The sequence below is a fragment of the Thermobia domestica genome, chromosome 6 (assembly GCF_964235325.1).
Source record: "Thermobia domestica chromosome 6, izTheDome1.hap1.1, whole genome shotgun sequence".
Lineage (NCBI taxonomy): Eukaryota > Metazoa > Arthropoda > Insecta > Zygentoma > Lepismatidae > Thermobia > Thermobia domestica.
In genome coordinates, this window is record NC_137459.1 from 20297689 (window position 1) to 20369777 (window position 72089).

A 72089-nucleotide genomic window follows, 5' to 3' on the forward strand; every position below is an offset into this window, starting at 1 on the left:
TTGAGTTCCGAAGGGGCAAGTTTTCGGGCTCGAGCCAAAAATTGTTAAAAGTTATAGGCTTTAGCCAAACATGTTCAAAACAGCTGGGACCGGGTTTAGGCTTCTCAACGGCTCTAGCGGCTCGGCTTCAGCTCATTCACTATCGAACCGAACCAAGAAGTGAGCCGAGCCAACAGCTCACCCAACCGAGCCGATTTGAGCCATCAGCTTAGTTGAGCTGAATCCTAACGTGCCGATGGACTAATTTCAACTTAGCTGGCTTGAACCGGTTCACATGAGCCGACTAGGGGACCCATCCCAACCGAGAAAACTCGAACCATCGGCTCAATTGAGCTGAGTCGATGGCTCGTTCCAACAGAGCCGGCTCGGGTCATCGGCTCATCCCAACCGAGCCAACTCGAGCTGTTCGCTCAGTTGATACGAGCCGAGCCGGTTGATATCGCTACCCGAGTTGGTCTTCTGCTTGGGCTCAAAAATTCGACAGTGCAGGTCTCAGTCTAGATTTTAAGAACAACAGTATATACTTATATTGGTGATTACGACATTTGAGGCTGTCTCGTAATAATAATAAAAAAAACCTTGTCTTCTCGTTATCTAGACGAGACGAGATACACAAAAATTGCCCCACGAGATGCACTCAAATTACGAGACGAGACGCACCCCTGTAGTGAGCAACACTAAAAAGTATTCCACATTAGTGCTTACATTTCTCATGGCTTTCGCTTTCCAGTCTAATCAGGCCATTATTTAAAAAAGAGTTAAAACGAGCTGAACGAGCCATTATCAAACTCGACTCAACTCGAAACTCGCCCTGGAAAACAGCTTGACCTTGACCGCTACGCGGTAAACGATTCGTCTTTAGTCTGGTTACGTTAGGTTTCTTTGTCTCCGCTTGCAAACTTGTATGTTATATTTCTTCGATTCAAAATGTCTTTCGTATTTCTTTTATGATGTCGGAAAAGTTTACATTAATAACTTGAGTTTTTCTTAAACCGCTGGTTCACAAGTTTGTTTTTTCTCCACACGAAACTACAAATATGACAGATTGAATTCTCATACTCTCTATTTCTTTCAAAGCAGTCGCCATTACCTGGTCAAAGACTTATTTCCACCACGATTCATATTAACCAAAATAAATTCATTTTTTGGAAGCGGAATTTTCACTTTCCGGATTTCGGAAAATTATGGAATTCAGTTAAACTCCATAATTCAGGAGAATTCCGGAACTCGGAAACAATCCGGAATTTAGAAAATTCCGGAATTGAGAAAACTCCGGATTTCAAAAAATATCCGGATTGTTCCGAATTCCGGAATGTAAACGAAATCAGAAATTTCTAAATTTCGGATTTCTCCGAATTCCGGAATTATTCCAAAATCGGAATTTTCCGAATTCCGGAATTTGTCCGATTTTACTTTCGGGAGTCCGAAAAGTAATAATTCCGGAATTGACTATCCCTAGTTTATACACAACCTTTCAGAACACTAAGCTAGTAGCTGTCTACAAACAAACAAGTAATGCAAGGTATTTTGTATCCTGCAATACGTCATGTATTAAAATCCGACAGCAGTTTCAGTATCTATCCAGAAATTGCATGTATCTAGTTACTGGAAGCTGAGGTATGAAGAATTGTATTGTGTCTTAACTTTTTGTGTCTTATACAACCCTGCAAACCACTGAATATCTAAACGGCTTTCGCTAAATCCAAGTTGTAGTACTCACAGTTACATCCATTTGTGTCTGTATGATCGTGTTACTAAAGCTTACTATATGACAGCGTTAGTAAGTCTTTCTCTGCTCTCCCGTAAAGTTGTGATACGATCTACTACAGAATAAAGAACCAATTATCAATCCGCTCCGCCTCTGTCAACTCTGGTCGATCTCGTTGACGCGACATATTTGCTTTTTTATACCCCTTTCTTCGTTTACTGAACTAAACAGTAACTATTCTGAAATATACTACTGCGCATGCCTCGTAGATAAATATTTCTGATGCCAATAGTTTCCGTTTTGTCCAAGGAATGTTCTTTTTCTTCTTCCGAGCATGACCCTTTTATTACATTATATGAAGAGCATGTAGTTCTAAATACCTCATGTATTACATAGAATGTAGGTTTAACTCTTCCAGCAAAGAAGAAACATGTGATCATAGTATACACCCTACAGAAGTGATAGCTGGCAATACAGTGGTCGTAATCCCTAACGACACAGAGAGTGAGCAGTGCCCTCCTCGCTGGTCTAGTAGCTAGCACGTGCGCCTTTGGTGTATGGTGTCCCGGGTTCGATTCCCGGCGGGAGAACATCTATGATTTTTAACTGTCCTCGATGTTTCTGTGTTCGTGTCCCTGTCGTTATAAGTTATTAGAAAAAGCAAGTTAAACGAGTGAAGCAAGTAAAATTAGCAATAAGTAAGTTACTGAAACACGTTCGGTGAGTCAGTTAAAAAAAAAGTGGGCAATGAACTGGCTGTTCGCGCCGTCCATGCGAGTTCGAATCTATCTTGGCTTGATTTTTTATCCATTTGAGAGAAAGTATTGTTTCTTTTCGCTACAGGCAGGGGCGGATCCAGGACCGACTTCTGGAGGGGGGGCGGTCGGTTGTCATACTGTTACTTTTGAGGGCTCCAAACTTTGAGATGGGTTTTATATATATATATATATATATATATATATATATATATATATATATATATATATAATGAAAAAGTTCCCTCTTCTGGGGGGGCTATCGCCTCGATCTCCCCCCCTGGATCCGCCCCTGGCTACAGGTAATCACTCTTTTCGTATTTTTCGCTGTCGTTCACAGTTAAAGTAACTGACTACTCTTATTCTTTCTATGAATGATGGATCTTCTCTTTGGCTTCATGTAAAACATGCACACGTAATGAAAAGACGCTGTCGATTATAATAATAATAATAATAATAATAATAATAATAATAATAATAATAATAATATGAAATATTACTAGCTAACTCGTGTGTGTATTTCGACAATATAATTTTATATTATTATGTGGAAATAAGTAAGGCTGGCTGGCGCCCGCCCCCCTAATTTTTTCGATGCGCCTTATGGGTCCACGGTGTCCAACGTTGGTCCCATCTCGCTATCACCTCCTGTTCTCTCGATATAAGTTATCGACATTTTGCCTAAAGAGGGCTCTGCCGTGGCTCCATGACTACCCATGACAATCACTCTTCGTTCATTTTGCATTGAAATCGCTTATTTTTCTGATTACTATGAGTGCATACTGTCCAACGTTGCTCCCATCACTACAATTTCCCGTTCTCTCGATATAAATTGCTAATATTTTGTTTGTAAGGGAGATATGGCGTTACAATTATTACGTTTGAAGAAGAATTGAGGAAGATATTGCCTTGCCACAAACAACACCTATTATTATTATTAATGTTATTATTATTATTATTATTATTATTATTATTATTATTATTATTATTATTATTATTATTATTATTATTATTATTTTACTTACCACTAATGTTGCCTACCTTTATTTGCAATGCAATGTGTTACTAAAAAGCAAATCAAGTAACACTCCTCGCCCTTCGCGCCCCCGAACTCGAAATACATGATTTACAGTTCTCTGTGTTAGGGGAAAGCACATTTATTATATTATTCTTTCAAATAACACGTTTCACAAGTTACTTCGCTTTCAATGTGTAATTTCATATCATCACTAACAATCATCTTGTTCCGATACGAAAATAACCCTCTCCTAAAAAAAAAAAAAAACTGACCGTAGCGAAAGGCCGTGAACATTCTTTATGCGATTAATCGGGTCCAATATTTCAATAAGTCTCTGCACACAAATATTTCAGTAAAAGAGGAAAAGTTATTCAAACTTTCTGAATACCCATTTATGGGCGAAATTTGGTTCCCTTGGAAATTTTTGAGAGTATGAAGGGCCGCCATTTTGAACATTTTCATCTGATTATTCTGGTTAACGAACTCATCAAGATATTTCAACAATTAATGTTTGTGCCAAGTTTCGTCTCAATCCGCTGAAAATTAGGGTGGTTATGGCATTCACAAATAGCGTTATATATGTATACAGATAGATAGATAAATAGACACACAGAGGGAGAGAGAAAAAGTGTTTTGCTCCCTTCTCGCACCTGTGGTGCGTCAGAGCTAAACTGGGCCGCTTTGCAAAACGTATTGACCAGCCTGACCTAAACTCAAACCTCTTACTTGCTAACGTAGAAACGTGGTCGGGAGGTGTAAGGCATGTAGAAATTGTAGTTTTAATAACCATGAGTATGGTTTACTTCCATGTTTTTCTTTTTACTTTTTGCAGCTACATCGGAACGTTCAATTTTTATTCTTTACTAATTGCAAATGGCGTTTACATTCAAAATATGAGGAATTTTGGTGGCATTTGTTCGGATATTCTTCTCTTTTGAAATGAAGAAAAGAATAAAAGCAATACGCAAAGACAAAAAGTATTATCAGTACTATACATTACCAATAATAATTGCTACTAAAGACTAAATACGACCTCTTTTACCATCTCTCATGAGCTGCATGTATTATTAACAAAAATTTTTAAAAATGTTCTCACCGAAGATTCGAACTGGCGACCTTTGCATTTGTAAGCCAGCACCTTAACCACTACACCAAGATCATGGCATGGTGAATGTTTAGTTGTCGGCGTATTTGTTGTATTTGTGTTTTATGTTCCCACTTCAACAATTTTTACTCTTTTTTCTAAGTTTAACAGCTGTTTCTGGCTTTCTCTTTCGGTGTCGTCCTTTATTTACACTATGCACTATTCGTATTCACAGCTTGTGTCCCACTGCAATGTCTTATTCAGATTAAACTTTTCTTTTTGTCCCTCAGTAAACATTTGATTGATTTAATTCTCATACTCTCCACGGATGGAGAGCAGGAATGCCAGACTCGAAAAATAGGTGTACATTTACTTTCCTGACAGATAATACATCCAAGGATCCAACGTTCATCCCTGACTGTGTTCGCGAGCCACATTTCATCCGGCAATGTGAACTTAATGACCTAGTCCGTGATTTACACCTGACAAAACAAGAGGCGGAACTTCTGGGATCAAGGCTCCAGCAGTGGAACTTATTGGATGCAGAAACGAACATATCAGTGTACAGAAAAAGGCATGTTCAATTTTCAAGCTATTTCTCAATGCAAGATAATGTGTGCGTATGTACGGATATAAATGGGTTGATGGCGGAGCTAGGAATTCCTTACGTTCCAGAAGAATGGAGGTTATTTATCGACGCGTCAAAGGTCAGCCTTAAAGCTGTCCTTTTACATAATGGAAATAAAAAAAACCTTCTATACCACTTGCGCACCCAGTGAAGATTAAGGAATCCTATGACACCATGTCAACTTCGCTAAATCTTATAAATTACAAGGACCATTGTTGGCAAATATGTTGTGATCTCAAGGTAGTTGGTATTTTATTAGGACTGCAGTGCGGTTACACGAAGTACCAATGTTTTTTATGTTTATGGGATAGCCGAGCTGATGACAAACATTATGAAGTGAAGGAATGGGAACCTAGAGTGAATTACGTACCTGGAGAATGCAACGTCAAATACGCTCCTTTGGTAGATCCTAATAAGATATTACTACCGCCACTTCATATCAAGTTAGGACTTATGAAAAACTTTGTCAAAGCCATGGACACATCTGGTGAAGGTTTCAAGTATTTGCGAGATAAGTTCCCTAACCTGAGTGATGCTAAGATTTGAGCGGGAGTGTATATTGGTCCCCAAATTAGGAAATTAATGCTTGATGATAGCTTTGACAGCAAGTTAAACAGTGCTGAGCTAGCTGCCTGGACAGCATTTAAGTGTGTTATGCGCAACTTTCTGGGCAATAACAAAGCTGAGAGTTACACAGAAATCGTACAGGACATGATACAGAAATACAAAGAGTTGGGTTGTAGGATGTCTTTAAAAATCCACTTTTTGCACTCCCACCTCAGCTTCTTTCCTGCTAACCTAGGTGCTCTCAGCGACGAACAGGGGGAAAGATTCCACCAAGATATAATGGCAATGGAGAAAAGGTACCAGGGACGATGGGATCCTTCAATGATGGGGGACTATTGTTGGGGTCTTGTTAGAGAATGCAACATTTCTTACAAAAGAAGGAAGTAGTGTACGTTTTTGTAACCCAATGGAAGTTTCATATATTGTGATAGTTTTGATTGTCTTTTCATGACCTTTTGGTACATTTGTATTATTGTTTATTGTAAATTGTCACACTTGTAAATTATATTGTATTATATTTTATATATGTGTTTGTGGTAATAAAGCAAAACGTTTTACCTCAACTTAAGAGATCTGAAAGCATTACTATAAGGTGCAATAAACAGTACACACAGTATACATACAAACATATTTATTTCTCTAGAAAGAATAAAGCGATTATTACGAAACTTGGAGGATTTGTTAAATATGAATCAAAGTATACTTACGTATAATTTCTATGTTAGTATATGCAAGGGGACAAGATCTTGGGGTGTAAAATAAACGAAAAGGGAAATTTTTGATTGATTTTCCCGAAAATCCCTCTGTTAGGGAAAATCGTACGTGATGGAGAAAAACCGAGTGCATATTCGAATTCAGCGCAAAAAGTTCCTTTAAGAACAGGTATTTCCTTTTATGTAACAAAACCTTTGTTAACTAGTGTTATAGAAAATGTATACTTGTATTAATAATGGCTTATTTGTGTTATTCAACTTTGAACCTATATTTTAGTAAGTCTCTTCTATGCTTTAGGTAAACTACTTTGAATAAATATTCATAATAATTGTTATTATGCATATTTGTAACTTATATTTTACGTTGTGTTTTACTGATTACACAAATTACAATTATGAGCATACTTTATGGAGATGCTCTCACATAGGGTACCCAAGCACCTTTATAAACTATGAAAAACTGATTTTTCAAGTTTTTTTTGTGAAAAAAAAAAATACTGTGAACTGAGAAACCATAACATTTTCCATATTGTACAGGGGTATTTTCCTGCGAATAGAAGTTTCTTTTGGAATGCGTTCAGAAATTAACACTTGCAAGAATACTCTCTTAGTACAAGTATATTTTAGGCACACACTAATTTCCCCCCACCTCGAACTGTTTCAATTTCCTCACTGACAAACACTTTACCATTTTATATCATAAAATTCAGATCCACCGTTATTCTAACAGAGTGGTGCTTGAGCGATTGACTAGAAATTCAAACTCCGATTAGTGACAATTTCACAGTCTTGTTTTATTACAAGTGTAAACTCTTTTAGTCAGTACAGAAGAGGCCATGGATCGTGTTCGGAGTTGATGACGATGGATTTTGATTAGTCACAATAAGTCACAGTGGATGAGAGTGGTTCATGGTGGGTCAGAGTGGGTCACCGTGGGTGGTGGGTCAGTGGGTCGTGGGTCAAGTTTTCATTGACCCACGCCAACTCTGGCATGGAGTCCTTGGTTCGATCTATGCTCGCGCCAATTGAACCTTGTGCTGGACAAACACTGTGTGCGTGGGTTTTCTCGAGGTTCTCCCGTTTTATCCCACTTTTTTCATTCCACCATTTCATTCATTTCTTATCATCACTGTCTCCTTTAGCCTATCCGGCATAATCGTGGGACGTTAAACTTAAAAATTTCATTTCAAATCATTTCAATCAAAAAACAGTTGCAGGAAGTATGTAATTTCGAATAAAACAAACTACTATATACAATTCTGAGTATATTATTCTTTTATGAAATTCTCGCGAACCTTATTTCTAAATTGAAGGGTAAGAAGACTAAATTCACTCTCTTATTGTTATAGATCCATTTCAATTGAAGCAGTTGGAATAGTTGGAAAAAAATAAAAAAAAAAACATACCCTATATTCCAGTGTGCCACAATCGGTATAACGCGCCACACTGGTGTGTCCAGCAAAGTGAATAGTGTGACGCAAACTTTTCCCTATTATTTACAAGAATATTTGTCGTGTTTCAGTTATTTATTATTATTATTATTAACGATTTTTGCATGGATCAGCTGTCTGTATACGGTTAAGCAACCACAAGTATCACATTGAAGGAATGAGTGTAATTATTTACTTTAATAGTAATACAAAAGTCTATTTGCTTTTATATTCTACCGGGAATAACTGCATCCGTCTAGAAAGCTAGGACTAACAACAAAGGGATCCGATGTTCTGACCACACACCGCCCCAAATCGTGAGTGCCACAAGTTCTCTTCTACGCCTTAGAACAATAAGGGGTGTTGCGTTCAGGGAGAGAGAGAAACAATTCCATTGCAGTTATATGCTTATTAAATGTTAACTTATATTTATAAATTATGTAAGTGATCGTATCATTTTCTGTTTATTATTATTATTATTAATAATAATAATTCTTATTATTATACATTTCTTAATATGTTGATTGCCATGTGTATGGAATTCCATACACACGGCTGTCCTGTACAGTAGAGCATGATTATTTTCCATACGCAAACAATGTAGATATTCCAAGTTTGTTGTGTTCGTTCTATAGGTGTGTATGTAATTAGATACATATGGCGTAGAAATCAAAATTTAATGTCCATGCCACGTATATGCAAAACCATACACAAAGACATTTATGAACAAAGACATTGAGTTTGAGTTTAACGTCTCTTTCAGCAACGAAGCTATATGAGACGTCGGCCTACTGATTAACGTGGACTCCGAACCACGTGAGCTCTCGCCGGGTCTTCCACGCCAAAGGCGCGTACGCTAACCGCTTAGCCACTAAGGAGCTCATGAACAGAGACATTTATGAGCTAAAACAAAGGCGAAAACAAAGATGTGTAATGTGATTTTGAGTTTATCGTCCCTTTCAGCAGCGAGGTTATATGAGACGTGGACCTACTGATTAACGTGGAATCCGAACCACATGAGCTCCCGCCGGACGAAAACAAAGACGTTTGGAATTGACAATCATCGTTTGGACATTTCAGTCGTACCTACCTAATATTAACAACGTTTCTACGATAATTTCGTAACATTGTATTATTTTTTTTTGTTGATTAGCTTGGTTAGGCTTATTTAAACACTTTCTTCTTTGCACCGACGTGTCACATCTCTTGGATCAAAATACACTAGCTCTCACTGGAAATCAAATCCAGAACCAATGCACTTGAACCATTTGACCACAACAAGGCACATTTAAAAAGAAGTTTCGATTTTGTTCGGAAAATTGTGATTAGGTGTAACATTTAAAAATATATTTAAGAAAGGGTACGGAGTAAACGCACTGTACTTTCTCGCTCGATTTTTTTTACACTGACTTATGTTAGGCTGCAACTATTATTGAAACATTTATTTGGGAAATTGCGAATAAAATAATGTTTTGGAAAACTTTGCTAGAAGAAACTTCAGGCCCAAAAGTAAAGTACCAATGGTCATATTTCCGTTAGAAATAACTTGATCCATATATTAGAATTATAAAGGATATAATTGTATGTGAACTATAAGCAAAAGCGTCTGAGTAATTTCTGAGAAAATCATGCAAAAAGTCACCCCCAAGAATAAATTATCCCTTGTGGATCTTTTCATGACAAACGAGCTATGCTATATTGTTAGTGTTTTCATAAAACATTTATTTATGAAATACGAACACAATCGCCTGAGTCGTTCTTCAGAAAATCGCAGGGTAAAACTTACTGTCGAAAGTAATATACCATTTCTAGATTTTCCGGATGAGAGAATTATACCATATAGCTAGGTTATTTATGTAACATGTATTTATAAAATATGAACAAACATCTCCTGAGTTGTTTTTAGAAAGGTCATCGGGAAAAGCTTACCCCCAAAGGTAAACTCTTCTATCTGTAATTTTGACAGTATATCGAGTAATTTTTAAGCAAATCGTCGGGAAAAATTTCACTATCAAAGTAAACTATCTCTTTTGGATTTTTCTTTTCGGAACAAGCGAGGTATACCATATTGTAAGATTATTACAGAAAATATTTTTACTGAAATTAGAACAAATTTGTCTCAGTTATTACTGAGAAAATTGTCCAAAAAAATTCAACCCTTGAGAAAACCACTTATTTTGTATGTTATCGGAATAAACGATTTATGCTGTATGTTAGTTTATTAATGAAATATTTCTTTACGAAATATAAACAAAATTGCCTGAGGCGTTAATGGGAAAACCATCGGGGAAAAGCTCACCTAAGATTAAGCTACTCCTTCGAACGAGTTGTCATATTGTTAGGTTATTAATGATACGTTTATTTATGAAATGTGGTTTAGAAAATTGTGCAAAAAGAACGCATACCATACAGTAAATTAAACCATATATATTTTTTCAGAAAAATTATTCATATGCGGTGGAGATTCGTTAATAAAATATATATTTATAAAAAGTAAATAAAATCGTCACAGCTTTTTTTTACTTGAGAATATCGAATTGTTTTAAATTTTAATCCTTCAGTAAATTACCCTTGCTTTTAGGTGTCGAAGAACATAAGATTCGAAAGATATTATGTTATTAAAACGTTATGTCTAGAATTCAGTGCAGATACATTGAACAGTATCGCCTCTATTTAAGTGCGTGTAAAAGCGTGACGAACCGAGAGACAAATAGATGGACAGACATCGAAAAATCATTTTTTCGATATGTAGGAGCTATGTACCTTGAATTTATTGAAATCTGGTATTCGGTTTTTATAACTATCACCACACTTTCTTCTTTCGTCGCTCGAATGTGAAAACGAATAGGCCTACACCGACACGTAATGTGATAATTGTAATCCCAAAAATTTAATTTGTTATGTTTAATGTGTGGTCACGCTAGAAAAAAAAAAGCTTATGCATATTACATCATTTTATTATCAGTTTTTCACGCTACTGTATAATTCGGTATGATTATAGTTGATATTCATGGCATCTTTTGGAAGCATTCGTGTTCCTCACATAGAGAGCTGTAAAATTTAGTTTTGTTTAAAGAAAGCACTCTTGATTTTTTTTTTACACAGACTTGCATTTGTTGCACTTGTGTATGTGAAACAAAAGGGGGTGAGGGAGGGGGAGAGAGAGAGAGAGAGTGAGTCAATACTCTAAAAAGAAACACACAAAGAAACACTAGAACAGTAATTTAACATCAGCTTTTTTTTTCTTCATGACAACGAGCTATCGCTGTGACTGTGTTCGTCACGCTGTGTGTAAAGCTGCATGTTGCGCTTGTTTTGTTCTTTACTGTTCCTGACTCACAGACACACTCGCAGTGAGTTGAAGCTGTGTAAAACGGAGAGGGAACGATTAAGCATACCATACCATAAACTAAAAACAATCGCTATTAGTAATAAATAGTAAGCTAATTCTGAATAAATACATCATCAGAAAAACAAAAGGTTATTTCACTATTATATTGTATCGGTTCTTATTAACATAAAAATTATACACTTTCTACAATGTTTTGTAAAAAAAAGAACGGGATCGGATGAGATTCGATCTGGTGTCAAAACAGTATAAGAATTACTAGTCCGTCACACTACCCACTTGACCACACAGACTTTCTTCCGTTGCCAATCTTTTTCTTAAGAAATAAATGCTCATGGCTATAGAGCATGTCACTTCCAAACTTAAGACAACAGTTTTTCTCTTTGTTTATATATTTCCGTACAACATCTTGGTTACAGAAGCTAATTTATATTTGGCAGACAATTTACACCCTAGATTTAAGCCAATAAATGCAATATTGTACTCCACTTTCCAGTTCCTTGATTCAAGTCTGCCCCCACCAATCTTGTTATTCCCTCTACAATCGTGCTGTGCTACTCCAAAAATTCATTCGAAAACATTATTGCCAGTATACACAAAACCGAACATAATTTTGTTTTTTGCTTATATTTTTATTATTTTATTATATTTTTTTGGAAATCTCTCCTTAGATGGATTGCTTTCAATTATCTCCACGTACTAATAACTGAATTTTACCCATAAACATATGGAAAATGGAATAATTGCGAAAAATCGTGAGTTACAGTATACGCGCAAAATTTTTTCGCATGAGGGTACATTAATAACCAGGAAGATACTTTGCATTCTATCATTAGTTTAATATTTGTGCGAAATTTACCTGAAGAAATCAAATAAAATATTAAAGATAAATCGAGTAAACATAAGATTTATTTTTCAATTTCTATGAAAATATTACATTCAGCATTTCTTTGCACCTCAAATCTAAAATGGTGACACGAAACTAACTACATACATAATTTGACAATTCTATACTAGCTTTCTGAACAAAAGTCTCTCACAGCCTTTTAAAAATTAAACTAAATAATATGTATTTTTAACATATAACTGCATGACGTACAATAGTTCTGAGTGTTCTAGTGTCAAACACAGGTATTCAAAATAAAAAGCCCAAATATCTTAAATTCTAGTAATATTCTACTGTAAAATTACATTAATCTCTTTGAGATTAAAACAGTCTTAAAAAACACAGCCAAACGGACCATTTTATCTGTAAGAATGGAGAATGCGAGACCACAATTCTGGATTATTTCAACTGAGTAAAACCAGAATTAATTAAATCTTCATTCTACTTCAGCCCAACTGAAAATGCAGATGAACTGGTAACTGAAACACGGACAAAATAACTGGTTTCCGTCCAACGTTAAAAACATTGTAATGTAAATCACTTGAGAAGCAATCTTATCAAGAATATTCAAAAGTATTAATTTTTGCTTCTCGAATTGCTTACAGATCATTCAGAAAAATACTAAACGTCGAATATTCACTGGCAACTGTCAGCATTTTCAAAACTTAGATAAGAACAATATTTTGGTCGGGATAGGAAGCATGGAAATTAAATGTTTACACGCAACGAAATGACTTTACTTAATAATGGAAACACTTAATTTTCCGTACTTCCCATTCTTACCATAATACTGTTCCTTCCCTAAGCATTGAAAATGCTGCGAGTTCTCAGCGAAAATTCAATATTTAAGATAATTTTTTGCACAACCTTTAAGAATGCGGAAGAGCAAAAGTGAGTACCTTTGTGTTTATTGTTACAAGCTTTCTTTCAATTAAGAATATATTGTACAGACATAAGTAAATAGATACCTTGCACTACAATGGAATGTAAAGATTTGAATGACATTAATGGTTGTAATTTGTTATTACAGACGTGGACAGCGTAAAGATTCCACAAGAGAAAACAACGATGTGTGACCCAAAGAGTTCAGTGATTTTGATTGAGGTCGAATAGTGGAATAATGCGACATCGATGCAAACCAAAGACAAATTTCCCTTTAGATTCCATTATCCACCATCAATAGGGTTATTAAACAGTTTCAAAGACATCAAAATGGAAGTGTGAGTCCACGTTCTGGCCGACCAAGCCCTATACAACCCAAGTTGAGGGCTACAAAACGTATGTGGAACTAAATCCGAAGTGCAAGGCTGAAGACGTGGCAGATATTCTCAAAGTCAGCCAGATTACAACTGTCACACATCTGCATCAGTCTGTATCCTTTGGTTTTTTCTATCAAGTGGGTACAGTTCAATAAAACAAGAAGTTTTAAATAGAGGTATCTATTTACTTATGATATGTCTCCTTACAGTATATTATGTAGCGAGTGTAAGGCACTAGATGTTTGTGAAAAAAATCAAGAACTCATTTTACACTTACACATACATACATACACACACACTAAAGCGTAATTATGAAATAACACATAACTATCTGAACGCTGACTGGAGAGGACTCAAAAACGCTGATCTCCCGTTTTTATCAATTGAGCTACCAGCAACACGATCAGCTTTTCTGTGTCTTGGTGCTTTATTCCTCAAACCCCTGTTTTTTGTATTTCAACATGATGAATATTGAAGCTTAGGATGCTTTAGTTTGTATTTTCATAATTGAGATGATTTTTTTTCTTTTTACGTTCCACATATTTGGAAATACAAGTAATTATAAAATGAAATAAATACTTTATATATATATATATATATATATATATATATATATACAAATAAATTTATCTTTCCCATCTTGTGGCATTCCGAATTAAATTCTTAAATCTCACTAACGAAGTATATACTACTTTCATTCTTTAACAATACTTTCTGCTAAGTATGAGCAACAAATTTCTTAAATTTTTCACTCACACCCAAAGACAGAAATAGGAAATGACTAGATTACATGAATAGTCTCTTCAGTTTGACTGCTTAAAAACTAGACTGAACTGAATAAATTGCTATTCACTTTGAATTTCCTGCTTCAGGAGCCAGTTTAATTTACATTAGTGAATCTACACTTAACAGAGATTCAAACCTTAAATAAAGATATGCAGAGATTATGAAAATACACAATAGTAACCACGATTGTAGACAATGCTTCTTCTGCTGTAACAATTCGATTTTTGCTACCTCATTTCATTCAAACTTCGAGATGTACAAACCCTATTATAGTATACAGCTACTACAGAAAATTGCACTGTTCACAAAATACATTTAAATACCTTCTCTAAGATAACACACATTCACAGTATATGCTATAGATAGATAAAATTATAAAATTTAATATTTATATGGCTTAATGTATTGATATCTTAGTATGGTACTGTATATATCTGATTCAGCCTGCCGAATTGCAATCCCTGAAACGATCTTCCTATTTAAAGCCACAGATAAAATACATAGAACAGTAATGCAAGTACATACTAAAAATAAAATTATACACTGTTTTAGATAAATGTTCCTTTTTTCGATTATGACACTATTAACGTTCTGCTATTATTTCAAAAATAAGGTTAATAAGAGATATGTCACACTGAAACATTCTGTAGAAATAAACATGAGAGAAATTTTACTGAGATAGCCCATGAGATTCAATCTGACTTTCTGCTTTATCATCTTCAATCACCCTCTTGCTAAACAAATACCGGTTATACAATATTATTTCCCGAAACTTTAATAATACATAAATTGTATTACATTTGTTAAATAGATAGAAATAATAACCTCTCACTTATCCCACATTATCTCGCTCCGCCTTCCCGTGGTGGTCCTGTTGCACCACGGTTTGTAAAACTCCCGCGGAATGTTATGGGACTTAAAAAGTTAAGAGAAGCTATGTCAGGCCCAACAAGCTGGTAGTAAATAAATCAAAAACAAACAAGGCCTCGGAAAGAACGGAACCAAAGAGAGACGGGCAGACAAGTTCAAGGATTTACGATTAGGAATTGTAAACATAACGCTAAGTGGGAAGCTAGAGGAGATAACGGGCAAGACGGAGAAAAGAACACCATAGGGATTACGGAGAGGAAAAAAAAAACTTACTGGAAAAGAAGAAATATCAATACGGATACGAATGTTATATTAGTCTGGTAAAAAGAAGGAAAATTGAAACAGTGTGGGAATACTCACAAATGGATAGACTACATTGAGGAAACAGAATTTAACTCGGACAGATGCTTGAAAATTGTGCTCAGAACGAAAATGTAAAAATTAAGAATCAATACAAACAGGGCTGCACAGTGAAGAAGAAAGAAGAATTTGACAAAAAAGAAATCTTTATGTTTTACATCCCACGATTATGCCGGCTAGGCTAGAGACGGTGATGATGAGAAATGAATGAAATGGTGGAATGAAGAAAGTGGGAGGAAATGGGAAAACTTCGAGAAAACCGATGAACATGTCCACCACAAAGCTCACTTGGCGCGAGCTGGATCGAACCAAGGATCCAATGTACCAGAATTGAACGCTCTTCCATTGAGCCACCACGGCCCCAGAGTTTGAAAAAGAAAATGAACATAAGCTACAGAACGCAAGTACAGCGATTGGAACGCAAAAATCGGGGAAGAAAGAAGTGGGTACGAGAGAACGTTATGATCACATGGCTAAGGGGAAGAGAAATGAAAAAGGAGAAAGACTGCTGGATATTGTGAAAGGAACGGAATGAAGTTTCTGTGAGAAAAGGGATGCTGGGACGAAAGAATGCTGAGTAAGTGAGAGTGAATGACCAGTAAGAAAAATTCATTCCTACATCAATAGCGCATTAAAATAACATACTCGAATCTGCATGTTATGTACACTAATTTCATCTTCCTAAAGCAACAAAGGAAAAAACAAAACCATAATATGGCTATACATAAAGCTGATTGATTTACACAAACATGTTTTAAACAGGAACTCCGCATCAGCGTTTCGTTCTTCGAAGAAAAATGTGAACATATACTTGTTAAACAAGCAGTTAGTAACTAAAAATACTCTTTTACACGACATTATAAATAATAAGTTCATATTTGCATCCATATCAGCCTTTGAAATGATCAGAAAATTATAACTGAACCGTAATCAACGAATTTTATATATTTTCAAAAACATGTGAGCAAGGAATAACTATTTTTGTATACCTCGTTATATTCTGTAATATGGAAATCCTATATAATACTCCTTATAAGAAACAATTCATTGAAAGAGTTTTTGAAAGAAAATTCATTGACTTTTCTTAGTAGTTTGTTTCGTTTTAAATATTATAAGATCATAACACAAAAGTTATATATAGTTTTATATATGTATATATATCACTATAACATTTTAAAATGTATATCAACATTCAGGTACTGGAGTAGATAAAATTTTTGTCACTGACAGATAAGTGCATACTCATATTTTGTCTCAATAATTAAAAAATACAGAAAAAACTGTGTTGTGCACCACCATTAACACATCACGCATATACACACACCGCTTCCTGGAAACGACAAAATCCTCCTTACACATCCTTTCAACAGTCGTATCCACAGTACATTTATTGAAGCACCTTAGGAATCCAATATTGGTTTAACACGTTCGATCAAATCCTGAGGTATTCCCATTTGCAATAATTGCTCTTCGGACATTTTGGTTAAGCTGCATCTTGAAACAACTGCTTCCCAACACATTTCCCTCAATTTAGGTACTTTAACCCACACACAATAAACATTTGATCTTGCACTACTAACAGTGTTCGTAACGCCCCCGCACAAATACAGTCAGCCTGAAAGAAAAGAGGAAGAAAAAATTGAGAAAATAAGTGCTAATTACACATACACAATATTTCACGTAAGAACTAAACCAATCGTGACACGCCTTACGATGGTAAAAATCTACCTTAACATCATGCGTATGAGCATTCCATATGAAAAACTTAAAGCTCAAACATTTGAACGTACACAGTTATATCAAGTATTCAAAACCTGCGAATTAGTTATTTTGAATCACACTTTCAAATAAATTTTAACTGGAAATAGATATAAAGAATTTAAATATGTATTTACATCTGCAGAGCTAACCCTTGTGTTGTTTGACTGAACACTTCATTGGAAGCTGAAACATTTTAATTACTTGTATACCTTAGACTATTCAATTTCTTCTTTGTTCCTGTGATTAAAGCTACATTATGCATTTTTTTTTACTTTTTTCTTTTCTTTATATTCTGTAGATGAACATTGAAGCGTTGCATGAAATATACTGAAGACCACATGTCAATGAATTTTTTTAAATCGCTTCATTTTTCTAGCTTTGTAATTTGTATAATCATTTATCGTATTCATGTGATGAACCTGGAAGCAAATCACAGTGCCTTCTATCGGAGGAATATCAAATAACAAACACAAATGAATGTCTGTGTAATGACGCTATATTCACTTAGTTGTTCTTGTACTACGTGGTATTCATAACTCTACCTCTCTCAACTTATACCTTCACTTCAGCTCTATACTCTTTATAACAACATGGGAAAAGAACTGCCATCTTATTCATATTCTTACATATTTACTATCCATTTCATAAAGATAGGCCCCTGACTTCGCGGTGCTGCCGTGACGTCCAGTCAAAACTTATATTGCATTGGCGTACCTCGTTGGAATTGCTGGAATGTTGTCTTTTCAATACTTAAGACACAAAAATTTTCTTTGTACTATGTAGTGAGAAAAAAATAAAAATTAATGAAAAAGTGCGTATTTTTTCGTACTTTTTTGGTAAATCAATGTTTATAGGACTATATCTCAGAAAAGAGATCACATGAAATAATTTCCTGTGTACAATATGTAGATGCATCCATTATCTGTTAGTTGTGAAAAGTTCACTTTTCATCACTTGATACTTTATGTGTAATTAAAACAAATGCACGACGCTCTGATCTCCTTTACCATGGTAGGTAGAGAAACGTACAAAACACTGTTCGAAAATTTGGAAGTCTAGTGTTCCAAATATTTGGAACTATTAACAAAAAAGGATTTAGTTGGTAGAGTATTTATTTTTTTTTAAAAAAAAATGTTTACTTCAACATATTCTCCGCGTTAAGCGATGAGCCATGTTGCAGCCCCATCTTTAAATTCCCCGCGCTTATATGAAGAAACAGCATACAGTAATTGGAAGTGCGGCAACGCTGTTGTGTGTGTTGTGTTCAGGAAGCTTGTAGTGCGAAGCCTACTTCATAAGAACGTATTAGGAAAAAGTATTTATTATAACCTTTCACAATATCATAAAAATAATAATAATGCATGTACACTCATGTCCAAAATTATTGTTGGATGTTTATAAATATGTTACTGTAGGAATATAATTTGATAACGAATTCGCCTGGTATTTCTTATAATGTTAGTATGTTTATAATCGGCAAAGACATGTATGTGACAAATTTCATTTCAAAAGAGCAGTAAATAAGAACAATAAAGCGAAAATAAAATTTTCTTATTCATTTAGCAACATTTTGTTTTACTCGTGCTAATTTTTGTATTTATAGTTCTTTTCCTATGAAATTTACTACAAATATACATTTCCCGACTCTACATATAGTATCAGTATTAAAAGTACCCTGCAAAATCATTATCAAATTATATTCTTAGAAGAAGAAAGTTATAGATATGCGACAATAATTTTGGACATGAGTGTACACATCTCAATGTAATCGAAATAAAACGTTGAAGTAACACATCCAAAAACTCATCTCTTAAGACCAATGACAAGATGGATAGACGACGTAACGGAAGACCTAAAACGATTAAAAGTGAAGAGATGGTGGGAGATCGCCAAGGATAGAAAAGCATGGAGGCACATTGTTAGGGAGGCCAAGGCTCACAAAGAGCTGTAGCGCCAGTTGGTAATGTAAAGCATTTCATTCGAATCAGATGTAGACAAGATGATCGTAAATCCGTTTACACATGCAAGGAAGCACGCACATACATAGTTGGAACAAAGGAATCCCAAACTAGGAAGAAGAAAGGAATTACCAGAAAATAATTAAGAAAGAACAGGATGAGCATTTTCGCTAAACACTTCCTCAGATAGAGAGAAGTATAAGGAAGGAAACTTTGTACAGGAAAGTAGCTATGAAGTATCCAACTGGGTGGCGCCATCTTAGAATGCAGGATAGTGGACATTTTACCTTACTTTCTTGTTCAATTTTTTTCCCTACTTCTTTCTATCTGTTACTGTTTCGTGAAAGTGCTAATATATTTCCTTTCTCAGTGTTCGTAATTTTTCTTCATTAATTTACTTACATGGATACTGTTGGGCTAATGTGTGTGATGTGGGCGGAAAGTGCCACAAATAATTGCATATGTCGTTAACTGTGGTAGCTAAGAAAATGGTCTGCGCAATTACGAGATAAACACGGAAGATGTGAAAATAATATAAATATGCCCAACTTTTGATTTTGTTTTATTGATGGAATGTCAAAGTTGTGAAGATATACCTAGGATTAATGAGATATTTGTACTACTACTCTTCTTTAATCCAAGGGTTGGATTCAGTGAATGTACGTACAGATAACGAACTTGTGAGCCAAGAGATTCCGGATGAAGGGGACGGGGGTCATTTTTTACCAAAGGAAATATTTTTCGTAAACTGTAGGTGCATAATTCTGTTGTGCTTAAAAAGTGGCAAGAAGTGGATTGTGATTGCAAACTTCATAATAAAATACTAAACTTAAGGTACAGGGCCAGACTTAAATCAAGCAAAATGGCAGGAGAAAATATACTGGAAAGAAGAGGTGACCGGACTGGGAGCAGTCAATTGTACAATATTATAAAATGAAAGAAAATAATATACAAAAAAATCAAATTACTACCAAGCACAAAAGAAAAAATACACAATTACTTATCAAACGTATGAAACACATCACAATATCGTCAAATTACTCATCTAGTAAATGTTTCTTTCAATTTTTAATGATAAAAAATACATATTTAAGAACACTACAGAAACATTACCACTGCTACATAGTAATAATTGCTACTACGTTACTTTTACTACTATATTACGACTACTGTTACTACGAGTAAAAGGACATTTAAAATAATAGTAATAGGAAAAACATATAGATAGATTAATTAAATTCTTGTGTGGAAACAAAGAAAAAAAAAGATGAATTATGATAACGATTAATGGAAGAAAAAAAAAAGCTCGAAGAATTTCGCCACAACAGTAACAAAAGTTGAGAGTACAAGATAAACCCGAAAAGTATCTTAATACGTTAAAGGCCTCCAAAAGACGCCTTATTATCTCTTCAAAGAAAGTCAAGCACTAACAGTCTTCCTGAAAGGGTCAATGCTCTAAAAGGAATCTGTTAAGAAGAAACCAAAATCTTGAAGATGCATGCTTCCTACGCAAAGGCTAAACCGTAAAGAACATTCTCTGATTATTCCTTGTAATAATAACGTTAGGTACTTTAAAAACTATTGAACCTTTTGTGCACTAGATGATGGTGTCCCGAATCTCAGGGTTATATGATTGGCAGCTGGTCAGGCGTAACTTCATTTGAGAGCTGACACTTGAAAGCTAGTAGACGTGCAAAAAGTGTTGGAATTCTTATAATCAAATGTAAGATATTGCGCACTAAATATCAGTGAACTTTCCGCAAAAGAACACCATATTTTACTATTTTATTTGAATAAAGGCGCAAATGTTGTGCAGGTTCGTGAAGAAATTTGTGCTGCTTATGGGCAAGGTTCACCTAATAAGCAACAGCCAAAAAATGGTTCAGTCGCATTGCTCTGGAAATTCTGATGTCCAAAATGTCCGTCGCAATGGGTGACCAATCACAGAAAAAGTGGATGAGATTCTGGCAAAAGTCGTGCAATACCAGCATGTAAGCAGTCATCACATCGCTAATGACAAACATCCATCAACAGATAATATTAAGCAATTTGAAAAAGGTTGGCTGGAGAAGAAACTCGACGTTTGGGGGTCAAATGATCTGACTCAAAAACATTTACTCGATCGAATTATGTGTGAGTTTCTACTGAAACGTAACGAACGCGAGGCAATTCTGAAGTGGCTGATCACAACTAATGAACCTACGACAATAATACGCGGAAAAAATCGTGCTCGAAGCAAAGAGTAGCTCCACAGTCTGGCAAATCTAATACTGGCCTCAAGGGAGGTTATACTGTGTGTCCGGAAGACTGGAAGGATATTGCGCATCATAAGCTGCTGCAGCTGAACAGGATGATAGACTCGAACTTATACTGTCAAGAATTACCGCGAGTGCACAAGCAATTCGAAAGAAACTCTTGGAACTGCTCAACAGAAAGGGCATCATATACCACACTGCATGGATTTTTAACGACTCGTTTAAAACTGAGAAAACTTGTTTCGGAGGTGTTAATTCATCCACAATATAGCCCGAATTTGACACCGTCAGATTATCATTGTTTTGGTCTCTGAATTTAGTTAGTTTCAAAAGAGTATATATATATATATATATATATATATATATATTACACCATAAATAGCGACGGGATTATGGTGTTCACAGAAAAATGGCAGAATATCAAACAAAATTATGCAATTTTCATAACGTTATTTTCAAATCGCAATATATATGTATTCTCAATGTTGACTTCCGAAGGCTGAATGTTTTATACAACTTGATTAAAATTCAAATGTTTCAGCCTGTGCGTCACGCTAGTTCCTAATAATAGTCACGATAATAGATGTCGCTACCAACTTTAACAGATGTAGCTACTGCGCTATCGCTTGCTACTCAATGATTTAAGTCAACACAATGTCATGTATACTGAAATCCTTGAATAATTACTTGGAGTTTGGGGTGGTTGATGAACTAGCTAAAAATAAGCAAATAAATTTGATGAATACAAACAATTCGAGGTTTTAGTTAAGCACGATTTTGATCTATCGTGTACAGGGGGCCGAAGGCTAAGGGGAACAACTAGTAATAATAGTAAGCACCCCTTTATGTACGTAAGTAAATATACGAACCATGCTACTGTCCATAATTTTCATGCCAAAATTCCAACACATTCCCGTCCATCAGTTCCATACAGCTTAGCTTCATCTTTCTAGGGCTTTCGACTATTCTCCCAACTCAAATCGGTATTAAAGAACTTGTTTTCAGAGCGTCGAAGAAATCTACGAACAGGCGCAGAAACAATACTAATCTCCAAAAATAAATTTCAAAAGTATTTTCGGAAGAGTTGTGTATGAAATTACTCGGCAATCGATGAATCTTTCCTGTAGGTTTATTAAGTTGGATACTTTTCGGCCACACCTCGTACATTTTTAGAAGTTTGAAAAGAAAATTATCTACAAAGATTAAAGCGAAGGATGTATCTACACGAACGAATACCTAACGACTAGCGAAAACACAGACAAAATGACAGAAATTCGTATTACGGAGAAAAGCATCAACAACTCTGATTTCAACTACAGGTAAACACAAGAAGCAGAACAAATTTTAGTTAACAGTAAGCAGACTGAATTCTACAGGAAGATATCGTTATTTAGGCTACTAAATTATTTGTGAGAATACTTACTTGATTTGTTTCCTGATGTTTAAGTTGTAAAATATTCCTTATAAATACATACTGGACAAGCTCTGAACTGCGAAAAATAAAATAAATAATAAGTAAAACTGCATGCTAAAAAAAGGAATGATAAGAATAGAATGATAGTTTGAAGCTTGTGTTAAAAAGTAAAGCTGGAAGAGAAAAAGTAAATAATAATGTAAATAATAATAAAAGGAAGAAAACATACACGTGAAAATATAAACAAAAGGGGAAAATGTAAGTTGAGTCTTCTTTATATTAATGATACAAATTTTTGTAAGGTCCTGGTTCGTATCTAAGTTAATCTTCAAAATAATTCAAAGCGTTTAACACTTTCTTAACTGGTTTTTAATATTTGACCATGAGAAGCGTACATAATTAACTTTTCTGCACATCCAACAAAATATCTAGACCTTTATACACACACTTATTTACTCGTCAAGATGTCTACGTATATGTACATTTATTTATATCGTTGCTATAGTAACAACAACTCTTATTTTAGTTACCGATTACACAAATAAAATCTCAGAATCTCTAAATGTCTTTCTTTTCTTTATACATTATACTGCTCACATAATTCGCCTCTAATCCCTTTCTGTAAGCTGGCACAGATTGCTAATGTTACATACAACGTTATCGTTGTACAATGCTCCTGTTTAGCTTACTTCTACTTCGCCTGTAGATTTATTACCAGTAAACTACATCAAAATTTTCATCCCAACTCTTAGTTATAGAACTCCCTCTTGATGTTGTCTTTTCAGATAGGCATATTTAATGTCTTAAAACATTTTTCTGCAGTTTCTAGTTACTTAAAATATGTAAGCAGCCTGGCAGGACTATAACAAAAAAGAAACCAGCGTTTCAGATCAATATCTTAAGTACTCCATTTGTATGGCCTTATATTAATTCTTTATTACGAAAAAGATATGAAGCCTTCGAGTTAAGCTTGTCAATCCTCCATATTGTATTCTGTTATACTCAGGGCTTTTGCCAAGTATATTCAAATAACGCTTTACTCTCTCAACCTCAGGAATTAATTTGTTCATTCAGACCTCACTGCTGAAGTCGCGAGAAAATAGAGGAAATATTTCTTCTTCTCTCTCCGACACTGATTGTTTTGACAGTTCTTGTCCTGTTCTTTAATTTCCCCTTTTTTTCTTCTTAAATCTTCCCATATCTATTTGATGAACCGTTCGTCAATAGTTTTTTAATGTGTGTCATTATTTTTTCATTAATTTCTACTAAGTGATTCATTTTGCATTCCCGCTTTGGAAGTCCTTTGTTTTAACTAATTGCTTGTACCTGCCAATAATAAACAAGATGGGAAAAATTGACTCATTAACAAGTGGGATTCATACATAACTTGAAACAACTGAATAATTAATATTAAGAACAACGCACGAGTAGCTGGGAAAAGAAGCAACCATGTTTTCTTTTTTTGATAGGAAAGTAATTAACTTTGAAAAATTGTAAAAACTGTATGGTGCGAAACAACAGAATAAAAAAATGAAATGAAATCTTTGTTTTACGTCCCACGCTTATGCCGGTTAGGCTAAAGAAGACTGACGATGAGACATGAGTGAAATGGTGGAATGAAGAAAGTGAGAGGAAACGAGAGAACCCCGAGAAAACCAACGAGCACGGTGTTTGTCCACCACAAAGTCCACACGGCGCGAGCTGGGATCCCAAGCACCGGAGGTGAACGCTCTACCACTGAGCCACCGCACCCCCGAAACAACAGAATGTAACGATGATAGTTTACTGCAAGAAAAGTCACCTCAGGTACGTCGGGCTACGGATTTCAATCAGAAGGCTCCACGTAAAGTAAATAATGAACAAAAACTGTTTGCCTGTGTGTTATTATACTACTATATTCTCCCACTTCATCCAAGTTGTGCTTTACTGGTTTATTTTACTATTATCTCATAACGAAAGTTAACTCTTCGCCATACACATTTATGAAAGGGCACAGTGAACATTGGCACTTGCATTGAAATAAACGTGATTTGTAATTCGTAGCACTATGACTAATTTGTATTACGGATGGACAAATAAATCCCCGTCAACGAAGTTATTATTATTTTTATTAAATTTTATCTACCTAATATACGTTAGTATTTTACGTTGTTCGTTTCTACGCCTTACTTTTTTTATATATATATATATATTTACCATAATTTTTCCTGTTACTTTTTTCGTTTCCACATAGCCATACTGTGCAGAAGGGTCAGTACTGATACACGACCGTCACTTTGTCTCAGTCTTAGACACGCCTTCACGAGCTGTTTGATGGAAAGCTAAGTTCCTACTTCTATAACGTTAACGTGTTAGCGTTTAAAACTAATATTTAAGTACCTTTTATTTTAACAAATACATTTACATGTTATGGGTAGGAATAAAAAAAACTTAAGTTCAACAATAAAGAAAAGGATGCTAAATCCACAGGGTAATCCAGAAAGGATGTTAGGAACGAAAAGCAAAAATTATACGTAAACACACATTCTGAAGCTATGTTTACCTACGGCTCGGCTGGAATTGTTAGAAGTTATTTCTATACTACCCATTTTCACATCCGTACCTGATATAAACAAACAAACAGTTGTATCTCATCATCACTGCATATCTTCCTTGTTTTGGTTTGACTTGTTCACTACAACTATCTACCTTAATTCAAAATTGATGTTCGGGGAAGATTCCACATAATCATGCAGATCGAGATCCTTTGAACGAAAGTAATTCTAACCACTATGGTTATTCTTTCATGTGTATCACTATTCTATTATTTTTGCTTTTAAAACTACGCATTCTAAAATTCAAGTAAAATGAGAGTAAGTTTTTTTTTTATTCTGTCCATGGATTCGGATTAGCAATTTTGATTGATCGATTGATGGAGTTGAACGTCCTTTTTAAGCATAGACTAAATTGAGATCCGAACCAATACTAGAGTTTGTATCCGTAGCAAGCACCCCTCCCGGAAATCGAACCCAGGACCACAAGCACAGAAACTACGTATGTTAGCTACCTGGTCACAAAAGGACACTTATATTTGCAACAGGGTACCATAACCAATCAAATTCAAGAATAGTATTTGTTATTCAGGCATGGGAGTGAGAACAAATATTAAATAAAAGTAACGCAATTTGCACATAAATAAAACTAAGGTACGAAATTTTGTATACGACTGCTATTTGTCTCAGAGAATAAAACTTTCATTCACTTGCACGAATTCAATATGGTGGACCAAGTTATTTCTTAACCGCTACATGCAACATGAAACTAGATATGTGGGGGATTTTTGATATACAGCACATGTACATTACATTCCTCTAAACTATGTTTCAAAGTTCCATTATGTGTGGTTTGGGGAACTGAGATAGGCAGGATTATCGTCTGCTTCTTTCCAACATATAGACATGAAATTTGATATATAGAATACAAACATCTCGTTTACTTGCACCAACTATTGAAAATTTCGTCCTGAAGACACGAGGAAAGAAGTCAATGAAGCGGATGGAAAGATTAGGAGAGGGAAAGTTTTCACCACTGGACGGACAAGCAACAAATTTGATATATGAGGCTTCTTGCTTCGGAGTATACGATTATACCATTCACTTGCATGGATTTAAAATGACGGAAGCAAAGGAAGAGAGATTCTTCTTCTGTACGACTGTATTGAAAAGCGACTTCAGTGTAGCGCTTCCGGAACTCCTGTGAACTTGAGTTCGTGTCATCGACTTCCCGACCCAGAACCTAGCGGACTGTGTATTTCAAATTTATTGCATCAACCTTACAAGTTACTGGAAGAATAAATTTCTCAGCTAGTAAGCATTACATTAAAAAAGATTTAATTTCACGATAACCTCTTAAGTGCTATGCTTATCTCTCCATGAACACACATTACACAACTACAGATAAAGGTAACTAAGAAAGTTCTGTCGCTATTGCTGTCTCGTCTGAGGAAGGAGCCATTTCTGAACAGAGTGTTGACATATGGATCCTGTAAGAAGCTCCACGGCGCCGCCGTCATTGGTTAGCCTCCCATGAACCGATTCCAAAACAGCTGAAACCTGCACTGCATCAGGAGGAGGTCCTGTGTGTTTGATGAACTGCTCGTGGCATCGTGCATTGAGAACTGCTACCAGCTGATCAGAGGATCAATACAATTGTGTACTGTCAGTAGTCGAGCCGTTTTCAAGAAAAACTCAAAACTCTGGAGCACTTCTGAATCGCAAAGAGGTCCTTCTGTTACAGGACAACGCTAAGTCCCATGTGGCTAGGATGACCCGGGACACCATTCTACGCCGTGGATGAGAAACACTATTGCATCCGGCATACGCCCCGGACATTGCACCGTCCGATTATCACATGTTCCATTCCTTGGACAAACGCCTTAGAGGACGCTGATTTAAATCCCTAGTAGAGGTACAAAGTGCACTTGATGCCTCCTCCGCTTCACGGCCCACTAAGTTCTAGCGCGATGGAACCCATGGCCTTCGAGAACGTTGGGAGAAGGTCGTCGATGCTGATGGGGATTATTATTTTTTTTAATTCCAGGTAGCTCTTAGCTGACATATCGAAGTTCAAAGATGGTGGGTGGAAAAGCGACAGAACTTTCTTGGTTACCGCTATACATAAAAGAAAAATAATGCATTTTCTTACGCTATTTCCTTGTCCAGAATATCTTTTATTATAATGTGATATACTAATAAGCAACTTCAACTGGTTAAATCCTATATGACTATCGATTCGGTCATCCAGTTCCTCCTCTCTTATGCAGGGGTACAAGGTCTTAACCTATAATTAAAAACAATGTATGTAGTTTTCGACTTCCAGGCTTTCAGAAAAAGTAACATTTACACAAACGAAATAAAAAGTAAACCTTTAAGTTACACAATTTCACAACTGTTTCAATTGGGGTTCTTCACCACGTTCCACAGTACTCTTTTCAGAATATTTGTTAATTTAGTAAAATAAGCAGTTTTATTCATAAAATACTATGTAGTTCTTTCAAGTCTTTTCTTACAGAGTATAAATTTGGGCCAGCAATTATGACGTCATGAATTGTACCCACAAATTTCGGTCTTGGAACACTCCCTCGTTTATTAATAACATTTTCTAAAGTTTACCAAGATTGTAGTTTTACTTCCTAAATATATAAATGTAAGGGGTTCAGAGCGTCCGAAAGATCCGTAATATTGATAATAAAATCAATCAGATAGACAGTAAAACGTTACAGTTAGAATCGAAGATTCTAGCTTCAATTGACGAAAATTGCTCTGGCCAAAAACTAGTTATTTATCGTCCTTTATTTGATTTTCCCTGAAAAATGGATACCATATTTGTACGAATTCAACTGAACTCATCCGATCAGTATCAAACGTAAACAGTGGTAGAACTTGATGTTATCTACAGGGTGTTTCAAAACAACGCCGACAACGTTTGGGAGGTGATTCCTGACACCAAGGTAAGACAAAAAGTATAGACCAACCTGAGTGCACAAATGCTTCGTTTCGGAGTTATATGGAGCCGAAAATATGGAGAAAAAAAGAGAAAAAAAAAAACAAGAAATGTAAAGATCCATAGCTCAAAAACTATGGGACTTACCGTAGTCGGGTGAAGTTTTCACTTACGAACTAATATGTGGGTTATCCAAATATCCAAGTTTCAGAATCCTGCGGTACTTCCGTGACAATTTTTATAGAGGTAGTTGGTGAGTACTTCAAGTTATATGCCTGTAGCGAAACTCCCTCTGTAAAAATTGCTACGTGAGTGCCTTAGGATTCTGAAACATGTATTTTTGGATAGCGCACATATTAGTTCGTAAGTGAAGTTTTGACTCGACTACGGTAGGTCTCAGTTTTAAAGCTATGGACCTTGAAATTTCAATTTTTCATGTTTTCGGCAGTCTAACTCCGAAAGGAAGCATTTGTGCACCCAGGTTGGTCTATACTTTCTGTCTTATTTGGTGTCAGGAATCACCTCCCAAAGGTTGTCAGCGTTGTTTTGAAACACCCTGCATAAGCATGTGAAATTTTTTGTTAAGCAGGCTTTCGGTTCCCAAATTATATGGGATCACATTTTTGAATCATATTTGCAAGAAAATATATATATACAACTGAACTGATTCAATTGGGTTCAAACTTGACCTGTTATGTAAGTGCGTGAAATAAGTTCTATAGCCTTCTGGTTCCTAAGTTATGGACAACCAAAATTCCAATTCAATTCATTAAGTATAACAAAACGTAACAAATACTGTTTAAAGATCAGTCTTGAACGAAAAAAAAAAAAAAAAAATCTATCAAATGAAGGACATGTTTTACAATATTTTACGGTATATTACTTGTTAAAAACATAAGAGAACAAGTAATGTAATAAAAATATATATGTTTGTCAATTGGATCTCGGTGAAGATTCATCATATCAATCACTAAATCAGAAATGCAGTTAAACACCGGAGCATTTAATCTTGGTAAATGATGTAGTTAGTTGTCCTGTACTTAATCTACAATGTAAATGGTTTGAACATTAGGTCCTATGTGTTAACGGAAATATGTCCCAAACCTTCGGGACCAAAGGTGTCCAAACTCATTCCATCGGAGTTTGGTAGTTCAAAACTCATTCGCTTGACCTCAACCCTATTGTGTGAATGGTGACATAAATGTAAGGTTGAGTGAGTTTGACGAATTGATAATATTGAGACTATGATGTCCAAATAATATGAGATTGGAAAGTTGATGTAGAATATTTACTACCCAAATGGAACACTGATGCTGTATTAAATAAAAAGCATAAATTTTCGAATATCAGCAAAATACGACTGAAATTTTCTCTCATTTCTTTTCATACGTCAGTTCTGCATTAATTACAAATGACTACACAATTAAAAAAAAAAAAAAGTCTTTCATTCGATTTTCTTTTTCTGTCCACGACTGGCCTTCAATTGCTGTTTAACCGATAGTTATTATGTTTTTGTTATCTCCAATGATTTAGAAATTCGATTGTGTATAACTTAGGAACAGTGTGACTACACAACATAATACGCTTATATATCAAGTCAAGGTCCATGACAATGTCAAATTTGATCCCGATCGGATGAGTTCGGTTGAACTCGTACGATTTTCTCAATCGCCTACAATACACAACTGTCAGCACAAATTCAAAACTATACGAATGCTGTGTACCATCTACTACACTCTTTAACACATTTTTTACTTGTTTTTCTTCCTTCTTTGAAAATTCCCAATACAAAGGTGATTATGTCGTGATATGCTACATATTTCACAGAAGAAGTTTTGAATTTGAACATGATGTTTCTACAAGTATACAATACAATACAATGCATATACTAGCATTAGGATTTAATGATTACGAAAGCTGCGATGTAGTAAAACATTAAGTGTATACATCAACAACTAGGAAAGAATCAACCATAAACATAGTGATACGGGAGATCTGTTGGAGGGAATAGGTTATTTACTGACTGCCGTTTAACGTTCTTTTTCTGGCGATATGAGACAGAATCTAGTGCTTAACTTACCCAAATTATTACTTAGATTTTTATCCACACTAGCACGTTCACCAGATCCCAGGATAGAAAGTATGCACTTGAATCATTTAGGGAGAAACACCTGGGAAGAACTTGAAGAGAACAGTGTGCCCTACGCCACTCTGTCTATGAGTTAGAAGGTATAATAAGGAAAAGAGGAAGAATATGAAGCCACGAACTATATGGATTCGACACGAATATCGGTTACTTTGGACGTCTTGTATTTCAACCCCTCGCTCGTTATGACGTCGAGAGTTAAACTTGAACGGTGTCGGAAGTGTCACTATTCATTTCAGTGACCCTGAAAACTATGGCTTCGATATTAATATCTGTCGTACCGGATATTTATTCTCTCATTTTAATGTACATATATTTTGAACCCTCTCCCCCCACCCAATCCTATAAAATTCAAAAATTAATTCCCCGCCCAGCTGGCATATCCCTTCTTGCCTAACCTTGGGTTTAAATATGATCTATACTATCACCAAACAGCTTAACGATCCCTAAAACTATGGATTCGACACTAATATGATCATTATGGACATGTTATTTTTCACCCCTCCTACTGTGACCATGAGGGATAAACAGACTTGAGTGGCGTCTGAATTATCACTATTCATCTCAGTGACCCCGAACAATATAGATTTGATATTAATATCCGTTGGCAGTTCCCTCGTGGCTACATGATTAGTTGGAGAGGGAAATCTGAGTTCGATTTCCGACGGGAGCTCATGCGGTTTGGATCCCCCGTTAAGTTGTAGCCTTGTTACTAAAAGGGATGCTAAACTCCAATCCTCCGCCACTAATATCTGTCGTTCCTGGTATTTGGTATTTATCCTTTTCTTTTATGCATACATTTGGTCTCCTTCCAACCTCCCCAAGCCGAAAATCGAAAAGAAAAAAAAAAAAAAAAAGAAAAAAAAACAACTACTCACTGTCTAATACCATTTTGCTCTCTAAGGATAAATATTAAAAGCTTAATTTCTAGCCTTACTGTTTGAATACCGCCTCCACTAATTCGATTCCTAACTTTGACCCTTTACAACCTAGACAAAACTGATAGTGATCTATCAAGTAGCTCTAGAAATTTTGTCTCCCGGGAACACACAGAGTAAATAAAAAAAAAAAAAAAAAAAGAGGTTTGATAAACCGAACTTCTTAAAAATTAAACCTCGATTGGCTCGACGCAGAATATGATCTAACGTAAAAATGCTGTCTTAGACGTCATGAACATTCATGTTCCTTAAGAATAAAGTAAGATAATATTGCTTGTTATGCATTTGCTGAAAATTTAGTACTTGTAATAACACCTTGTATATTGTTTCATAATGATTGAAAGTATTCCTGTAATTGACTAGCTGCACAGAATTATTGGCAAAGCTTTCAAAGCTATAGGTTCTGAGGTGCGGTGCTTTTACTGTTCCTAACAAATGGTAAACATTGCATATACTAAGGGTGTGGTATTATTGTTACTACGATACAATAAATTCTGGTATCAGAATAATAACAGAACTTCCTATGTCATCCATTTTTAAAGGTGCGAATTGTATTAATATTGGAAATTTATTTTTAAACTGCATGTGGTTTGATTCTATTTTATATTATAAAAGTTATATTTGTAATAGTTCAAAAAATGTAAATGCAATACAATACTCATGATATTTCATGAGAGTGTGTTAATGTAACCCACACTCTTACTCGTTGTTCCGCTATGTTCAGCACGCGCCTTTCTACATTTTCAGTTGATATGCATATATCAGTTTAGTAGATATAATCCAATTCGCACTCTATAGTCTTCCATGAATTCCGTCTTCGACAATATGTTTTCTAAAACACAATCACACACTAACGGCAGTTGTTATTATCTTTATGAAATCAAGCTTAACCACTGAGTGGTGGTTGTGTTATAAGAAGCGTGCTAGAGGTCACAATTCTTTTTTTCTGTGTAACTGGGGTTACTCGTTTGGTCGGAGGGCCTATGTTTTGAGGCGACCCTTTCAAAACAATTCACTAAAAGATAGATACAAGGTAGGAAACACTTTAAAGAAAGAAAGAAAGAAAAAAAGTCTTCTTCAAATTATGAGTAACACCATTTAAATACTCACCACCTGCCTACAAAGAGGACACTGGAAGGGCCTTCTGGGTTCTGTAGTTGCAATATAGGCCATTAAGCACCCACCTAAAACGAAGAAATCTCTAATATTTCTTTTTACTTGTAACTAATGATACACATATACCCAGAAAAGTACTACATATTGTGACAATTCTAACCAAAAATTTTACAAATCATAGGATTTGATTAGTCAACAACAACAACAACAACATTAACATATGCGCTGGTAAAAAAACATTTTGTCTTGTTATGTACCATATAAGACACGTGAGGATAAATTAGGTAGCGAATAATCGCTATACGTTTTCTCATATTAAATCAAGTACAATGATAGCAATCCTATACATACATCGCTAAACATCATTCATATTTTATTTTTCAGTTCCCGAAAGGCAGAAAATGAAAGCGAACATGGCCAGTAGATTAGCTGTTTAGGAGCGAGCTTAGATTACTTCGCGCTATAACGTGAAGAAATCTGTACTTCCCGTGCAGAGCTAGTGGTGTGCAGTGCGAGCAAGAAATGACACAATCCATCCGGAGACAATCAAAAACTGAATTGAAGCTTATGACAAGAGGTTTCGTTCTTGACACACGAAGAAGTGGCTGTCCATCAGATGAGATCATAGCCCCGATACGGACAATGCTCACCCACAGTTCACACAAATCAACACAGTAGGGTTGCTAGTGAAAGTTGCATGTTCACACTAAGAACGGTGTCAAAGAAACGATTTAATGTTTCACCCGTGGAAATCCCAAAATGTGCAGGAGTTAACACGAAGACTGTGACCGCACTGCAAAATAGAATTTAGACAGTTCAGTCCGTTGAAAATTACTCGACGGACGCCATGCTCCATGAATTCTTTGGCCTGCGTGTTCACCTAGTCCCTTGCCTACTAAAAAAAAATCTGGTCAAGAACCGCAAAAAAATCTCTCTATCAGAGCAAGTGAACTCTAGCAACACGTCGATACAGCATGCACCCAATACCTCAAAAGAACATCAAACGCTCTTCACTTCTATGTCTCGCCATGTCGCAACAATTCTTGTCGTCCGTGGAGGCTTCATGCGATACTGACCTGTGTGTGTTCTGCTACGCTTCCGAGAACTTAGTGTAATACTTTCATCCTCTTAACATACAGTATTTGTTTACAATGTTTGGCGTTTTCTTTTCAACGAACTTAAAAAGTTCGTTACTGAATTCTCCATGTGTCTGTATTTGCATTTTTTTTTTTCAATTTTGAACCCTGCATTCGATAGAGCATCAAAAACTATCAGAGACAGTGATTAAATTTTACGCATCACTCTTACCGTTCCCGAGATATTGGCCAAAAAATGGCCGACTTCCAGAATTTAAGGAGCCATATCTCGGGAACCGTAAGTCACAGAGCTCATATTGGTGTTGATCTATATCTAAAAGGATAGTAAATATTTTGGTACCAAATAGTAACCGGTGGCCACTGTCCAACTGGCAAGTTGACCAGTGCCCACCAATTAATATCGGTACCAAAATGTTTACCACCCTCTAAGATATTGATTAACACCAATACAATCTCTATGACTTACCGTTTCCGTGATATTGCCAAAAAATTGCCAATTTCTAGATATTTAACGAGAAATAGCTCCGGAACCATAAGCTGTACAGAGATGATATTGGTGTTGATCAATACCTAAGAAGATGGTGAACATTTTGGTACATAACAGTAAGCGGTGACCACTGATTAACTATCTACTGGCCAACTGGCCACGTTCCTCATATTGGCCAAAAAAGCTCGAAGTTCTCACGATACGGCTGCTTAATATCTAGAAATAAGTCAGAGAGATGATATTTTGCAATTTTTGCGAGAAAGAGAAGAAGGCGCGGATAAAAATATTTACTTTTACATCTAGGAACAATGACAGTTATCCTTCCCGTTCCATCTCTCCATTCTTTTTAAGTTCGTTCTGGCAATGTTCTTCGAGCATTCTCAACTGGTTAATTTTCAAATTTCAATGGGAAGTAGTGTAAAGTTAGAGCAAATTTTCCAGCTCTTAATTCTCACCGGATTTAGAAATAATTTTACAAACTTTACTTTCATATACATAGTAAAACCATCTTTCAAGAACACGAATTCCCTCGTGTTGTATAAATGGTTAGCACAAGTGTCTTTGCTGCGGAAGACCAAGGTTCGATTCCAAGTGGGAGATTATGTAGTTCACATTCGAATCAAGTAGTAGGTATAAGTTTTATATAGCCAAGGTGCTGAAAGGGACGCTAAACTTAAACCAACCAAATTTTAAGAACATCTAGTAGGAATGTTTGTTTTGAAGTTTAACGCACGTTTCAGTATTTGACGTGGATTTAGAGCTTAACATGGGATCCGAAACACACAAACCAAACCATAAATCGAACTTGGGCCTTCCGAGACGAAGGCGCGTGTACAAACAATATAGCTATGAGGGACCTGTACTAGTAGGAATTCACGGATCTCCTCAAAGTTGGTACACAAGAAAAAAGCGATAGATGATTGTGAACCCAACACGGCGTTCAGAGCATCACAAACATTATTCAGGGTATTGTAAAATTCAGAACTTACTTAAAAACACCTGTAATCAACATCGAACGGATACAAAAGCAGTTGTATGAGCAGGTAGCTGGTCGTACTGATGCTGAATGCCTATTTGAGGTATGGTATCCTTATAGATCTTGACGTAACTGGCGATGGTAGTTGCCGGAGCACGACTCGCGGTCAAGTGGCGTCCCATATACATCCTTAGCCCAACCTGCTGGTCTTGTGGCTTATTGGTACACGGAGTTCTCAGTTCGATTCCAGGTGGATACATAAACTTGAACCCACCACGGTGATTCGGATTCTACCTTAAACTGTACGTCTAAGTCTCATATCGCTTCGCTGGGACGTTAACTATTACATTCTAAACTACTTAATTTTCCGAATGACCCTCGTATAAATAAAGATTACAATTCGCATAATCATCTCATATTTTACTTCTATAACAATACTATTTTCATATTTTATGTCAACTTCTTAATTTTATTTCAAATATTCATATACTTTAACGTTGCTAATATTAGGGTACATTCAGATTACGGCATAGATGTTATTTAATTTTAAGGTCCTTTTGTGGCCATTGATACATAATATAAGTTGTAGTTTAACAAAATTTATATTATTTTAGCGAGCAGAACTAAAAAGATTGCGAAAAGGATATTAGATTTACATAAAAGGATATTATATTTGTATGATTGTTCTCTTTCAAACAAGAAAGGATCAAATATATGATGTACTCCAACAAAATACAAATTAAAATTGAAATATCGACAATATCTAAAAGAAAACCAGATAATTTCTTATCAAGATCATAAATGTACGAATTGTTCCATTCGTTGATTCATTAAATTATCTTCATAGAATTCAAATGAAGTAACTAACTCTACGGCCTATGGAACCCGGAGGTTCAATACCGCGTTCACAAAAGCTCTCCACTGACATCTATCCTTAGCTAACTGCATCAAGTTTCTACTTTGTATTCCAATCTCTGAGAGATCCATCTTAATATTGTCCTCCCATCTGCGCCTAGGTCTTCTTAATGGTCGTTTTCCGATTGGTCTTCCAGTCAAAGACTTTGAAAGAGTTTCTACTTTCTTCCATTCTAGCTACATGACCCGCCCATCTAAGCCTCCTAGACTTGACGACCCTAACAATGTTGGGTAAACCATATAACTTATGTAGTTCCTCGTTATGAAATTTCCGCCATTCCCCATTCCCGTTCCTTTTAGGTCCGAATATTTGTCTGTGGATTTTGTTCTCAAATACTTTCAGTCTATGTTCTTCCCTCAGAGTAAGTGACCATGTTTCGCAACCATACAGAACAACAGGCATGATTATCGTTTTGTATATTTTAAGCTTCAAATTCCTCGACAGAATTCGTGACAAGAGATTTTGAACCGAATAATAACACGAATTCCCTGCTTTTAGTCGACATTTAATTTCTTCGTGAATATGATTTTCCTCTGTTAATATTGATCCTAGATATTTGAAACTATCCACTTTATCAAAAGCATTATTTAATATTTTAACGCATCCATAATTTGCTGTATTACGGTCCCGACGCACTTCCATTTATTTAGTTTTCTCTGCATTTACTTCTAAACCCATGTCCCTGCTAGCGTTTAATAAGATCTTTGCATTTCGTTCTATTGTTCTCCTATCATTCCCTATTAAATTTACATCATCAGCATATGCCATAACCTGATGCATACCGTTTTACTCTAGGCCCTGGTTGCTATCTTTGATTTTCCTTATAACGTATTCCAGGACAAAGTTGAATAATAATGGTGACAACGCATCTCATTGTTTCAGGCCATTTTCGACGTGAAAGCTCGTGGCGCGTTTTTTTCAATAAATATGTTGAAATTTTTTATCTGTATTTCACTCTTGGGCAGCTGTCAAAAATGCAAAATGTACGATAATTAGCATATTAGTCTCTCACCATTGCAAGGAAATACGGTAGCTTTAAAAAATAACTTGTTTAGAATAAGAACTAGAAAATTAGGCCTATCTACCTATGAATTAACATTGCAGCTGTAGCTATAGAGAAATGAATAATCTAGATATTCCTTATTCTAGGCTAGAGATTAATATTTTAATTCATACGCTATTAATATTTGTCATTTATGTGCAAATAGCTGCTTTACCGATAATCTAATTATCTCAATTAAGCTACATAAACTATGTAACATTTAAACACATCTTTTTGGCATTATTAAACTATTTCGTTGCTTTCCCTTTGCATTCTGAGAACGTAAATAGGTTTGTTTGTGATAACATTTTTATATTTCACTTTTAATATCACCAATTTGTATATTTATCAAGTAAATTATTATTAGATCAGCTCACAAATAAATTCACCTCAACAAAAATATTAAGAGTATGCCTTAAAATTTTATTAGGTTATTTTACTTGAAATCGAAATGTTAAGCATACAAGTATACTAACGTAGTGTAAATCCTCGCCCACTATGCATTCGCAGACTTGTGAACTTGGACCTTTTGACGCACACTAAGTGAAGTCGGTTCCGGAAAGAAGCGTACTTCGAATGTGCACTTTTATCTTTTGTACACGGCCTAAGATTAGGTTCGGTTACATTACCGGTACACGTAAATTTAACATTACTTTTTACATTGAGATCACACTTTAATCTCACATGGATACTTCACACTTGATTTCGACGAAGGTTAGTACTGTATTGCACCATTGATGGATTTTCAAAATTTTGCAATGTCATACCTAGATGATTGAAGTCAACGCACTGCACTGCATTCGCTAAAAGCACCATCGGATTGTTCACTATTATAATTTTGGTCTTTTCGTTGATTGAGCAATTCAACAGCTATAATTCAATCGACTAATCATTACAAACATTAGTGGGAACACACGTTCTCTTTCTGAATTTCACGAATACTGGAATCAATTTTCTCTCTGCTACATGAACCAATGTCGTGTACATATCATCAAACGACTATCCCAATCACTTGATCTTTGTGAATACAAGCAACCATTAGCATTCACTAGACGAAGATGATCATAACTTTTCGCATATTGATGCATACTGAAAATCTTCGTTACACACAGCATCCGTAAGATAATCAGAAACATTCGAATGGAGAGAGAAATCGGGATAATCTAATCCAACCAACACCGCAGTATGTTTTTGCGAACACTCAGCAAATTTCATCCACACACTTAAATCAATGACGTCATATTCCTCCGTCGATGCAAATTTAGATTCTACAGGTTCACTTATTTGGGTAGTATGATCATTAACTGTAGTTTCTATTACTTCAATGGAATCTTGCACTTCGGTAAATCTACGTATGATACGTTCCATTTTAAGGTCACTTTGTTCTATTCGTTGATTGGTCTGATTAATCTGTTCTGATAAATGTTGACTGTTATTATCGATTTTACTATTGAGTTGTTTCATCTGCTTTAATTGTCCCATCTGATGATTCATTTCACCAAAATCTTGCCTCAGTTATCCAATCTGCTGTTTAGTTAGGTCAGCTAGATCAAGGGAGTTCATCTCCCTATTACCATTTGATTCTGTTGTATTTCCAATGTCAGGAAGACTCATTTTGATATTTCTGAAAATTTTTGCGCCACTCCTTAATAAAGTACACTCCGTTTTGATATTTCTTTTAACAAAATCACTACGTAGCCTTAAAGTCAAACTGCACACATGGAATTTATTATTTAGAAGATTGTCTACTTCATACAAATTTCCTAAGGTCCTGGCGGCAAACCATCAAATTTATATAACGACACTTATTCAAAGGTCCTCAGTTTGTATATTTATGTAAGCAAGACTACGGAAAATCACCATAAAACACTTTACGCACTGTATTTAAATATTACGTTTATTAGGGCACATAACAAATTAAACAATTACACTTCTTAAAATTGGTTTTGTAGCTTACACAGGATGGATCCAGAATTATAATATTTTTTTCTATGACAACCAATTTCACATCGTCGAATTACTATACTAACAAAAATAGCAACGTATATCAACTGAAAAATTACATCTATATCCCTTTTTTAAAATATTCTTCCTTTTTTTTTAAAAAAAAAAAAACAGCTTGTGCATAATTAAAAAGTAAATCTGCTCACAAATACAAAAAAGGGTTGAAATACAAGTATCGTTGTACCTGGACATCTACGAATACGCACTCACCCGTCACTGTGCCTGATTGTCATCGTTTAATACGACGTCCTCCATTCGTCTCACCACTGCAGTCTCTTCCAATACCACCGAAGACGTTATTGACGACGACCAAGTGTCAAGCGATAACCAGACAAGAGAAGCGAGGAAATGTAGGTCTCCATTCAATAATCGATGGAGTGTTTGTGCGCTCACATGGGAATCCAGGGTAGCACTAATTGCACTGGTGGTCACAAAGCTGTCAGTTAGGGCAACATTGTTGTAAAGACCTTCTCTCTTCCATTGTGTACACTACAGATAAGACCGTCGTGACCCCTGGGGAGCAGTAATTCTGCGGAACGACTGACTGGTCACTCACAGCCTCATTACAAGACCACGCTCGAAGTCAATTTTGCTAGTATCGTCTTCGCATTGCTTAAATCTGTCTTACGTAATTAATCAAATAAAAATCTACGATTTTATTGCCGATATCAAGCAAAGGAGTCCAATTTTGTTATTTAATCAAGACTGAGTCCTGGTAAGAATTAGGTTCTCTCAATGGCCCCTGTGATGTTAACTGGTGTGCTTATCAAAAGAAAGCATACTACCAATTTTCGAGTATTAACAACTTTCTACAACTATCCAAATCTCACATTAACCTATTAAATGCGGTGATAATCTTCAGAAAAATATTTTTACCAAATTCTCAGACCAACTAACGATACATCTTGAATTCAACCATTTATATACTCAACAATTTTCTTATCCTCTAAACAAAGCCAAGGAATTTTTATTCAATGATTTTAGTGACACGGGTCGCTTTTTATCTTTCCAACATGACTGTATGGTAATGATTATAGTAGTACCTGCTTACAATAAATTGAGGTATTCACTGTCAGTTAAGTCTTATGGAACAAACATTATAAGAATTATCATTACTTCACGTTTCGACAAAAATAAATCAAGTACAATTTATACGAGTGTAGGTGTCGCAAAAACTGCCTTTTTTCGTTCATCGATATATATGATGCATATGTACACACTATCTATCAGGGTGGATTGATTTAAATCAGTCTGATTTAAATCACGATTTTAATCAAGATTTAAATCACTTGATTTTTTAAATAAAAATCGTTGATTTAAATCAAATTCCGAAATGAATTAATTTAAAGTGAAAGTAAGTAAAATCCCGTTTCTCTTCTGTTATTTCGATTATGGAAGATAATCATAACACAATGAGACTCAAATAATAATCATACACAATGAGACTCAAATGTATGTAAGCACAATATGAAAACGAGTATCATGTAGGGAACGATCAGGGAAAATCCCGTTTGAACGGGTAACGGGTGAACCCTGCTTTCTTCTCTTTGTAACACAGGGTTATAAAATTTCTGTTCCAACGGGGAAATCACCATGGAAATTTAAGATGAAAACTCTTTTGTGTCCACGTCTATTTGTTTGTTTCCAGATAATAGGAGCGTATTTAGAGGGGTACGATCCCCTCTCCGAAACAAATAAAAAAAATAGTAATAATAATAATAATAATTTTAAAATTTTGGGCGAAATTTATGTACTAAATACATAGTAGTTCCTCGGTATCGTAATACGACAAATTTTGGATGCGTTAAAATAACGAATAATACTTTTGATAAAGTGCATACTTGACCCCATTGCAGAACATGCCGCGATCTGCGATGTGATCGCAGAAAATTTGCCGCGCCTGTGTAGGAAAAATTGTCAGAGGAAATAAAATAGCCAACAGAAAAGTATAAAAACGTGCCTGCTATGTATAGATGTCTTGAATGCACGGACAACTCGCATTTGAACTGTTTTTCACGTCACATAAAGCATATATTTAACAATCACAAGTGTTTCTTCTTCTGGAACTGATCATCTTGATTTTTTTTACTTTGGAATTCCTCCAGGGAATTCGTGTTATTATTCAGTCCAAAATCTCTTATCGTCGCGAATTGTGTCGAGGAATTTGAAGCTTTAAAATATGCAAAACGATAATCATTCCTGTTGCTCTGTATGGTTGCGAAACATGGTCGATTACTCTGAGGGAAGAACATAGACTGAAAGTATTTGAGAACAAGATCTGAGACGAATATTCGGACCCAAGAGGAACGGGAATGGGTAATGGTGGAAACTTCATAACGAGGAGCTACTTTGTTTATACGGTTTACCTAACATTGTTAGGCTTAGGTGGGCAGGTCATGTAGCTAGAATGGAAGAAAGTAGAAACGCTTTCAAGGTCTTGACTGGAAGACCAATCAGAAAACGACCATTAGGAAGGCCTAGGCGCAGATGTGAGGACAATATTAAGTTGCATCTCGCAGAAATAGGAATACAAAGTAAAAACTGAATCCAGTTGACTAAGGATAGAAGTTAGTGGAGAGCTTTTGTGAACATGGCATTGAACCTCCGGGTTCCATAGGTCATAGAGTGAGTTAGCTAATTTTAGGCGAAATTTACGTACTTTATATCTATTTCGTGCCGCTAGCTAGTTCCAATTGTTTAAAAATATGCCCCTGCCAAATATCAGTAACTTTCGTGAAAAGAAAAGTGTCATGTTGATATACATTGCTGTACTTTTTCCTTAGTGCTTAAGAAACATTGTTTGGGATTGAAATAGGTTAACGATTGGGAATTAATTCAAAATTAAAACTCAATACTTTCACTCAAATGACATAATTAACATTTAATACTAATTCCTAATGTTTTTTCTTCAGTTCGCGACTTGTATTATACGAAGAAAAAGATTTGATTTAAATCAAAAAAATCGATTTAAATAAAAAAAAATCAACAAAAATGATTTTTTTGAAAAAAATCATGATTTTTTTCCACCCTGCTATCTATGCATATATCAATACAGTAAAACTTACCGCAAAACATATGACCACATTCTGTGGTTACACTGCTCTTGCAGTCTGTCAGGCATATTGGACAGGTCGGCTGGATATATCCTTCAGAATCTAAAAATGACAATAAATTTATACTTCACTTATACTCAGTCCTGCGCAATTTAAAATTTGTTATATGCCTTCTTAATGTAGCATGTAAAAACATAACATTAACAATTTCGAAGTATTTATTTAAAGAATGGTTATTTTAGGATACTTAAAAATCTGAATACTACTACAATGAAATCTTGCGCCCATCCGTTCGCAGTAGTTCAAAATTAAACTGATCATTACAAAAAATACTATTTAAATGAGCATGGTATATTTATTGTCTTTTATTGTTTTTAAGTGGCGGCCATTTTCGTATAGAAAGTAAAATTGCATTCCCACCGCTACGTTTGTTTTTATTAGTAACTTAGAAATAAACCAACAATTTTTAATGCTATTTTATTAACGTAAAACTAATATAATTTTCCATACATTAAAAAAAATAATAATAATAATGCTAACGCATTGATAAAATAAGATTTAGAGAAAATTCAATTGTATTTTAGTTGAGCAGACAATTTCTAGAATTTTCGGAAATCTCAATATCTCAAGGATGTTAGAGTACTCATTTTATACTTCGTTACCTATAAACAAGAAAATACAGAAAAACACTTCTGACCAGAGTATATACACTTGTGTATTAAAAACTAAATTACAGTGCAACGGTTTTGACAACTTAACGTTGTCTTCATCAGACACTAACTGAAAGAGGTATCTTAGAGCGTAGATATTTATACTAAAAGTGAAAGTCCTTGTGCGCATGGGAAGCCACCTGGGTCGTACCTCCCCGGGCGTCATCTTTCGGCCACCTGCCCTGACTTAATTACCCTCCCACCTGTGTTTATCTTTTCCAGACACACCTGTTGTTTATACTTGACCAATTGCCTTAAAACTTATGTTCCTCTGATGCCTATTAGATATAAATAACAGACTGTACTACATACAACTGATTGTAAATACAGCAATATAAAAATATATATAGACAAAAAATAAACTATGAAATATAATATATAAAACTCTATATAACTATATATGTAATATTAAATATATGAATATAAATTACATATAAATATGTTCAATCTTGTTTTTTCACTTCAATTCATTCCAATAATTTATCCTATAGATCATGTATTAACAGTCCACTTGTCCAGTTCATTAATTTGCCACTTTTCTCTTTCTTTATCCTTCGTGCTTCCTTCCATTTCCTTATCATTGGTCTATTCTCCCTTTCTAGCCCCTTTACACCTTCCCAATCTAGATCATGCCCCGTTTCTTTAACATGTTTATATATGGAGAGAAGAGAGAAAATAATGCCATAAATTTATCCAACTTTGAAAATATTCAATTTGGACTTGTTCGAGCAGGCAGTGATTCACAAAACAGGAACTTTACCTTCATTGCTTTTCTATCTATAAACGTAATGTATGTAAGATGAACCGTGCTAGTGATGTCAGTAGTTTCATCCAATTGAGAGAGAGAAAAAAACAAAAGTCAAATAAATGCTCCCTAATATTTGAACAGAATTCTCAATATTTCCTGATGTAGTGTCATTGAACAGTGGAATCATTTCAAGTTGTTTTTTCCTTTGACTTGATATTATTCTAACCTTATGTTGAACTGAGGATTTTCTACCTTAGCTATTCTTAAACTGATCTCATAAGATACGTCTAAGGCGTTTAAGTTAAATCGTGAATATAAGGATGAAGTTGTTTTTACCGTGCTAACAAACCGGACAGTTTTCTCAAACCATTGCACAGGTTTGAGTTTCAAATCCCCATGCTTATTTTCAGTGTCACGTTTGAGATGGGTAGCTTTATCGAATGATTTAATAGTATTCAGTAACAGACTATCTAGCGGGGAACAGAGGTTGATTCTTCTCTAATGTATGTGAAACTACTAGTATAGTTGACATTGTACTAACGCTGTGCTGCACGATGCTTTTTGTTGTCTTCTTGCATAATATTCTCCAGTGTTTGTTCGGAATCTGAAATACTCATTTCAGATGTCGGTAAAGAAGACTTCTTATTTCCGCTTACGCTCATTAATTCTCTCGGTCTTTTTAGAAGTCTCTAATCAACCATTTATCCATCCTATGGTTTCTATCTTGACAACTTGATAAAAATAAAATAACACAGTCCAAGATAATAACGGAGGTGTAACTCACGACAAACTGTTTCGAATCGCAGTCCTATCCACACATTTTGAAGTATATAACTAACTCCATAAAAGTCTGTTCTCTACATTAGTTTTTCTTAACCTATAGTTGCGGTATATCTTTTCTGAGAGGTTTGCTACAATAACAATAGCGACAACATAAATAAAAAGATATCTGTCGCGTTACACCGCTGTCATGTCAACAGTTTATCCTACCTAAACACTAAATGCCCAACAATATTATGCTGCATTTAACTGGAAACGAACAATTATTATACCTTTACAAGAGTTCAGCTCAAAATTAACTTCACTTACCTTCATCACTGTCTGCTTCCATCAGGTCCTCATTTTCCTGGCGAAACCCCTGAATGACTTCTCTGAAAGAAGGTAACTTTATAGAAACTACACAAATAAAATTAGCACATCCACATTGCTATTACTAGAAAGTTTCTTCTGTACAAGTATTAATTTTTTCGACTAATAGGTAGAAGAAATATATGATTATCAAGACAACAATGAAGACTTATTTCAAGTGGAAGTGCTTGAAAATCAAGTAGTGGTTCGGATTCTATTTTAGCAGTAGTATGCCGTGTCATACAACCTAGGACCTGAAAATGGACGATACACCTCTCATCAACCAATAATCGAATTGGGCCTCATATTGGTAGTAAATCAATACGCCAAAAACTATAGTAGTATAAAGTTAAAATAAGCTCTGAACATATTGAAGTATTCTTAAATCAGATGTATGCATAGAAGCATATCGGGTAGTAACTTTTTCTCCAATTCCATCACTGCAATCAACTCACTCACCAACTTGATCAAATTTAATAAACGCAGAATGGCAAAATCCTTCTGTGTAACTTAAAGCGACACACAATTCATACCTGTGCGTCAAACGAAGAAAACTGTACATAAACTATTGTGCCATGCGAATAAATGTAGATGGAATGAAAACTTATTGTTAATTTAACCTTCTTACGTCCCTCGGGTCCATTTTGACCCAAAACGATTTTTCAACTTTATTATCTCGGACACTATGTGACCTGTGATCATCACACTTCGTGACTTTTAGTTATTTTACCAAACATGTGTTTTGTAAAAATTTCGACTCAAAAATCCATCCTGTTACGTCACAGTAGAAAAAAAACACGTAAGTTCCTCGGGTCCATCTAGACCCATTAGTTCAATGAATATTTATGTGACTAAGAAATCATTATTCAATGGATTTCTGATAATACCTCCAAAAAACATGCAAAAATTATTAATTATTATTATTATTAGTTATTGGACTGTCCGAAAATTTAGTTCCTTCCAGTACACTGTACTGGCAAAATTGTTTAGATATTTTTCAAACACCTTGTACTAGCAACATTGTTCATTTTGTATTAGTTTTTATTCGAAGCATTGCTTGTTTCCTCGTTGTGCAGTATTTACAGTCTATTTTGGTGTCTAAAATGACTGCTTCGACACCAGAAGAATTCGAAACTTTCTTGCTTTCTCTGATGATGAAGAAGTGACATCTAAAACGGAGGATCAATTATCACTGCAGGATTCTTTGTCTTCGTCTTCCCTGTCTAATGAAGAATCCTGGAAAATCTCTGACTGAAAACTACATCAAATAAAGAAAAAATATGCCAAGAACAAGTACAGCTCAAGAAATCGTACGATCCCTCCGTGTCCGTGGAGAGACACAGGAGGAGTGTATTCATTCAAAGAACGAGTTACCCTGACGTTCCGAGGAGAAGAGGTACATACCACGCAAGGGAACAGACAACAAGAGCGCGATAAATGCAGTTTGTGTAATAAATTTATATCTAAAAGACATTCCAATCAGATTTGTGAGCAATGCAAAAATAATAAAATAAATGTTCACATGTTTGATAGAACATAAAAAATGTAGTTATCACTTACGTGAATTTTCTTCTCAGAGGTTTTCAACAAAAAGTTAACAGGAATGTATGACCTAACCTAACCAAAACCTAAATAAAATCTGCTTGCAGCAGAACATGCCGGCAATCAGGTACGGATGCCGGCCAACAGTGACGTTTTGAGTATTAAGTGTAGCGAATTTGTACTCAAATGCTCTAGAAAGATATCTAGAGTGTCGGTAGAGCACAACAGATGAAGCAGGGTGATTCACATGTGTGGAAACACCTAACGAAAAATGCCCAGAAATGCACTCACTCAGTAAACGTGAGTTAAAAGCGTCGGAAATGTAAGGATTAGCGTCAAGAACATGAAAGCCATTTTCAATTCACCAATAATATTCCATCAATCCTATGCAATATGATGTGCATGGTTGCATACCAATAAGGATGCAACAACTCAGGCACAGGTATGAATTGATAGGGTTTCTACCAGGTAACAATAATTCGTTTGTATTAAGTCGATATCTGGAACAAATACAAAATGGCCGACATCTTCATGCCCGTTGTGTGTGGTTGCATAATCACCAGGTACGGATGCTGGCCAACAGTGACGTTCTGAGTATTACGTGTAGAGAATTTGTATTCAAATGCTCTAGAAAGACATCTGCAGTGTCGGTAGAGAACAACAGATGAAGCAGGGTGATTCACATGTGTGGAAACACCTAACGAAAAATGCCCAGAAATGCACTCACTCAGTAAACGTGAGTTCAAACTATCGGAAATGTAAAGATTAGTGTCAAGAACATGAAAGCCATTGCCGATTCACCAATAATATTCCATCAATCCGATACCAATAAGGCTGCAACAACTGAGGCCAAGTTGAAATTGTGCAAGTGGACTCACAAAGAAACTGGGTAAACTAAATGAATGTCACTAGTGGGATCGCATGATCGATATCGAAATGTGACCAATGTGTGTGTTGATATCAACATGTAGCTAATGGACAAATGTCAACATGTCCCACTACTGCTGGGCACCGTCCCACGTGCGAAAAATAGGAAAATAACTCGGATCTTGAATCTGAGGCCGTGGGCTCCCAGTAGGTTTGGAAACCGACCACGCGAGCGAAAGCGAGCGCTCTAGCACTTTCTCTGTTTTCATTTCTTTGAGGAGTACCCACTTTGTTTGGTAAGCGCTCTTGTACAGACTCCCGACATGTTTGTGTGTTTCATTTTATTCCTACTGCACAGTTGTAAACAATCAGAGCTTTAAGACATTTCTTCTTATTTCGTATGTCGTTTTATTTTCCATATGTATGGTGTTCCAGCAGTAGTTTTACATGTGCGAAATTGGTTTATTTTCGTCTTTGACTTGGCACTGTGTGTAAGATACGAATTTCTGGAGGTATTTTCCTATATTGACGTGGGGCATGATACAAGACAGAAGACGTGGGACATGATACAAGTTTGTTATTTTCACACTCTATCAGAATTTGAACCATGGATTAAGATATTTCTTTTCATATGTGTCGACTGTGGGACAATGTCCCAAACAAAGAGGGACATTGATACAATCTTCTTCTAGTTACGTTCTACCAAAAAGTGCACCAAATGTATTAGCAGAATATACAACGTTATTTTCCAAGTTTTCTCACTTGGGACGATATCCCAGAATAGTGGGACATGTTGACATTTGTCCATTAGATACATGTTGATATCAATACACACTGACCAAATTTCAACATGGATCATGCGATCCCAGTAGTGACATTGATTTAGTTTACCCAGTTTCTTTGTGAGTCCACTTGCACAATTTCAACTTGGCCTCAGTTGTTGCACCCTTATTGGTATGCAACCGTGCACATCATATTGCATCGGATTGAGGGAATATTATTGGTAAATCGGTAATGGCTTTCATGTTCTTGATGCTATTCCTTACATTTCCGACGCTTTGAACTCACGCTTACTTAGTATGAGTGCATTTCTGCGCATTTTTCGTTAAGTGTTTTCACATATGCGAATTACCCTGCTTCATCTGTTCTCTACCGACACTCCAGATGTCTTTCGAGAGCATTTGAGAACAAATTCTCTACACGTAATACTCAGAACGTCACTGTTGGCCAGCATCCGTATCTGCGATTATGCAACCACACACAACGGGCATGAAGATGTCCGCGATTTTGTATTTGTTGCAGATATCGACTCAATACAAACGAATTATTGTTACCTGAGAGAAACCCTATCAATTCATGTCCATTTAGACCAATTTTCATTTGGCAGATTATCCGGGACTCCCTACGTTCCTATGGGGAATCCCTTGCGCGTGCATGGTAGGATTATGAAACATGCAAAATTTAATACAGCAGGTATGACTTCTTCAGTAAATTTTTTTACCCGCCCTCTTTACGTTGGATAGTTTCCAAACTATTGGCGTCCGAAAGTATTTTCCCACGCTTTCGGCACCTTGTAGATCCGAAACTATGTCCGATAGCCGAAAGTTCAAGAGAACTTTTTTTTCTTGTCTCAGTGACAGGAGTCAGCTCCTAATAGTTGTAACACTTATTTCGCAACACCCGATATATATATACATCAACGGTACGGTTTAGCGGTACCTTTTTAATGACAAAGGGATATTTCCTCTTCTGTCTTAAAAAGGAATTCACGAGAAACTTCGAAAATACCTAATAGTAAATGTATAGTTTTATTAAAAATAGCTTTTATTGTTTTTCTTTTATTCTTTCTACAAAAAGAGTTGTGAATCTCTGTTCCTTCTTGAAGTCAGTTGTATTCAGGGACTTCACATAAGCTATTTGGGCCGCTCTGTCTGACGCTTGCTGGCCCGTCCTCGCGCCTCACTTTTTTTTTCATTTCTTTTTCGCAGGGTAATATAAATCATAAAGGCTCTGAACGGACCATTTTTTTTTTCTGAAAGAACTGACCTCCCACAATGAAAAAACCGAAAAATACATGTTTGTCACTGAAGTTTAATGACCGTGAGCGAATAACAGGTCACTTTCGCCCGTTTATAGAAAGAGAAAAAAGTAAGAAACAAATGACTAAGAAATATTCATTACCATTATGTTTATTGTATTATAAAATTAAGATTTAACAATGACATTTTAAACTTATTTTACTGGTCCATAACTTCACACAGCGCCGCCTTAACCTAATGCCTTACTCGCCTATCTTCCTTCACTAAAGCATTTGCTTACCCGTGAATTACGAAATTCTGTTAGCAAAACTGGTAAATATGCTCTGGTAAATAATATATGCTCTGCGCTACTCGCAATCTGCACGCGTTTGTGCGGGGATACAATCTTCGGATAAACTTCACAATGCCAACTCCAGTTTGTGCCCTTATGCCGACACGAGAAATTACACTCGATCAATTTTAACAAAATGTGTCCTAACTTCTGTAACCGTAAGTTAATCTGACGCCACTGCACTCTTTTAAAGAGGCCCTACTTCTTGACGCGTGATGTAAAGTCTACCCTAATCTTCTAGTAATAAAACGAACCAATGATGACCTCATTTAAGCACCCGACTTCTAATGTCCTAATTTCAATACGGCTCAATTAGGGCAGCTTAGCTAAATATAAGATAACATACCATACACCAACAGTGTAGTAGTATAGTTAGAACATGTTACATTACCTTACATGGCGCCATTTATGACGTAATTACTTTTTAGCTATATCCTGCGCTCTAACAAACAGATTTAAGATGTACGGAACCATATAAAGAATGTCATGTGGTTCGGATTCCACGTTAATCAGTAGGTCCACGTCTCATATAGCCTCGCTGCTGAAAGGGACGCTAAACTAAAATCAACTCAACTCAACTCATATAAAAAATGTATACTGGTATACACAAACCATCTAATATCTTAAGAGGCTGTATCCTAAACGGCGCATATAGATGATCTCGTTTTCCTTACATGCAGATTAATAGGGGCGCATTAGGTAATAAATATATACTGGTCCATATTGTGTTATGTATAAAAGTGATTCCTAATGACTTAAAAAACTGATTCTTTTTTGACATTCCACTTCTGCTTGATATGCGGGAGCAAGAAAATTTGCTTCGTGACACACTGGCAATTGTCACAGAGGAAGCGAACGGTTAGGATGCCGAAAGCGCGCTATTTACAGTGAAAGTCACTTAAAAGTATTATGAGCCAGTAGTAGTCCAGACCTATGATATTGTTGTTTGGTTTCAGGCACACTAGAGCAGATGATTCTACCAAATAGAAAATTTATGATAAAACACGATGTGAAATATTTTTCGTGGAGGAATGAGAGTGTAAATGTAAGTAATTACTGTCAGTACACAGCACATTGAAATGAATTTTGAATGACAGTGAAAGTATCGTATGTGTAAGTGAGCTCTTCCACTATCTTCGTTTATGCGTACACTCCCCGTCGCTGACACGCGTGCACCGTTAGGAACCTGCTCTCGCTACGGCTCGCCCCCATTTCTTGCTGCGCTCCTGCCCTGACTCATAACATTCGTGCTTTTAACTGGCCACCTAGCACAAGTTGATTCAAGGTTTATACACAGTAGTTTTTATGCCATACGTCCACACTATATTTATACTGTGCCTTCCTGACGTCAATCTGCAGTGGCGCTCTGCTTTTAGTGCATGCTCTACTAAAAGAAATACAAAGCTCTAACCTAACCCGAAAATTAAAAAGATATGTCAAAATTTGGTAGAACCGTCTGCTCGAGTAGTGCCCTAGTTTCCTTCTATGAAATAAAGTCCTATCTCGGAAAAGTGCTCATGTTAACACTGCTTCTCTTTATGGATTACATGGTTCTGTCACTTAACATTAATAACACTGCCCTTACTAAAAGTGCACAGCCTGCATAATTAACGTGGCTGTTATGTTACAAAGAGTGTTCAGCTGTATCCAATGGTAAATTTCCACTTTTTACCAAAGAATTAAAAGGTAGTAGAGGCGTGGTAGGGAAGTTTAGTTTAAGTGATTTTCTTTGTATCCTTTCTCTGTAGCACTTAATCCAGAGATAGTGCAGGTTAAGTTTAAAAACAACACATTACATGCAAAACATGCTTACAAGGAACAAATTTCTGCAGTTGAATGACTTAAATACTAATATAGCTGTATTTTATGAGTAAAAGTTGAGTGTTACTAATGTAAAACCATTACAAGTGCTATAATAACTCGTATCAGTGCAAAAATACATTAAGGTACTTCTAAATGGAACACGTAAGCACTAACCTAACCTAACGTCTTAACGTAGGACATAATATTAATTAAACCTATCTACCTTACTCTAAAATCCATACTGATAAAGCTATTAGACAGGTAAGGCATAACCATCATCGCTGACACGAACCTGTGCAGACTTCCCTTTCCCTGACTCGGTTAGATACTATTCGTTTATTCTAGTGGCCACCTAGATAAGATTGATTTGTTTTCGGAACGGCAAGAGTTTACTTTGTGCCGAATAGTGACTGGAACCGATCCATCTGACCTGGTTCCCGGAACAGTTCAGGAATCAGTTCTCAAGAACGATTCGAATCACCGGAACACTCTCAAAACCAGTTCCTCATACAGACAACCTATTACGAAGTAATTACTATCAGACTATTCCGAAGTATCAAAACATACTTCAGAACGGCTTCCCGAACTAATCCGAAAACCATAAGGATCAATTATAACCCAGGGAACCAGGTCAGATGGATCGGTTCCAGTCACTATTCGGCACAAAGTAAACTCTTGCCAACCTGTGTTCTAGAACCCTGCAAAAAAAAAAAAAAAAAAAAAAAAAAAAAAAAAAAAAAAAAAAAAAAAAAAAAAAAAACCTGAAAGTTACATGCGTGCGGTTACGCTTAGGTACTCCGCCCGAAAGAGTTGCTGAAATATATTTGGATATAGTATACGACAGTGCCTCATCATTTAGCGAGGACTCACGAAGTGCAGTCTTTTAAGGATTATTTAGTGAGGATATGGGAACTTGAAAATGAGGTAACAAAGCGACTTTCATTTAATTACTGAGTAATATAAAATAAAATGTACGTCGGTTTGCGTTTCGTTTCGTTGTGTTTTATGGTATGCGAAGAATAATAATGTGCCCTTGTACGTAGTGTATGAGTATATGTGGGGGATTTGAAACACATATCGCATGTCACGTGCACGTGGATGCTTCTTACTACTTCTAAATGTAATAAAATCATTTTTATACGTAGTGCAACAGTAGGAAGTATCCACGCGCACAGATCATGAGGTACTGTTGTATACTATTACCGTAATAGTATACATGAGAACCCCCTGATCTGCGTTTCTTCTATGCTCTATTACCACTTCTACACGAAATACCATAAATTTTCTACGTAGTGCAATAGAAAGAAGTATCAATAGGCAAAAGACATGCGATATGCGTTAAATCCCCCCTCCACACACACATAGTCATAAAGTACAAGGGCACTGCACATGCAGATATAAAGTACAGGTACGTTCTTTTTTATTTTCGTATCAGTCGATAAGTAAATAAAAGTCGCTTTGTTACCCCCTTTGTAAGTTCGTACATACTCAATGAATAATCCCTAAAAGTATGAGCGTCCTGCTCCTTAGAGAACTGATGCAGCTTCATGTATACTATTTCCCCCCAATTAACGTACATTAAGTTCAACGGCCCCAACAAATAATTATTGGAAGATTGTTATTATGTCATTATTTTCGTATAAATATAGCATCCGGACATATGCCATATAACTACAGTCCCGAAGGCAAGACTTCCTTTTGTGCTTAACAGTGACTTTTGGCGTGGGTTAATAGTGATTAGTATCACTGGATGGAATCGAACTATACTGTTCTTTTGTGTGATGTGATGCCGGTGTTGTGTGATTATTTATTATTATTTTGATGTTTTTATGGTACTTGAGCGGGGGGTTTGGGGGGCGGTAGCTCCCCATTTAGATCTGAAAATTCATAGTCACCGCTTCACCTGAGTTGGTTTAGTAACATTGTGGCCCTTGTACTTATAGTATAATTCTTAACATCGTACATTACTTTCACTGTGTTAGTAATTGTAATCTATTCATGTGATCCGGTTCCGGGAGCAGTTTAGGAATGATTCCTAAACTGCTCCCGGAATCGGATCACATGAATCGGTTGAAGTCACTGTTTGGCTCAAAGTAAAAATTTGCCCACAGGTCCCCCGTTCCTATTCAGCTGTGAAAGACAGAAAATAACGTGCCCTGCGGGGCTGTAACCCGGCTTCAATCGCTAATGCTCGCTCGGCAATACTGTGTGAATTAAATATTAAAGTTCGGTACAGAAAGGAACCAACCTAGCTACTAATCTATATAGAGGGACCTATGTTCTAGAACCTTCCCTTTATTTTTTAATTACATATTACCTGTAACCTTTCAATAGCTCCCATACTGTACACGGTTAAATATTCAAATTCATGGTATTTGTTTTCAATTATCAGTACGTTTAATTTTTTAGTATCGCATTTTTGTGCTTGCATAACTTAGTCTGCACCGAACTATTATGGATATCCTGTCACCGTTAGGGTTATAGTTAAGGAGCCGTACTTCCCATTTAGGGAAGGACGAGAAACGCCATACTTTCAGGAATTATTCATTGGCTATCTAGGATGTTAAAAAGTAGGTAATAGACTGAGTTCTTGCCCTTGTACTTAGGGTGTTTAGGTAGTGCAACAGTAAGATGTATCCTCGTGCACGGGAGATGAGAAGTAGCTGTTCTTAACTATTACCACTGTTAGTATTATTCACAGGTGTCACTGGTTCCTTCCTGTTGCTAATTCAGACTGATCTAACTTCTTACTGCACATTTTACAATCTGTGGATCCCTATAGTAACACTGCACCTGGAAATCAACACTGAACCAATTATTTACAAGCTTACACTAATTAACACATAAATATGTCACTTACATTAGTCTTCTTTGGAGCCAGAAAAACAAGCATGCAATCAAAATTGCTGCTATCATTAATGTCACAGCCATATTCCCTGGAAGGTTATCAGTCATTTTCCACATTCGTCTGTTCAAATTACTACAGGACACTCTCTTCGCGCATAACTATGAGACCTACAGCTTTACAATTCTGAAGGCTACCTTCAGGAACACAAATTGAGCGCAAAGCGTTGGTTCCCAACAGAGTTGCCAGGTCCCCAACTCGAAAAGTCGCTACTGTACCGTCAAAATTCCGCCACGTTCCGCTACCCTTACTGAAATTCCGCTATTTTCCGCTACATTATAAAATTAAACTAAATCATAATAATAAATGAAAAAAAGAATGCTGTTATCAAAACTGAAAAAAATCACATATTAATAATAGGCCTAAATTCTAAATGGAAAGCCCTGATTTAGTGCTTCAGTAAATTTTATGAATTAAAAAGAAAAAAAAGAATTTCAGTCTTATTTGAATAAATCATTCACGGTCAATATTTTTCATTCTTTTATTATCATATTCTTTACTAACATATTAACATTGTGTAATACAGGCCAGTAGCCAGCCCAAAACTGTAGGGGAGGCCGGTAGAAATTAGAGGGGGACCGGCCCCCTGATTCCGGGCTTGGTGTAACATCAGTTGTAAACATTTTTTCTTTTAAAAATAGAATAAATGAAAGAAAAGGGATACATATGTTTCATTCGTTACTGCATACAATAACTACTAAATAATTATGTAAGAATAATTACAATAATGTCATTTGACAACAAATTAATCAAAGATTAGCGTGCAAATAATATTGATACATATATCAAATATAAAATTTATAAAATGTTTCATTGCAATTACATTCAAGAAATTTTTTTTTTCGTTTAATGCTATTTTTTAATTTCTCTCCCTACGAAACTACTATAAAATACTATTTAACTGTATAAAAAATTCTATACTTTTGTCTCAACAGTACTTCTACCTTACAGCAAGTGGACCCTCTATCCCCAAAACCATACTCTGATTAAGCCTGGACAAGCATTAAATGCACAAGATAGATTTCACCTTATGGCTTATGCGGAGTCGTTTTGACGTATAATTTATGTTATACTAAAGGCCTGACTACTGCAGGAAACATATGTTCGGCTAGTTTTAGACGGAAGCATTTATCGTAACAGATGTTCTGCCAAAAATCTCGTATAATATTCTAGGGCTTCAAAAGTATATGGTTCTTTTACACAGTAGCATTTTGATAAGCATTTGTTGTGACGTAGCAAACAAATAGCTGGAGAAGAGCGCAATTACTGCTCCGAAACTAAAAACAGAGATTTCAGTCGCTATTTCTTCTAAAGCCCTTTGTCGCATATGCCTATTATGATACAAAGGCCTTGTAACTTTGTACAAACAAGGATGCTCCACATATATTTTTAAACAGGATATTAATAGTATCTCTACTCCAACTCATTTTTCTTTACCACAATTCAATCTCCCACAGAAATAAAGAACATAGATATTTGGCACAAAATCTTTCGCTTCTTTGTAACACACCATGGCCCTGCAATCGGACCAGAAATGCTGGAGAAATGCTACGAAATAGAGCAAGTTCTATTGACAAGTAATGCCATAGGATATGACATGTCATGGGAAATGCTATAGCATTTGTTACACGGTAGGATATCGATTATACGATTTTTGCTACGAGAAATGCTGTGATAAATGTTTCCGTCTAAAACTAGCCTTACTCGAACTCTTTAGTATGTTACTAATCACGTGTCAGAACGACTCTGCATAAGTCCCGACTTGATTAAATTTTGTCATATATATTCTAACCTAACATAAATGTTTTTTAATCTAACTTTTTCACTTCTTTCAAGCTATGGGGAAAATTGTAGGTTTTAAGATAGGTTTTCAAAAGTCGCTACATTTTCCGTATTTTTCGTCCGTCGCCGCTTTGTCGCCAGGGCAACGAAAAGTCGCTACGCATAGCGGAATTCCGCTACGGTTGGCAACACTGGTTCCCAAACTGCCCATTCGAAACTTGTGTAGGATTCACTGTTGCCAACGTCGGAGGACGAAATTATCGATTTTTGTCTTCAAAATTATCGTATATTACACAAAATTATCGTATTTTCGTAATGAACCTGTAGAAATAAATATAATACTATTATCAATAACAATAAAATATAATGAACTTACCAAATAAACAAAGTTCATTTTTGAAAATATAGCTACACTCATAATCCTCTAATGTGTGGAAAGCCAACGTATCTAATACAAATGCTTTCTAATTTTAAAACTTCGTGATTTCCATGCGAGTCTTTAGCATTTTTGATAAAATTTAAAAATTCGTTCATTTCCTTAGATCGCAAATCTTCCAGAAGTACCGCGTAAGTTAGTGATCTATACTGATCGTCTATCACTTGTATATCATGATTGTTTTCAGGGGTACAGCTCTCATTTGTGGAACAAATATTGGCGACCTTGCAGCACTTTTTGTTATTACTACTTTAGGTGACAGCCAATATAAACTTTGCAAAACAGTATTACCAAAATCATATTCTTTCGTATTTCACAGCAATAAACTTTAAGGAATTGCTGTACCTTGCAGTAGAAGTATGTTACTTTGGATTTTCTGCACTTTTTTACCTTATTGATTTATTTTAGCATTTAAAAACTTCAGTCTGTGTGATTTATAACTCTTTAATGCAAACTTTCAATTTATTTGCATGTTTAAAAATTGCAAAAAAAAGTGAGCGTTCTAAAATTATCGTATATTCACCTATTATAGCAAGGGCATTATCGTATATTGTATTGAGGTTTAAATTATCGTGTATCATGATAAATTATCGTATGGTTAGCAACAGTGGTAGGATTATACTATAATAGAAAGTCAGTAAATAGTATGAGCCAGCCGTAGTAACCAAGTCCTCTATTACACTAAATTTTGATAGAAGATGAGAATTGTATTAAATTTAAAAATTGTTTGCACTAGGTAAAAAAACGTGGTCATGACACAGCACTAGAGATGAGAGGACTAGCTCAGAAGAGTAATGCTCCCGGAAGTAGGAACGGAAAACACAGTTCTGATTGGTTGGCGCTATCTATGTCTTGCCACGTTATATTCAAATAGCAGAATTCAGACGATCGTTGTTGTCGGTCCTCGTGGCCGAGTGCGCTAGCGCTATATCCTACTAACGAAAATTCTTTTCGCGTGAGTTCAAACCCGGCCCGAGGAAAGTTTTTTTTAACATTTTTTCATTTTTATAACACTTTTTAAATTAAAATAATACGAAAACAATACTCAAAAATGTGATTTACTTACTTTTGGGCAGATAAGTAGTAGTAGTAGTAGGAACGGGTTAGAAGCCCCGCAGGGCTCGTTTTGTTGCCCTTGTACTCCATGATATAAGGCTCGTTTTGTTCCCCTTGTACTAAATGATATAGAGTTTGTGACCAACTTAAAACAACTGACTAGGATAGCGCGTAAAACAGCTGGCTAGAGTAGCGCGCGAAAAAACGTACTTTCGGGAGTATTACTCTCCCGAGCAAGTCGTGAGATGAGTCGTTCGTGAATGACTCGATCCAAAAGATCGAATCTTTTAGGTGAACGAAATGAATGAATCTCAAAAAGGAACTGACTGATTTGGCTGAATCGTTCGGAGTTGGGCTCGGTATGAAAAGATCGAGTTTTCACAAGCAATAGAATTGAATGAGAGTAACAGAAATTTTCGCGCATGCCTACAAAGCAGAAGAAAGCATAGCAAATAGCACTCATTTCCTATGTGCTTTCCTCTAGTAAACCTCAACCATTGTCCAGTGTCTTGCAAACTCCGTCCGGACATTTTTCTAGCTAATGTATGGGTCGAGGCTCCAGGGGACATTTTCGCCGATCCCAAGAGGTTCGTCCAATACATGGCTGAAGTAGCACTTTTATTGGCCACATACGGATGACGTCACAAAGATTCAAGTTCAACTTACTACTATGCGTGTTGCTTTCGTTTCTCTGTTTTGTATATGTGCGTGTTTAAAAACAGATGGAGGAGATTATCAATATTATTATTTGTGAAATACATGCATTATAATTCTTGATTTATGTTTACTTCTTACACGGTACAAATAAATTATCCTTAAATAAGTCTTCGTCCAAATAAAAGTGTTATAAAACGCACTTCACACGAATGTTATTATTGACTGCAATTTTAACATTTTTATTAAATTACAGAGACAATAGTAACTGATGGTGCTCACAATAAATACACTAGCTTTTGCAGAAATCGTGCACTTTGTTATGCAACACCTTCTTTTGATTTCAAATTTACGTACAAAACTTGGGTTCCACTCAATTGATGGTGTAAAATTGAAAACGTCTAGGCCTTGTTACTTTTACCATGTACAAAAATGTTTCTAAGATTAACTTTACATTACACGCTCCAATTCGTCTATATTTGCATCCAAAAATAGGTCTGGTATAGAAGTATTTTACGGCAAATAGCGTTGTAGTGTCGTTATTGATAAGGCATGATCGATTCAATTGCACGAGAAATGTCCACCATACTGAACTAGATGGCCATAATTAGCTAACATTCTTTATGAACCACATAAGGTTACCAATTGGAGTATACAAAATAAATTGCATTATATTTCGTTGGAGTTTAGCATCCCTTTCAACACCAGGGTTATAATGAGACATGGACCTATTGCTTCACGTGGAATCCGAACCACATGGGATTATGCCGCGAATCGAATCCGGATCTCCTGGGCCAATAACGCGTGTTAACGATATAGCCACGATATAGTTTCAGACAATGTAAAGTTAACCCTGCCTTTCTTTAGAATGAATATACATGGGTCAACTTTACATCGCCTTAAAGTATAAACCAGTGGTTCCCAAAGGCCAGCCTTCTGAAGGGGACTTGAAGAACAAGCGAAGGATCACAAGCTGACTACAGAAATAAACTATAAAATTGTTAAAATGCTTAACAGATGTTACGTGTTTGATATTTTTTTCTTATACTCTCATTCGAGACTTTTAGTTAATTCAACAATAATAAACATAAGCAGATGAAAACAAGGCGAGTGATTTGAGGTTTGGAGACCCGTTCAGCAGCAAATCTATATGAGACTTGAAGCTACTGCTTAACGTAAAATTCTAACTACATAAGTTCTCGCCGGAAGACAAACTCAGATCTCCCGCGCCGAAGACGTCTAGTGTTGTTTATAAGTTTGTAATACTTACTTACATGGTTCAGTGTATAGACAAGCTAGTTCCTCAGAAATTCTGTTTCGTTTCTAAATTACTGCATATAGCTTCCTAATGGGTAGGTGGATAGCGTACACACCTTTGCTGCAGGAAACCCGTGTTCGACTCCCGGCAGCTCATAAAGCTTATGCTGAAAGGAACGCTAAATTCAATTTGAAAAAAATGAAATGAAATCTTTGAGTTTTACGTCCCACGGTTATGCCGGTTAGGCTAAAGGAGACTGTGATCATGAGAGATTAGTGAAACGGTGGAGTGAAGAAAGTGGGAGGAAACGGGAGAACCCCGAGAAAACCCACGAGCACGGTGTTTGTCCCCCACAAAGTTCACTTGGCGGGGACTGGGATCGAAACCGGGACCCCAAGCACCAGAGGTGAACGCTCTACCACTGAGCCACCGCGCTCCCCAAATTCAATTTGAAAATCAAATCTAAATTACTACATCTTTCCTGTAAATTGCCAACTTTTGGAATGCGATTTCAAAACATGCTCGTATCCAGGGGGTCTAAGGGTCCGCCCCCCTAAAATTTTCACGTTAGGCTTGCAAATAATCTATAATATGGTGGAGAACTATAATATGGTTGGATCGGGCCCCCCTAATTTCAGCTGGACCCTCCCTACATTTTGGGGCTGGGCTACCGGCCTCTTTCAAAATCTGCCGTAAATGCAACAAACAATTGTCTGCAGTGTTTTAAGGCTAGTATTTTCAGATCAGTTATCCTTGCTCTTAAACTCACTCCATATGCTACTCAGGTGTGTTTTCTTAGGTCCCCTACACTCCCCAATGGATTATGAAGGAAATCCTTTTTGAAAGCATTAGTAGCAGAATGAAAATCCGCTGATGGAATAGGCCCATCTAAACATTACGAGTTTCGTATAGAGATAATTTAGAAAATGAACCCCTGTAGTTTGTACGTGCATTGGAGGTGGAGAGGTATTTTGTAACAGATGTTATTGTCGTGTCTTTATTGATAATGGTTTCTTGATCCAATTATATCATCAAGTGCGTAAAATACAAGTCAATCTGTGCTAACTGGTTTGTACAAGCTAGTTTTGTATCAAATCCGAACAAGGGAAGAGCAAAGTAGGAAGCACAAGTGCGAGCTTATAAAGTGTAAGTGAATATGTTTAAAGCAGTGGTTCAAAACCGTTTGCCTGGCGCCTCCTTCTTAAACCCTGTATATTTCAATAGTATAGACCGTACTTCTCCCCGTAATTCGTTGCCAACCCCCTAAAATTAAATTATCTGATTTTATACTGTTTTATTAACTTTTTACAAATTTTATGCAATTTTTGGTACAATTTATGGTGATTTTATAAAATTTATGATAATTTTATACAATTTTTGGTTATTTTCCTTACATTTTGCCATTTTTATAGTAATTTTCAGCTTTGCCATCCAACAAAAAATTATTGTAAAACATTTTTGATAATATACTTTGATATCTATGAGGGTAACACTTGATGGAAACACACAAATGGTTAACAATAGAAAGGTTACTTACTGTTCTTCCCAAGCCTCTAAGAAACTTGTTCCTTCCCTTTCTTGTTCCTCCCTGAAGTGGTGAAGAGTAGCTGAATGAGCTTGAGGGGATGCCAAGAGAGGTTTCTGTTAATCTTAAATAGAACTGGTTTTTTGTATTCAAGAAACTAATTGGAAATGGTTCAAGCTAGATGACACATATGGTGAAAGACTGTTGGGTCCTAAGGTCAGGTAACCAGTGGGGGAGGGCGTAGTTGATATAGGAAAATGTAACCAAAAATTCGCGGAGACAATACGTGTTGTAGGAGACAATACAGAAGCTTAGAATTCGAAAGAATACAGTATTATCTTCCTGTCGCATAAATCTGATGTTTGTGGGTTTAAAAGAATATAAGTTATAGACATTTGAAATTGACAGATTGCTTTGGGACAATGCTGTAGTTGTTGGAAGCAAAATACCCTATTATGTATTTGTCGCGTAAATCTGTTGCTTGTATTTTAAAAGAAGTGTAAATGTGAAGAATACAGTATTGTTTAAATAACATAGGATGATAGGTAAGGGTGGGAGGCTGAGAAGATGTAGAGAATCCTTTGACGGCATGTAAAGAAAGGAAGAGTGCCATGTGGTATGAATGTTGGTGGTCTAGATGGTTGGGGTGAAGTGTGAAGTATTTTCTTGAGTAAAGTAACCCTCTTTAATTGGCTTGTCACTTGTCAACCAGTTTGTTAATGACCCTGCTACCTGAGGGTAGAGAAGATCGACCCTTCTTTACCTGAGTTTGAATAGAATAAAGAAAGAATAAAATCTTTACCTAAGGTGAGTCTTCCTTTTCTGCTTTTGAAAGAAGGCTTCAAACAAGATTTCTTTAAGATATTTTTGCATAAATTAGTTTAATTTTTTTAAAAGTAGATTAATGAATTAATTATTTATGAATATTAATTAGTTGGTAATGAAAGGGTTAGAAAGAATGATTTTCTCGTTTTTAACGTTTATTTTAGAGGTATATTGTAATATGTATAGTATAGAGTAGTACATATTGTACATAAATGTATCAGATATTATGGGAGGAAACGGACGCAACTCTAAAAAAAGGTATTTTATATATTTATATGGTATTTTTACTAGCTGATATGGGATTTTAGCATACAGTATCATGTATGGGTGATGTAAGGGTATATTCGTGTACGAAACTCAGATGAATGACAAATTAGATGTGTATATATGAATAGTTTGTGAATGGGTGTATATATGCATATTGTTTTTGATATGTGGAAAGGAATATATGTACCATATTGTAGGCATATAATCTTCCGTTAACATATAAGTGTTTTAAGCATGTCTTGATGGGTTGCATAGCCTCTTTGATGTAAGGATAGGATGGATAACTTCCACCTTTTGGTTTGTATTGTAGAGTTATATATTGTGACTTTTTATGCATGTAAGGGTTCTAGCCATGCTTTGTATATAAATTTCGGTTGCATAACCTCCAACTTTTTGATTGTATTGTAGGGTTATATATTGTGACTCCTTATGTGTGTAAGTGTTTTAACATCACCTTGAATGCATTGTTGGGATATACATTGTGATTTTTACGTATGTAGGTGTTTGTTAGTCATGTCCTAGTTGTATTTTAAGCACAAATGATATCCCTGTAGTATAATCCATTTACTTATTTATATCTTTTAACTAACGTCTTCTAATGAAAATATTGGTACGTTTACCTACTTCTAAGATGTTTCATGTTGTACAAGACATTATGACGTCAACATGGTTTCCAACTTAGGATGATTTATTCTAGGAACTTTAAACATTATAAATACGTATAAAAACCTTATATGAAGCATACGTATTCTTCCTTTATCTTATATAGAATACACTTACTTCGTAATATATCAATATTTGTTTGTATATAAGTATAGGAATAAAACATAATATCGGAAATTTTAACGACTTATTTTATTTATATAGTCTACAATATTCTATTTCCAATAATGGCATATATATTTCTATATTTGCAATATTCTTTAAATAAGATATTTACTATACTTACAATATTTTAGTAACATATTTCCATATTTACATTATATATATACGTAGAAGTACCAACTGATGGGTGTGGTGAAAAAACTTATGAACATATCTGAGGATATTATGACTATGTTACGACACCATGTTACCTTTACACGGTTTACTATTTACATATTTACTTATATATACACAATACCAATTATTTAACACACTTAATACTTTGATAACCATATGGCAATGTCCTATAGTCAGTAATACTGTCATGATTTAATCGTCATCTTTTATTATCAACTGTTTGATGTGTTTTAGTTTCAGATTTGGATACGATGACAAACCCTGGTTTACGTAAAATTCTCCCTGGATTGTTTAACTGTTTTTTGTCAACTTTAACAAGAACTAATTGATAAACATGTTCAAAATTAATTTCTTGTCGTGTGCGATGATTTACAATTATTCCTCTAATTTTAAATACATAATCTACTTTTCCCGTTTCAACTTCTTTGATTCTATTGGCATAAATTTTTGGCCCTAAGCCTATAAATGCATTAATTTCCCATCCCTCAGGAACTTCATTAGTTAGTTCACCTAGGTAGGAAGCCAAAGAAAGTGGAGGCTTTTCATTACGTTGTTGTGCAAACATAATACTATCAGTGTCACAGTACAATACACGATCAGGATGTACAGCTGTTAATAACTCGTAAAGTTTTAGACGTGCCCACGAGGTGATGAATGCTGCAAGGACATTTGAAAATTTCCATGGTTTGTTTTTGTTTTCAATGTTTTTATATGATACAATGAGATGTTGCTCTCCAATAGGTAATACAGTTTGTACCTCATATTGTGGTGCCCATAGATAACTTAAAAAATTTTCAGGAGTATCTACAATTACAGATTGAGATAAATCTGTTCCCTGTCCCCCTTTTTCGTATAAGGAATTGAGGAATATTTTAGAAATATACCTTAGACCAGGATTTGATTTAATGTTATTTTCCGTTAACTGAATGCATTCATGGACATAATAGTTTGCAATATATTTCTCTTTGTCTTTTTTAGTTTTGCACCAGCTGGGAAACCCTGAAGACTCCTGTTTCATTTTTAGGAAGGAATTGACATAATCTTTAAATAGGTTATCTTCCGATCCGGATAATTTGAATTCCCAAATTTCGATAATTTGTAGAATTTTGTATCTAACACTACATGAAGTTCAGGAGTACAGTATGTACCAGTTATGACACACTCGGTATCATTATGCATGCAATTGTTATTACTTTGTTCCATACACGTACGGCTTAACCCAAACAAAAGGCGTCCATTACACGTATATGGTAAAATTGAAAAATATAACTCTTTTGGAGGTAAAATGCTGCATTTGACTAATCCCTGAATACATTTCACTTGTGGAAAGTCAGGCCCCTTGTATATTTTTGGTTTACCTATAGGCAATGGCTTACGTGCCAGCACCCAAGGATATAACGAAGGTACATCATAATATGCCACAAACTCTTCGCTGGTACACTCGTACAATGCATTGAAACATTCGGTACGTTCACCATGAAAACTATCTTTAGGTACCAGATGATCGACAAGATCATAATAGATCATTTAACTCCCATATACAAATACGTTCACGGAACTAAATCTTTTGTCCTAAACGCATTAAAACAATTTTTTGCCCTGACATTATTACTTCAGGTGTAAAATGATGGTTTATTATTAAAGTTTTAGCACAGAATTGCATATCATAATTACTGCCACTATGGGAAAGTACAATGATTTTTTAAACATTGGCTGAGTTATTAATACATGATTAACAAATCCATCAATGTTGTGGAAATCAAATGAACGGAATCCATTTATATCTCCACATACAAAACATGTATCATCAAGTTTCATATCCTTACACTTGTAGCAGGAATGAATACAATTCACGAAATTTACATGATGTTCTTGTTCTCCCTGTTCATTTTTAGGAAGCAACATTGTTTCTACATCAAAGACGATGTACAAAAAGGTATCTACATGTTGCATCGTAGCCGTTTGAACAAAACAAATATGGTCATCGCTTACATATGTATAACATGTTTTACAATAACGTTCACCACATTCATGTTCAGACTTGCGTGAACGCATGTCAACCATATCACAGCATTGGACACAAATTCTCTTTGTTTCGCATAAACTCTTTCCGCAAATAAATACTGTTTTATGATTGGCAAAGCATTCATCCCTAGAAAACAGTCTATGACAATCAATGCATTCGCGTTTATTATTAATATTATTATTATTATTATTACAATCATTGTGATACGTTTCACACATTGTGCATTTGAACTTACACTTATGATTTTAGGTATGATGATAACATTCCAAACAATATTGACAATAACTTTTCTTGTTTAATAGTGCTGTAATATTAGTAATTAATTCATAGTGTCCTTCAGTATACAAAATGAAAATTTTCTTTCGTCCATGTATTCCAGGATAAATTACATTGTAGTTTCAAGTGAAACGATTTTTTCGTAAACAACAATTTGATAATGAGGTACTAGCTTATTTTGAAACTTTTTTAAATCATCAATTGTACATCCATCTTGCATTTCAATGTTAACTTTAGCATTGACACAGAATTCCTTTGCCTGATTTAACAAACGTTCAGAATTGTTTTTCAATGTATGTAAGTAATTATAACGATGATCAGCCCTAGCCATTCCAAGAATAATACTTTTGGGAAGACAATACACATCCTTTTGTACAGGAGGGGGTGCGGTGGCTCAGTGGTAGAGCGTTCACCTCCGGTGCTTGGGGTCCCTGTTTCGATCCCAGCTCGCGCCATGTGGATTTTGTGGTAGACAAACAACGTGCTCGTATGTTTTCTCGTGCTTCTCCCGTTTCTTCCCAATTTCTTCATTCCACCATTTCAGTCATTTCTCTTTATCACCGTCTCCTTTAGCCTAACCGGCATAACCGTGGAATGTTAACTTAGAGATTTCATTTCATTTTTATTTTTCCTTGTTAGAGGAATAGTACATTGTTGCATGTGTGTTACAAGATCAGCATATTTTGCTGAACCCATAGTTCGCTCCCTACCTTTACGTGAATCAACAATATGAATTTTGAAATTTACTTTATCACCAAATAAATAATTTTCATTACTATTTAACACATTTTTAATATTACGAAATAGAATGTCAGAGTTTAAATCTGACTTTTGACGCCACGAAATGTATATTGGTTTATTAATCGTGGAAGCAGAACTTTCTATTGTTATACCAACATACATATTATCGTCTGCATCATTTACACATGCTCCTTTACAAATTCAAATAACAACTGAATATATTTTTCAGGATCATCTTTTCCGCTAGTTTGCATACGTTCAATTGTAACTTCCTTCCCTGTAAGTCCAAAATAAGTATAATGTTTGGTTGTACTACTAACAATACGAAAATATTCATTTGGTTTACCACTCCCATACATGTTAGGTTTTGATACAGAATTAGTATTAGGACTTGGAAAGTTTATAGAATTTTCCGTGAACACGCTAAAGTTATCTGTAGTTAAACCATTAGTTTTTCCTTCAGACACAAGTTCCATAATCTTTTCACGAGCTAAATTCCTCATATTATCTTGGCGAAAGAAGCGTACGTGATATAAATCAATAATATCTTTTGGAGACTTACAGTGTTTCAAAACAACATGAGGATCACAGCCAAATTGCATAAACAACGCTTGCAATAGCTTGGAATAAGTTTCATTGCTTACCCTTGCACGCGTAGCATGGCATTGTGTTAACACTTCCCACGTAAATAAAACTTCATTTGGATTTTCGTATCCGCGCGCTTCTTGTGCTGACAACATGATGCAGATCACAGTGTGTCCTTCCATTGTATTACTGTCGCACAAAATATGTAATCGCAGATTCAATTATTGTTTCTTCACCAGTAAATATTTTACTCGACGGTGTACTATAAATAAATTAATAGTGTTATTTACCGTGGACAAAGAAGTTTTGATAATTTTTTTCGTAGTTTTCAAATAACAAGGTTCTGTAGCTAAACTTTTATGATATGATCCAGTATGAGTTTACCAAAGATACACTCTTAAGAATCCTTTCACACTTACCAGTAACTATAAATCACAATGTCCCGTATCTTTTTCAGTTCACGAAAGATTTAGTTCTAAGTTTACCGACAATACACTTGAAAGCTAATCGGCAATTGCACTAATACTTGCAGTTAACTATAATAATAAAACTTCCCGTATCTTTTTCAGTTTAGTATCGATGCACTAACACTTGCCACTCACTAACAATATTTTGGTTCACCGAAGATATACTTTTAAGTTTATCGGTTAATCCTTCACTACTTTCCGATAATTGTAATTTACGAATTGCCGTAATGAAATTGTCTTTAGACTAATTACAGCACGCAAAGTACAAGCCGGAAACGTATTTATTTTTCATTGATTCTTCAATACTGAATTTCAAATAATGTATTGTCTTATTATGAACACAGATAATTGGAAATTTCAAGAATTTCACACGAAGGTTTCCGAAGATTGCCGAACTTTATCGAAGATGAACATAAGAGTTTATCGTCAATTTTTGTATACGTTTGGTAAATGTAGCTTTCAAAGACTTCTTACTTTAAAGATCAGCAATGGTATATTTGAAAGTTTATTGTTAGAAGTACATGTACTTTGCAATAATTGTAATTTTTGTAACGAAATTGTTGTTTTAAAGTAGTTGCAGTAACAACACAGAGTATAACGATGAACGGCTTCACTTTAACACTACTAGTTGTATAGGATATGGTGCAGTTTGTTGCGCGAAATTTCTACTTTCAACTTTTGATTTCGTACACAGATAAATTTAGTTTGAAGTATCGTACTCAGGTGTTGAAAATACATGAAAATATTTCAAATTAGTAACAGTAATATTACAAAATGTGATAATTATATTGTAATAAACACAAACTAATTTCATGAACATTCCGCAACGTTACACAATATGTTGTAACACTTCAAACAAATTTAGTTGGTTCGTATTTTTAATCTTTCGCTTCCTGTGGAAGCTCTGCTTATTTTCCTTAACAGAACAGTCATAGAGTGTGATCATATTAAAATTGCTGTGATCTTATAAATAATTCGTTTTTACGAAAACTCCGCAGAATAAAATTCTGAAATAGTAAAAACTCCTAAGAACAGCTACACTGTGAACAAACAAATAATTCCGAAAATACTAAAACTACAAACTCATAAATAATCAGAAATACTAAAATTGACAAACAAGTTGAAACATAAGGAAATTATTTTTCTTAACACTCGTTTAGTTTGAACCTATTTAAAAATCCATAGGAATCTGAGCAATCTATGATTGTGAACCTACAAATAATTCCGATAGAAACTCAAAAGTAACATGGTTGCAAACTGTAAAATAATTCGGAATACTAATTGACAAACAAGTTGAAACATAAAAAAATATTTTTTCTTAACACTCGTTCAGTGTGAACCTACAATAATACGTTTTTCGATAGTAACACAAAGTATCATGGTTGCAAACTGTAAGATAATTTTAAATACTAATTGCGAAAACATAAGCTTGAACATAAGTAAGTTATTTCTTTAGCACAACACTCGTAGGTTAAACTTAAAAATTTATTACATGAAACTCTTTGATTGTTAAATGGAGAAGTACAATTTAAGTCAGTGTTACAATTTAAGTCGGTGTCAGCGCAAACTAAAAGTAAAAGGAGAAGTTAAGAAATAAAATGTCGAACTCAAAATAAAAAATGCAGAAAAAAACTTAAAACACAATATTGCAATCCATATTGCAAATAGAAAATTAAAAGTACAAGTTCCGAAACAAAAAAACGTAAAACTGAAAATAAGAAATGCAGAAACAAAATTTTTATAACAGAATGTTGAAATTTAAAATGCAGAAAGTAAAATAAAAATTCCCAAAGGAAAAAATGCAAAAACAAAATTAAAACTACAAGTTAAGAAATAAAAATGTAAAACTGAAAATAAAAATTACAGAAAGAAAATTAAAAAGAATGTTGCAATCCAAATTACAATAAGAAAAATAAAAGTACAATTTTAAAATTGAAACATGCAAATCTAAAAATAAAAATACAAAATCAAATATTAAAACACAGTGTTGCAATCCAAATTACAAAAAAATTAAAAGTACAACTTTTAATATTAGAAATGTAAAACTAAAAATAAAAACATGTAGAAGTAAAGTTTTAAACACAATGTTGCAATCCACATTGCAAAAAGAATATTAAAAGTACAACTTTACATCTCAGTGTTACATTTCAAATTCCGAAACAAAATAAAAATTACTAGCTAAGAAATAAAAATTGCAAAACTGAAAAAATTGCAGAAGCAAAGTTAAAAGTACAAATTTAAAACTAATATGGAAACTAAAATAAAGAGTGCAGATACAAAATTAAAAACAATGTTGCAATCCAAATACAGAAAAGAATAAAAATACAAACATGGGACATATACAAAACATTACGTAGTAGTATAGACCGTACTTCTCCACAAAATTCGTTGAAAACTCATGTCATTAAAATAATGACGGTAGAAGTACAGTCTATACAACTACGTAATGTTTCCTATATGTCATATGTTTGTATTTTTATTTTTCCTTTATGTATTTTGGATTGCAACTTTGTTTTTAGATTTGTTTCTGCACTTTTAATTTAAGTTTCCATATTAATTTTAAACTTTTAGTTTTAAATTTGCTTCTGCATTTTTTATTTTCAGTTTTGCATTTTTTATTTCTTAACTTGTAATTTTTATTTTGTTTCGGAATTTGAAATGTAACATTTTGTTCTAAAGTTGTAGTTTTAATATTCTCTTTGCAATTTGGATTGCAACATTGTGTTTTAAGTTTTGTTTCTGTAATTTTTATTTTTAGTTCTACATTTTATTTTTTAACTTGTACTTTTCTTTTTCTTTTTGCAATTTGAATTGCAACCTTGTGTGTTAATTTTTGGTTCTGTATTTTTTGTCTTCAGTTTTGCATTTTTCTGTCTTGTAGTTTTAATTTTACTTTTTGCAATTTCGATTGCAACATTGCTTTTAATTTTGTTTCTGAATTTTTTATTTCCAGTTTTACATTTTATTTCATAACGTGTACTTTTAATTTTTCTTTTTGCAATTTGGATTGTAAAATTCTGTTTTAAAATTTTTGTTTCTGTATTTTTATTTCAGTTTTACGTTTTTAAATTTGTTTCTTCACTTTTTATATTAGTTTGCATATTAATTTTAAATTTGTAGTTTTAATTTTGCTTCTGCATTTTTTATTTTCATTTTACATTTTGTTTGTAAATTGTATTTTTAATATTTTTGCGTAGGGATTCAAACATTGTTTTTATTTTTGTTTCTACATTTTTTATTTCCACTTTTGCACGTTTCAATTTTTAAAGTTGAACTTTTGTTTTTCTTTTTGCAATTTGGATTTCAACACTGATTTTTAAGTTTTGGTTCTGTATTTTTATTTTGGGCTTTGCATGTTTCAATTTTTAAACTTGTACTTTTCATTTTTCTTTTTGCAATTTGGATTGCAACATTCTTTTTAATTTTCTTTCTGTATTTTTTATTTTCAGTTTTACATTTTTATTTCTTAACTTTGTAGTTTTAATTTTGTTTCTGCAATTTTATTTTTTCCTTCGGGCATTCTATTTTATTTTCTGCATTTTGAATTTCAACATTGTGTTTTAAAAATTTTGTTTTTGCATTACCTATTTTCAGTTTTACGTTTTTTGTTTCAGTACTTGTACTTTTAATTTTCTTTTTGCAATATGGATTGCAATATTGTGTTTTAGTTTTGTTGCTTCTTTTTTTGAGTTCTACACTATTTCTTAAATTCTTTTTTACTTTTAGATTGCGCATTGAATTGCAACACTGACTAAAATTGTACTTCTCCATTTAGCAATCAAAGAGTTTCATGTAATAAATTTTTAAGTTTAACCTACGAGTGTTGTGTTAAAGAAATAACTTACTTATGTTGAAGCTTATGTTTTCTCAATTAGTATTTCGAATTATTTTACAGTTTGCAACTATGCTACTTTGTGTTACTATCGGAAAACGTATTATTGTAGGTTCACACTGAACGAGTGTTAAGTAAAGATAATTTTTTATGTTTCAACTTGTTTGTCAATTAGTATTCCGAATTATTTTACAGTTTGCAACCATGTTACTTTGAGTTTCTATCGGAATTATTTGTAGGTTCACAATCATAGATTGCTCAGATTCCTATGGATTTTTAAATAGGTTCAAACTAAACGAGTGTTAAGAAAAATAATTTCCTTATGTTTCAACTTGTTTGTCAATTTTAGTATTTCTGATTATTTATGAGTTTGTAGTTTTAGTATTTTCGGAATTATTTGTTTGTTCACAGTGTAGCTGTTCTTAGGAGTTTTTACTATTTCAGAATTTTATTCTGCGGAGTCTTCGTAAAAACGAATTATTTATAAGATCACAGCAATTTTAATATGATCACACTCTATGACTGTTCTGTTACGGAAAATAAGCAGAGCTTCCACAGGAAGCGAAAGATTAAAAATACGAACCAACTAAATTTGTTTGAAGTGTCACAACATATTGTGTAACGTTGCGGAATGTTCATGAAATTAGTTTGTGTTTATTACAATATAATTATCACATTTTGTAATATTACTGTTACTAATTTGAAATATTTTCATGTATTTTCAACACCTGAGTACGATACTTAAAACTAAATGTATCTGTGTACGGGATCAAATGTTGAAAGTAGAAATTTCGTGCAAGAAACTGCACCATATCCTATACAACTAGTAGTGTTAAAGTAAAGCCGTTCATCGTTATACTCTGTGTTGTTACTGCAATTATATTAAAACAACAATTTCGTAACGAAATTACAATTATTGCAAAGTACATGTACATCTAACAATAAACTTTCAAATATACCATTGCTGATCTTTAAAGTAAGAAGTCTTTGAAAGCTACATTTACCAAACGTATACAAAAATTGACGATAAACTCTTATGTTCATCTTCGATAAAGTTCGGCAATCTTCGGAAACCTTCGTGTGAAATTCTTGAAATTTCCAATTATCTGTGTTCATAATAAGACAATACATTATTTGAAATTCAGTATTGAAGAATCAATGAAAAATAAATACGTTTCCGGCTTGTACTTTGCGTGCTGTAATTAGTCTAAAGACAATTTCATTACG

The 72089-nt window shown here is 35.0% G+C and overlaps 1 protein-coding gene across 1 annotated transcript; it reads right to left on the minus strand.

Annotated features, from left to right (window-relative positions):
* Positions 1-14012: 14012 nt before the first annotated feature.
* On the minus strand, positions 14013-54299 carry LOC145687871 (E3 ubiquitin-protein ligase RNF170-like). Its single transcript, XM_081761378.1, has 7 exons — positions 54086-54299; positions 44605-44666; positions 42070-42159; positions 32477-32550; positions 27485-27619; positions 22811-22877; positions 14013-17028 (listed from the first exon to the last, which is right to left on the minus strand). The coding sequence occupies exons 1-6, from the start codon at positions 54187-54189 to the stop codon at positions 22830-22832; spliced, it is 513 nt and encodes a 170-aa protein (XP_081617504.1). The 5' UTR covers positions 54190-54299; the 3' UTR covers positions 14013-17028; positions 22811-22829.
* Positions 54300-72089: the final 17790 nt, after the last annotated feature.

Bases quoted from the DNA above. Each gene is read 5' to 3' on its own strand.
- LOC145687871 (XM_081761378.1), bottom strand. From the start codon at position 54,189: ATGTGGAAAATGACTGATAACCTTCCAGGGAATATGGCTGTGACATTA. The intron at 42,160-44,604 runs GTAAGTGAAGTT...TGTCATTTTTAG, and splicing joins GGAAGCAGACAGTGATGAAG to ATTCTGAAGGATATATCCAG. The intron at 22,878-27,484 runs GTAAGAAAATGC...TATTTTTCGCAG, and splicing joins ATTCTGGACAAGGAAATAGC to TTCAGAGCTTGTCCAGTATG.